General features: G+C 44.1%; 1 protein-coding gene and 2 non-coding genes across 5 annotated transcripts; 1 reads left to right on the top strand and 2 right to left on the bottom strand.

The window, feature by feature from the left end:
- Positions 1–3,300: 3,300 nt before the first annotated feature.
- TRNAS-AGA (transfer RNA serine (anticodon AGA)) lies at positions 3,301–3,382 on the bottom strand. The gene has a single exon. It is a non-coding gene; the product is annotated as a tRNA-Ser (tRNA).
- A 12,203-nt stretch (positions 3,383–15,585) lies between these two features.
- Positions 15,586–15,667, bottom strand: TRNAS-AGA (transfer RNA serine (anticodon AGA)). The gene has a single exon. It is a non-coding gene; the product is annotated as a tRNA-Ser (tRNA).
- Positions 15,668–19,317: 3,650 nt separating this feature from the next.
- ZNF184 (zinc finger protein 184) lies at positions 19,318–44,023 on the top strand. 3 transcript variants are annotated; one of them, XM_028091773.1, is made up of 6 exons: positions 19,318–19,463; positions 19,994–20,121; positions 30,165–30,232; positions 38,020–38,146; positions 38,460–38,555; positions 41,605–44,023. In XM_028091773.1, exons 2-6 carry the CDS (start codon positions 20,115–20,117, stop codon positions 43,560–43,562), a joined length of 2,256 nt encoding a protein of 751 aa, XP_027947574.1. In that variant the 5' UTR covers positions 19,318–19,463; positions 19,994–20,114; the 3' UTR covers positions 43,563–44,023. The 3 variants fall into 3 exon arrangements, with proteins under 3 accessions (XP_027947574.1, XP_087880296.1, XP_027947575.1); XM_088024170.1 differs by lacking the exon at positions 19,318–19,463 and adding an exon at positions 19,542–19,707; XM_028091774.2 differs by lacking the exons at positions 19,318–19,463; positions 19,994–20,121 and adding an exon at positions 30,435–30,510 and having other exon boundaries at positions 30,163–30,232; positions 41,576–44,023.
- Positions 44,024–71,344: the final 27,321 nt, after the last annotated feature.

The raw sequence follows: 71,344 nt of genomic DNA, 5'->3' as shown, positions 1-71,344 counted from the left end.
ATGGGAGCCCCACAGGACGGACTGAAATCTGTGTCACTCTGGTGCAGGTGTCCTTCTGCCCTGCTGTCCTTCTAAATGAAGCCAGGGTCCTTCATTTAGACTTAAACACACACGTTTATCCAGGAAAGAGGAGGTTGAAGGAGGATCCAGGGGAAGGTGGGGCAGTGGCATGCCCTCATGAGGAGGTAAGTCAGCAGATGAGTTAGAATGAGCTACAGAATAGCTGCCACTTGACTTCTCCCTCTGAATCCACAGCAAGAATATCTCTTGGGGACCATCTGATCAGAAACATCTAGAAGAGGGAATTCAGGGGAATGTAGTTCAACCTAGCCAAGTTGATATAGATATGAAGATATTGTTTTAGTATTTACATATTTAATAGTCAATAGTATAGTGTCTTAATTACTATAGATTTATGAGTAATTACATAGATCTTGATATAAATATAGTGCCAGTCTTCCAACTTTGCTATCTTCTTCAGTAGCTTCTTGTTTTTTAAGTTGCTACACATTTCCAAATGTGTTTTTAAAACAGTGAGTTAATTTCCATAAAATACATGTTTGGAGGTTGATTGGGATTTTATTGAATCTATTGATCAGTTTGGAAATAGTTGCCATCTTGATAAAATTGAGTCAAAAAAATTGAGTCTTTCAAAAAATAAACATAGTGTTTCCCTCCACTTAATTTCTGCCAGCAATATTTTGTAGTTTTTAACACAGATTCTTGCACATCTTTTGTTAGATTTATTTCTAGATGTTTAAGGTTTGGCTGCAAGTGAAATATTTGAATTTTAATTTCCACTTATTATACACATATGCATTTTATATACGGTCTATAGTGAAAAGAAGAAACAGAAACAAATAATGTTTAATCTTAGCTGAAAGTGGGATCTACATATTACTTCAAATATGAACCAGAGGGACTGAAGAAATAATTTAGTGATAACCCTGCTGCACAACAACACTCATTTACACTTTACCCACTAACATTTAAATAACATAATTGTAATAATGTTTAAAGTGTTGATTAAAATGTCAGGTTTATTTTTGTCCTAGAAGGATGTTTCTTGATTATGAACTTGGATGGTGAATTCATAGAAAAGCTGATGTTGGGGCACCTGGATGGCTCAGTTGGTTAAGGGTCTGCTTTCAGCTCAGGTCATGATCTCAGGGTCCTGGGGTCGAGTCCTGGGTCAGGTTCCCTGCTCAGCTGTGAGCCTGTTTCTCCCTCTGCCTCTCCCCCTGCTCATGCTCTCTCTCTTGCTCTCGCTCTTAAATAAAATCTTAGAAAAAAAAAAAAAAAGCTGATGTAACACTCAGCCATTCAATACACTTCTCATTTTTTCCTGATACAAAATCATGGGACCCCAGAATGATTTGATTATATTCACCCTTCAATCATGCATGATACTGTTGTGTGATATGCCCATCTTGTGCCTTTATTAAAAATAGTCATTAAGGGCGCCTGGGTGGCTCAGATGGTTAAGCGTCTGCCTTTGGCTCAGGCCATGATCCCGGGGTCCTGGGACCGAGCCCCGCATTGGGCTCCCTGCTAGGCAGGGAGCCTCCTTCTCCCTCTGCCTCTGCCTCTCTCTCTCTTTCTGACTCTCATGAATAAATAAATAAAACATTAAAAAAATAGTCATTAAAATAATGTGTATCAATTTCCTTGCTTACTATTGAATTCTGCATACTATTCTCTCATCAGGTATAAATTCATATTTAATAATTTCCTCATCACCTATGTTACATCTTATGTTCAAGTTGTGCTTGGGTTTTTATTTCAATGAGCATTATTTTTGAATTAATTGATCTCTTTCAACTGTTTATTTTGACATAATTTCTAATTTATGGAGAAGTTGCAAGAATATTACAAAAAATTTTCATAAATCCTTCAACTATATTCACCAAATGTTAACAATTTATGATATGTGCTTTATTTTCAATAGATAGAGATAGATTTGCACATACACAAATTTTTTTTCTTAGGTATTGAGAGTGAGTTTCAGACAAGATGTTCCTTTACCCCTAAGTATTTCAGTGTTTTCTAAAAACGGGAACCTTCTCTTTCCTAACCACAGAACAATTACGAAATCAGGATTAAAACTCTTATTTAATCTACAGACGCTGTTAATGTTTTGCCAATTGTATGGATCCTTTATTTCAAGGAAAATAGATTGCATCCAGTTGTCCTGTCTCTTTAGTCCTTGAATCTGGAAGAGCTCCCCTCTTTGTTTTTCATTCCATTGACATTCATTTAATTTTTTTTTCTTTAAAGATTTTGCCTATTTGACAGGGAGAGAGCACAAGCGGGGGGGGGGGAGGGCAGCAAGCTCCCCGCTGAGCAGGGAGCCCAAGGGGGGTGGGGGTGGGGGTGGGGGGGAAGCTCGATCCCAAGACCCTGAGATCTTGACCTGAGCCAAAGACAGACGCCCAACCGAGCCACCCAGGCGCCCCATTTCATTGACATTTAAAAAACAATTGGTCAGGTATTTTGTAGAATGCCCCCTAAACTTGAGTTTGTCTAATGTTTCGTGAGAGTTAAATTCAGATTATGCGCTTTTAGCAGAAAACCACACAAATGAGGTGGTACCCATCGCAGTTCATCACTGGGAAGTGCGTGATGTTGATTGGCCCGATACTGGAGAGGCTGACTACGACCAGTTGATTTACTTGGTGTGTGCCACGGCTCTCCACGGTCAAATTACGATTCTCCTTTGGTATTACTCATCATATGATTTATGCGTTTCGCTTTTTTTCATTACATTTGGTTGTCTAGGAAAAAAGGTAAAGGAAGAAGAAAGGTATTATGTGAGTGGAAGAACAAGCACGGTTTGTCGGAGCCACGAGATTGGACGGGGAGCGCCACGGGAAGGCCCAGCTCTGCTGGCTTTGCGGCTGGAGGTGAGCGCCACACCTCGGGCGGGACTCCTGCAAACCCAGCCCGGCCTGGGGTCTCACGGAGCTGGCTTTCGAAGTGACAGCCGTGATCTCGCCACAGGGCGCGGGTGGAGAGGAAAATCCCGGTGGGGTTTCAAGGACGGTAGAGAGGCGGCGTCGCCGAGCCCGGCGTTTCGCTCAAACAAAAATTGGTTGGTTGGCTTTCTTTAGTTTCGTGTGTTTCGTTTTTTGCCCGTGAAGGCAACCGTTTAAGAAAACCACCGTAGGACAGGAGCTCGGGGGCAGCAAAGTTACGAGGGACGGAGCAGGCCACTCGGTCACCGGGGTCCCCCTGCAGTGGCGGGACCGGCCAGCGCGCTCCTCCCGGGGCAATCCCAGAGGGGGTCGGAGAAAAACACGCCGCAGTCGGCAGGACTCGAACCTGCGCGGGGAGACCCCAACGGATTTCTAGCCCGTCGCCTTAACCACTCGGCCACGACTACGTGCGAGCGGGAGCCACGGACGCGCTCCCGTGGGGCTCTGGGGCGACGCGCACCAACCCTCCCGAGCTCCCCGGCCGCGCCGCGGGGAAGTCACTGATGGAGGAAAGCGGCCGACCCCGGGGCCCCCGCGACCGCCGGGACCCCCGGGACCCGAGAGCACCAGCGCCAGCAGCAGTCCCGGGTGAGTTCAGGTGACCCCTGCCTGCTCCGGGGCCGGCCGGGCGCGCGGGCTTCCGAGCGCAATTGCCTGGCGCCACAGCCGCGGGCGCGCAGGCGCCGGGGCCTCACGGTCTCCTTCCGCGCGCGCGCCTCCCTGGATGCCCCCGCGCGAGGCGTCCCCGGTGGCGGCCGCGCAAAGTGATGCATCCTCTCGCCAGCCTATTGCTAAGCCTTTAGTTTCTCTGGGCCGACGCAGGGGCTACTTGTATTCGAATTTAATCCACGCAACAGGTTTTGTTTTTCCTCTTATATTTCGACCTTAGTTTCTCTGTCACAGTGTTTCCCCGAGTCTTGAAACTGATTTTTGTCTATCCTGCTTAGAAGATCTTAATCTAATTTTTTAAAGAGGGAGGACATGGTGAGGGGGAGGGAGGGAGCGGGGGGGGGAGGAGGAGGAGGGAGAGGAGGGGGGATTGGAGTCGGAAGACAGAGGTTCTAGCGGGCCATCTGAACAGAGGACTGAAGTGTAGCGTAGGCAGCTGTGGCCATAGAACGCGCCGTGGTGGACCAGCTGTCCACAGACGGCTGCTAACACGGCGACAGAAGACAGGGCACTCTTGGAGACACTGAGACCTTCGACAACTTGTCCATCGAGAAGATGCTCCTCAGCGAGGCTGACCCCATCCGGGAGGGGCTGTCCTGCTGCCTAGCCTAGCAGGGTTCGGTCCGGGGGCGGGGGGGAAACGGTGACAAAGGAGGGACAGCTTGTCATTGTTTGTCTTTTTGTTTTCTTTGAATAAATGTCACTTTTTGAGGCAAAGATAAATAGAAGGAGGGGGAGAGAGAGGTGAAGAGAAGAGTGAAGGGGTGGGGGGGAGATGAAGGGAGAGTCCTCTCCCACTGAGATGAGATCAACTCTAAGAAACCCCCAGTTTAATGGAGGGGAGTCTGCCCTATTAACCCGAGTTTTGGGTGAAGGAGCTGGACTCCATATTTAACTGAGCAGCTTCATATTTGAACGGCCTTTGCTATCGAAATGAGTATCAATCACATAATCATTCTTTAAAAAGCATGACTAAGTGCAAAGTTAAAGTAAAATCGAAGTTGTGATATAGATGTTGCCATAATTAGTTATATCATGACAGTTCTATTGGGTCTATGTGGTGTCTATCGGATTGGATGGGGGCCCCCATATGTGCGGGGACAATCAGGTGGAAGCCGGTGGCGCAGGCGGTGAGGGATTCATCTGAGGTCAGAACAAGGGAGGTAGAAATTTACTGAATACAACATGCGGGGGGGTTACAGGACAGAAGAGGAGAGACTGGCTGCAAGGAGGCAGTGGGTGGGGACTGTACCCAAAATGGGAAAGTGAGGGGCGCCTGGGTGGCTCAGTCAGTTAAGCTCGCTGGGCTCTTGATCTCAGCTCAGGTCAGGCTCTCAGGGTCGTGAGGCGGAGCCCCAGGGGGCTCCGAGCTGAGCATGGAGGCTGCTTGGGATTCTCTCCCTGCCCCTCCGCTCCCCGCCCCCATCACATGCTCTCGCACTCTCTCTCAAATAAATAAATACAATAAAATTTAAAAATGAGAAAGTGAGGAGGTATAGGGGTGTATGGAATTGTCCCTTGTTGGTAACTGTGCCTGGTTGTAGGTAGCCCATTGGTCAGCTAGGGCTTATGGGTATTTTGAAGTGGGTCCCCTGATGGGCCTTCTGCATTCAGCCAGGTGGTCACCGTGGGCCGTTGTGCCTTGACCAAGTTTCCATTGCTTAAACCTGTTGCCCACAGTCTTCACATTTGTAGCAGAGCTACAACATTTTAAGTAAATTCCTTTGGAACTCTAGTTTGAAGGAAGTTATATACCTAAGAAATAACAGAAAAGAAATGTTTCATGCTTTCAAAAACCACAGGAGAAAAAAAGATGGCTGCAATTAATATGAACTGAATTTGTTGAATTGATTTTTTTCTTTCTTACTTAGAATAAAAGTAACAGAGATCCCTGACAGTTTCATCCTTTTTATTTTTCTCCCCATTAACATGTGTGGACTGGGAAGGAAAAGAGGGGGCATAGGACAATAGATTCAGACAAAAGTGAACTGGAGTTCAGCTGCAGGAAACAAAACCATTCTAGCCATTTTAGTTCCAAACTGGAAACAATCCAAAGTCCGTCAACAAGAGAAAGGGTAAATAATTGGTTTTCATACTAAGGGAGAGTAGAGCAATGAGAAAAAATGAATGTCAACTGCACACAAATTGGAAAAATCTCACCTCATATTAAAGTGATACCAGGCAGGGCGCCTGGGTGGCTCAGTTGGTTAAGCAACTGCCTTCGGCTCAGGTCATGATCCTAGAGTCCCAGGATCAAGTCCCACATCGGGCTCCAGTCCCACATCGGGCTCCAGTCCCACATCGGGCTCCCTGCTCAGCAGGGAGTCTGCTTCTCCATCTGACCCTCTTCCCTCTCGTGCTCTCTATCTCTCATTCTCTCTCTCTCAAATAAATAAATAAAATCTTTAAAATAAATAAATAAATAAAAAATAAAGTGATACCAGACATAAAGACATGCATACCTCATGATTCTATTTATATGTAGTTCACAGTAGACAAAACAAATTTATGGTGTCAGAAATCAGAAGGGTGATTGTTGAAGGTACTTATGACTGAGAAAGTCCATGCAGGGACCTGCTGGAGATGCTGAGAATGGTAGTTTCTCATTCTGGGGTGCTGGATACATAGGTGTGTTCACTTTCTGAAAATTTCTTGAGCTGTATAATTACAGTTTATCTATTTTTCTTGCATTGATACTATATTGTATGTCAATAAAAATTTACTTAAAACCTCTCAAGCTATTTTAAACAAAAGGGGATTAAAAAAAGAATACAGAACCTTATAAAATTTTTGGAACAGAGGGATGGAGGAAAGTGCAAGCTCTAATCCAATGCTGCAGGAATGGTTTCCCAAGAGAGGCTGCTATTGTCTCTACAGTCAAGAAAATAAGAGATTGGGGTGCCTGGGTGGCTCAGTTGGTTAAGCATCCAACTCTTGGTTTCTTGGTTTTGGCTGGGGTCCTGATCTCAGGGTCCTGAGATCAAGCCCCATTTTGCATCAGGCTCCCCGCTCAGCGGGGAGTCTACTTCTCCTTCTTCCTCTGCCCCTTCCCCCCACTTGTGCTCTCTTTTTCTCTCAAACAAATAAATAAATCTTTAAAGAGGAAATTAGGAAATTAAGATGCTGCCACTGGAATTGTTGATTTCAGGCATCTGGAGGCTTCTGCAATAGGAGTGTTCGTTCTAAGGCAGTGGTTCTCAAAATGTAGAATGAACATGATTTGTCATGACAGAAAGCAAGTCAGTCAGTGATTTGTGCCCTGATCTTAATTTATAAAGGTGACTGGGTGATGAGAGGTCACTCAGAGAGGAGAGGTCAATATTGAAAGAAAAGTTTAATGTTACAGTTCCCCTAGAAACAGTTTTGAGTTCTCTTAGAAACAGTTCTCCTGAAAACGAGAAACTACCCAGGGTCACGGTGGGAAGCACAGTGTTGGTCAGGAAGCAGAAAAGAGCAAGGGCAAAGCATGAGCCATAGTCTTTATTGGGATTTCCATAGGAAAAGAAAGGCAGGGCAGGGTAAACAGTTTAGGATGGGCTAATTTGAATAATCCCAGTGAGCTTTAGGGCTGTCAAGGCTCTCCCTGGTTGTCTGGTACCTGGCCCTGGACTAATTTAGGGCAGGGAAACATTGGCTTGGTTTGTGAGCGTTAGATAAAGGAGGTGGTCCAGGGAATGGGCTCCGGATGGCAGGAGACATAAAAAAAACCTCCAGGGTTAATTTGGCACTGTCTTAGCGGGTACCAAAGAGACAAATACAGAATCTAAGAAAACACAGAAGAGTCAGAAAGTAATTTAAATTTCTAACCAAGTTGCCAAAGGCTGCTGCACCGGGGACCACTCTTTGAGAACCACATGTTCAGGAGCACGCCATGCCTCCTAGATGTGAATTAGCAAAACAGCTGACACCCCTCACTTTGTATTCCTCTGCAGAACATCCAACGCATCCATGATGGTGCTTGGCAGCATGGAGCCAGAAGCTGCCTTATGTCCACATTTGAAGACTCTGAGGCAAAGCATAAATCACACCCAGAACCCTAGTTGCAAGGGAACTAAGGAAATGTACTTTTAACCTTCTTGCCTCTGTAGCACAGGAAGGCTCAGAAGATGGAACTAGATGGTTACTGCTAATCTACCACACCCTATATAGACGTTGAAGCTGACATGTTCTGCCCTCCCAGAGAATTAAAAATAATGCACCAGCATCACACCGAGGGGAAGCTGACGGACACCTTGAAAGGGGTCCTCATTGTCAGTGACCAGCTTTTCAGCCATTGTCCCAGGAGACTTTATCCAGATTCCCACCATCTGATTTACTGCCTGTAGTCTTTTTTTATTATTGATTTTAAGGAGTTCTCTATATTCTAGACATAAATTTTTTTTTGCCAAATATGTTTATGACAGATATCTCCTCCCACTCTGTGCCTTTTCATATTGTTAGTGGTGTCTTTGCATGTGTTGAAGTTCTCAAGTTTAAAGAATTCCAATTTATCAATTTTGTTATGGTTATCACTTTTTCTGCTTACTAAACAGGAAATCTTTGCTAACCCAAAGCTCATGAAGATAGTCTCCTGTTTTCCTCTATAGCATTTATTGTTTTAGCTTACATAGTTATGTCTTTAATACATCTTGAATTAGTTTAGGGGATAGTTTACAGAAGAGATTGATGTCCACATTGTTTTCCTTTGTATGTCCAGTTGACTCAGCTCTCCTTTTTGAAAAATCTATCATTTGTCCCATTGAATTGCAGTGACACTTTGTTATGTGTCTGTGGTTTTGTATAGGCATATCTACTTTGTTCCATTGATCTTTTTATCTGTCTTTATGCCAGTAACACACTTTCTTTTTTTAAAATTTAAATTCAATTAATTAACATATTAGTTTCAAAGGTAGAAGTCAGTGATTCATCAGCCTTAGATAACACCCAGTGCTCATCACATCACTGCCCTCCTTAATGTCCATCACCCAGTTACCCCACCCCCCCACGCCCTCCCCTCCAGCTACCCTCAGTATGATTAAGAGTCTCTTATGGTTTGTCTCCCTCTCTGATTTCATCTTATTTTTTCCTCTCTTCCCCTATGATCCTGTTCTGTTTCTTAAATTCCACATATGAGTGAGATCATATGATAATTGTCTTTCTCTGACTGACTTATTTCGCTTAGCATAATACCCTCTAGTTCCATCCACGTCATTGCAAATGGCAAGATTTCATTTTTTGATGGCTGCATAATATTCCATTGTATATGTATACCACATCTTCTTTATCCATTCGTCTGTCGATGGATATCTGGGCTCTTTCCATAGTTTTGCTATTGTGGAAATTACTGCTATAAACATTGGGGTGCACGTGCCCCTTTGGATCACTACATTTGTATCTTTGGGGTAAATACCCAGTAGTGCAATTGCTGGGTCATAGGGTAGTTCTATTTTCAACGTTTTGAAGAACCTCCATACTGTTTTCCAGAGTGGATGCACCAGCTTGCATTCCCACCAACAGTGTAAGAAGGTTCCCCTTTCTCTACATCCTCACCAACATCTGTCATTTCCTGACTTAATTTTAGCCATTCTGACTGGTGTGAGGTGGTATCTCATTGTGGTTTTCATTTGTATTTCCCTGATGCCAAGTGATGTTGAACATTTTTTCATATGCCTGTTGGCCATTTGTGTGTCTTCTTTGGAGAAATGTCTGTTCATGTCTTCTGCCCATAGTAACACACTTTCTTAATCAGTATAGCTTTAGAATAAGTCTTGTTATGTGGTAGTGAAAGTCCTCCAGATTTGTTCTTCTGCAAGATTTCCTTGACTATACTAGGTCCTCTCCACTCGCTATTACATTTTAGAGATAGTTTGTCAATGCTACCAAAAGTCCTGTTTGAATATTTTATTTCAATTACATTGAATCCATGTCTTTCAATCTATGAATATGGTATATCCTTTCATTTATTTAGATAATTTTTAAAATTCTCTGCACGGTGATTTGGAGCTACTAATTAGCACTCTTGCACATTTTAATTACATTTATTATTGTATTTATTATTAGGTTATTCATAGCTTTCTTGCTATTGTAAATGATATTTTAAAATGTTGTCTGTTTTTGGTAGAAGCACTGCATAGGCTTTTTCTGCAATGAGCAGCAGCTGACTGAATTTTGATAAGAAACCGGGACTACAGTACTTATTCTGTAGTCTTTAGACAACAGTTGCTTTCTTAAAGATTAGTTCTTACCAACCTCGAATGACTATGGATTATTTTGTGAAGGATGATAAAGTAATGTGTGTTCTTGTAAAATTAAATTTTATCTTTATTCCTTCTCCCGAAAATCTGTATACGCAGGAACTGAAAATCTTTGAACAGGTATTAAAATCTGTGTAAGTATACAAAGTAGCTGAGGGATAAAACTGTTTGCTTTTATATATCTTTGAGAATAATAAATTGTGTGCATATAAAAAAAAGTTGTCTGTTTTTGCCAGCATATATGATTACAACATATATTTGAATACTGGGTTTTGTATCCAGCAAATTCTAATAATTTATAGATTTGGGGGGTTTTCAAAGCATGTAATCATATCATCTGCAAATGAGGATGGTCTTATTTCTTCATTTCTAATCTTAATATCTTTTAATTCTTTGTCGTGTCTTATTTCATGGGCTACGATCCCCCAGTACAATTTTGAATAGCAGTGGTGATAGTGGTCGTGCTTATCTCCCAGTATCTGGGAGAAAGTGTTAAATATTAACCATAATCAAGGGGGGGCCGCCTGGCTGGCTTAGTTGGTGGAGCATGTAACTCTTGATCTCCGGGTCTTGCGTTCAGCCCCACATTGAGTGTAGAGGTAACCTAAATAAATCTAAAAAGTATTTACCATTGTCAGGATGTTAGATGTAGGATATTGTATATATCCATCATGAGATTAAGAAATCTCCCTTCTATTCCTAGACTGGTGAAAGTTTTTAACGCGTGGTGTTGAATTTTACTGAATGCTATGATCATTTGATTTTTTTCCCTTACTCTTTGTGATACATTTAAAGTGATTGATTTTTATATTAGACAAATTTCATATTGCTAAGATAAACATTATATCTTTACTTTTGACTATTGTGTCATTACTGGATTGCTGGTAAATCATTACTGGATCTGATTGCTATTATTTTATTTAGGAGTTTTGCATCTAGAATGTTTAACACATAGATTGACCTACAATTTCCTCTCTAGTAACATCCTTGTCAAATTTTAGTATGAAGATTTTTCTGGCCTCATAAAGAGAGTTAGGAAGTGTTTTTACTTTTTTTGTTTCCTGAAAGAGTTTATATATAGTATTAGTTCTTCCTTAATTTTTAAGATTTCAACAGTGAAGCCATTTTTGCATAGTGTTTGCTTTGTCAAAGGTGTTCAAAGCTGGATTGTCTTCCCTCCCAAATTCAAATGCTGAAGACCTAACCCCCAGTGCCTCACGATGTGACTGTGTTTGGAGATAGAGCCTTTAAAAAGGTAATTAAGTTAAAATGAGGATGTTAAGATGGGCGCTAATTCATTCTGACTGGTATTGTTATAGAAAGAAGAAGTCTGGACACAATGAGACACCAGAGATAAGCGACACAGAAGAAAGACCACATAAGGACAGAGTTATCCTCACATGGAAGAAAGTGGCTCTCTGCAAGCCAAGGAGAGAGATCTCAGGATAAACCAAACCTGCACCTTGATCTTGGACTTCTAGTGTCAAGAACTGTGAGAAAATAAGTTTCTGTTGTTCTGATTCTATGGTATATTGTAATGGCAGTCATAGCAAACTAATACAGAGGGTAATTATGATTTTAATGTCTTTAATAGAGTTCAGACTATGAATTTTTAATTTCTTTTTGTGTCTGCTTTGGTAAGTCATTTTTATGAAGGAACCTAATTTATCCTCTATTTTGTCAAATTTATTCCCCAGAAACTATTCATTTTATCCTTTCACTCTGATCTTGATATATCAGTAAGATCTTTAATGTTGTCCCCTTTTTACACTTTCTTCCCCCTTAAAAGAAGTTAGTCTTGATTGGGGCAATGTTTGTAATGTTATTGAAAATGGGATTTAGAAAATTTTATTTTTCACTTGCTTGTTGCTAGAATATATTTATACATTTGATATTTTATATATTGACCACGAAGGCAATAACCTTCTAAATCGTAGCTGATAGTAACTCGATTCATTTAACTATTAATTCCAATGGGTTTTAGAGTCTTCTCAGTTTTGTACATTCATAATCAAGTTATCTTCTAATAATGAAGGCTTTATTTCCCAATATTAATATCAATTATTCTTGTTTTATTGTGCTAGATTTTACTTCCACCACCATGTTGAGTAGAAGAAATGATATAGACATCTTTGTCATGTTCCCATATTTGGGTTCATTGTAGGTATTTTATTTTATAGTTTTAGTTAGAGTAAAGAAATTCCCATCTATTCAGCATTTTTTGAGGTTTTATCATGAATTAATGTTGAATTTTATCAGTGGTTTTTCATGTCTACTAAGATGATCATTTGGTTCTTATATTCTATTGATGTGGTAAATTACATTTTAAAAATGTTAAATCAATCTTGAATTTCTAGAATAAGTCCCATTTGGTCATGATGTTTTAGCTTTTTAAAAAAATATGCTTGATTTGATTTGTTAATATTTTAGTTAACAGTTTTGAGTTTATAAGAGATACTGGCCTGTAATATTCTGTTCTCATAAACTCTTCTCAGGTTTTATGTTAGTCTCATAAGATGAGTTGAAAGATGTTCTTTTTCTATTCTCTGAAAGGGTTTCTGTAAGACTGATTTTCTCTCTCTTTGCATAGAAGAAACCACAAGTGAATCTATCTAGGCCTAGAGGTTTATATGAGTGACTTTTTAAATGGTGGATTCAGTTTCTTTAATAGGTATAGGACAATTCAGATTTCCTATTGCTTTTTCTGTCAGCTGTGGTAAATTGTGTTTTTCAAGGAATGGCCCCATTTCATCGAATGCTTCACATATATTGACATAAAGATTTATAATACCTCTTTCTTGTTTTTTAAAATATATTTGGGATATATATGTATATATATCATCTATTTCATTCTCCTGTTGCTATTTTGTGTTTTATCTTATTTTCTTTTTGCTTAGTCTTGTTCAAGATATATCTGTTTTATCAGTCTTTTCGAAGAACCAAACTTTTTACTTTGTTGATTTTTCTCTGACGTATGTCTGCTTTCCATTGATTGATTTTTGCACTTATTTTTACAGAGGCTTCCACTTTTTGCATTTAAATTCCCAACATTTTATGGCTTCTTGAGCCATTGAGTTAAAAAATTAAATCACTTCTTTTCAACCTTTCTCTTGTTCTAAGGCATGCAGTTAAAAAAGTAAGAATTTCCCTCTAAAAACAGCTTTAGCTACATCAGACAAATTAGGATATATTGTATTTCATTATTATTCAGCCCCAAATTTTTTAAATTTCCATTGTTTTTTCTTCTTTGACCCATGGATTATATAGATGTGTATTACTTTCTTTTCAAACATTCAGAATTTTCTGGTAGTCTTTCTGAAATACATAAGATTGAACCTTTGTTATAGTTGGTTTATGTTAGTTTTTCTTTAAAGACACAGCCATTACTCCTTTTCTGTGGTTCTTATGACTAGGGTTTGTCACTTACTGCTAAGGGGTAATGCCTCTGAAGTCTCAAATGACAGCTGATAGTACTTACCAAGTTCCCTCCAACTGGGAAAGGCATGAACTTTAACTTGTTTCCCCAGAACTATGCAGCTGCTGAATCTCTACAGAATGTTATCAGTCTTCCAGCTCCTTTTTCCTACAGAGTTTTGGAATATCTGTTTGTATATGTGCAGTTTAGGAATTAGTCAATGATGTTAGAAGAATTTATACATAGAAGTTTGAGCTCCTTCTATGTGGTTCCCTCATCACTGGAACTTTGTCCCTCAGGTTCTATGGACATTGGTAGCCCCAAACTCCTTTTGAGTGTCTCCTCAGCCCAGTGCATCGACTTCTTTGCACTATTCCAAAATACTGCAAAATTGAACTTGTCCTCAAGGGGAAACCCTTGTGCACTTCATATCATGTTTCCCTTCTCTCGAGGATCGTAGCCCTTCCAGCCCTGCCTGCATCGATTGTTTATCAGTGCCTTCAGTTTTTATCCATGATGAATCATATTTCCTCCATAAAAAAAGCATATTTTGTCTTTGAAGAAAAGAAGTAAGAGAGACAAAGGAAATTCAGTGTTAGGTGAAAAGAAGGGGGCACCCTCCTGTGCAGTAGAATTACTGAAGAAATAAACTAACGGCTGACAGGGCTGCACAGTAACAATACCTTTTAAGCTTGACTACCAGAAATTCATGACACAATATTAATTCATTTTAAAATAAAATTTCAGATTTATTCTTTTCTATTGGAAGGGTGTTCCTTCTTTTAAAAAAACAATGCTGTTTGCCTTTAGCCATGGTTCACAGAAATACAGGTTTTTAACATTTGTCCATTCGGCGCTTAGTCCAAGTATTGAGTGTACATCTGATTCTAACCTTATTCATCATTATAAGGGAGCACAGGATGATTTGGATTTGGTCACATCTTTCCACGTTACAAGTTGTTGCTATTATGGATTTTAGCACCATTTTGTTTTCATATCCTAAAATGTAGTGAATTATTAAACAATGTTGTTTTAAGCATGCACTGTTTATTCAGCTTTTTCTTGTGTGTTATGAATTTCTTTGCTCACTCTAGCACTTTGCACCCATTCCTTCCTTCATCAATCCTAAATTCCTATCCAGTAATTTATTCATTGCCCCTTTCCTATCAATGGGGCAAACTGTATTTATGCTTTTAAATTTCAATGAACATGGTCTTCATTTATGGTTTTATTAGTTCTTTTTTCTTCTTTTAACTTTTTATTTTGAAATAATTTAATAATTTAATTTTGAAATAATTTCAGACTGACAATAAAGTTACAAGAATATAAAGAATTTCTGGCTACCCTTCATTCCCCAAATTTTAACATAGTTAGCATATTACTGTATTTTCTATTTCTCTGTCATATATGAGAGAAAAGTATATATACACTTTTGGAAAGTGTAGGACACTGAGTTTGGAAAACACATACTCTTTTCCCTTAACTATCTCAGTATTTTCTTAAAGCCATTTTTTACATAACCAAAGTACAATTAATATATTCAGGAATTACCACTGATAAAATTATTCAATCTATGTGCTTTATTCAGATTTCACCAGTTGTTCCAATAATGCCCTGTACAGCAAAAGAAAATCCCAGATCATGTGTTGCATTAATTTTTTAAATCTGAAATATTTAGTCTTTCCTTGTGTTTCGTAACAGCGCTATTTTTGAGGAGTACAATTCAGTTATTTTGTAGAAAGGCCCTTCATTTGGGTTTGTCTGAGGTTTCCTCTGATCAGAGTCAGAATACACATTTTTTTTGAGCCCGCCCGAGCGCGTCACATCCGGAGGTAACTCTGATTGGCCGCCCCGCCAACCACGTGGTCAGAGGCGTCTCGCTGACACCGCCCCCGCCGGGAAGCCATTTTCCTCCTTGGATTCCTTCGGCCCCTCGCTCCTCGCCTCTCCCGGGCCTGAGCGCCAGCGGGCGCCACCCACGGCCGGCTTCGGTCCTCGTGCCCGTCCCCCGGCCGCCCCCAGAGCACGCAGCGCGGCCACGCGTCTCGGGCGCGCGGGACTAACAGCGGGGACGGGGCGGTGGAGCCCAGGTGCCTGGGCACGTGTCTACACCCCCGACTCCACCAAAGCTTCAGGCAGGTCTCCCCCGGAAAAGAGGGCCGCGCAGGAGGGCGAGTCCCGCTCCCCGAGGGTAGAGCAGCAGGGCCGCTGCTGCCTGAGCCGGCGCCCGGCCCCCAGGACAAGTTTTCCCTCCGAAAGAGGACAAGCGGGTGCCGGGCGGAGAAAAACATGCCGTAGTCGGCAGGATTCGAACCTGCGCGGGGAGACCCCAATGGATTTCTAGTCCATCGCCTTAACCACTCGGCCACGACTACCCGGCGCTGGGGCAGCTGCTTAAGTCGTTCCTAGAAACTGCAGCCGCTGCGGGGCCGAGCGGCTGAACGTGGTCGCGAGCGCGGGAGGCCCCTCCGGGGGCGGCAGGCTGGGCGGGACGGCCGTCCCCTCCCGCGGCGCGGGGCCGGGGCCCCGGGAAGAAGGTCCCCCCGGCGGCGGCGGCGGCGGCGGCGGCGGCGCAGACCCCGGCCCCGGCCCAGTCCTGGCCCTGACGCCGCCGCTGGGGGCTTCCCGGGAGGGGCTCGGCGCCGCTGCCCGGTGTCCCGGAGTCCCGGGCGGAGGGCGAGGCGGGGCCCGCGCCGCGGAGCGGCCTAGGAGCCGAACTTGTCGGCCCTTGGCGCGTCCTCTGCGCCTGCAGCCTGGCGGCCCCCCAAGGCCAAGACCCCAGCCTGAATTTTTCCCGAAAGTTTGCGGATGCTAGCCTGTTTTCTTTCCCCGCGTCTTGGGTTTCGATCTCCGAGTCCCAGGCTGTGGGTGACGGTGTTTCCCGGCGCCCTGAGCACCGGGCACAGGTTTTTGTCTACTTCTCGGTTTGGTGTGCTGATTTAAGAAAAGAGGAAAACGGTCGCAAATGGAAAAACCACGTCGCTTATAGAGCGAGAAGGAAGAGACGAGAAGGGGTTTGATGGGACAGCCTGCTCCCCAGGGATAGACGTGAAGTAGTTTATTATCCGTAATTTACACTTATCACATACTTTTTATTTGGTGTACACGTACACATATGCATTTTTCATGAATTTCCATCCTTTTCTGTTCTCTGTTTCGCACCCTGAGTTAATTAAATGAGTTAATTCAAATACAGTATTTAGAGCTTGGTATCCAGTAAAAACTCAGTAAGCTTCGGCTTTCAATGACTAAATTATGCCTTCTATGTAGATAGTGTTTTTGATTGGTGTGTGGCACATGACAGCTGATCAATTAATAGTTTACCTATATACTTGGAGCATCTGTACTGGGTTCCTATGGTTGCTTACATTTTAGGTGCAGACCCAGTCACTAAAACTAATAAATATGTACACACACACATTCTTGTTATCCTCAATATGTATTGAAAGCCTCATTTGTATAAGGTGTGGCTAAAAAATTTCCAAATCATCAAAAAACGGTTGTCTTTTGCTTAACAGTTCTTTCCTCAATTTTATTTTTTAAAATTTTTTTATTTTTTTTAATTTTTTTTTTTTTTTACCACAGACAGCAAGGAGAAATCTCGCTGCCCCTTCTACACTTTGGCAATTTCCTCCCTAAATATTCAAGTTCATTGTTTATAAATTCTGTTTTCCACCCAACTAGGGAGCACAATTCAGCCGCAACAATTACTTTTTTTCCAGTTTCTAGTTACATGTCCATCATTTCCTTCTGAAACCTTACCAGAGCATCTCTAACAGTCATATATTTTTTAAGTAACACACTTTTTAAAAATGTTTTAGGTTTACAGATAAATTCACATTTACAAGTATAAAGTTCCCATATACTCTCACTTTCCTCCTTCCCCCACCAGTTTTCCATATTATTAACATCTTGCGTTAGTGTGGTAACTTTGTTACAACCGATGAGCCAATATTGATAAATTATTAACTGAAGACCCCTAGTTTACATGAGGGGTTCACTGTGTCTTGTACATTCTATGCGTTCTGACAAATATATAATGACATATATCCAACATTACATTATCACACAGAAATAGTTTCACTGCCCTAAAAACGCTTTTGTTCCGTTTATCCCTATTTCCCCCCCCCCAACACCTTGCAACCATCGATCTTTGCGGTCTCCATAGTTTTGTCTTTTCCAGAATGTTATATGGTTGGAATCATACAAAGTTTTTCAAATGCGTTCGCTCAGCAATATGCATTTAACGTTCCCTAGGGTGTTTTGTTAGCTGGATAGCTTATTTCTTTTCATTGCAGAATAATATTCCATTGTCCGGATGTGCCATTGTTTATCCATTCACCTACTGAAGGACATTTTGGTTGCTTTCAAGTTTTGGAAATTAGGTTTTTGTATGGACATAAGTTTTCAGCTCATTTGGATAAATACCAAGGAGTGAGATTGCTGGATCATATTGTAAGAATATGTTTAGTTTTATGAGAAACTGTAAACTGTCTTCCAGAGTACTCCCACCAGCAGTGAATGAGAAATGTATTCTTAAACTCAGGAAATTGGGAGTCTTTACTTTACTTGGAGTCTTGGGAGTCTAGTGTTAAAGAGATAAAAGTGAGAGTTTGGGACCCAATTACTAAATTCAAGTCCCAGCTTCCCCATGTGTGACCTTGGGCAAGTTACTAACTTATTTGTGCCTCAGCTTCCTTTGTTGTAAAGTAGGAATAATAATACAGAAATAACTTCATTAGGTTGTTTTACGAATTAAAAAAGTTAGAAGGCAAAAAAGCACTTAGAACACTACCTGGCATAAAGAAAGTGTTAAATCATAGCTGATTCCATATCGTCTCTTTCCTGATGGCCAGTTATCCACGTGTTGGCTGTCCTTTATATCACTTTCTTTTCTTCTACTTCATTCATCTTTTTCTTTTGAATCATGGAAGAGCTTTAAAAGAATATTCTATCCATAATGGACTCACTTTTCACAGCATTTCAGTTCTTCTCCAGTATGACTTTAATTATGTTGCTTCGTTTTAAATGTGCTCGCTATGTATTTTTATCCTTTTTCATCTAGCATGTCTTTTTAGTATTTTGTTTTGTTTTGTTTTCCAGCTTGTTCTCACATCTTTCTATTGTTTCATTCAGGCCATGTCTTCTTGCAAGCTCCTGTGAGTACCAACTTGTTCCCTGAAATTTTCTAGTGCCTACCTTAGATCTTTTCTGAAATCTCCTCTTAGAGACTTCTAATTTATAGTTCCCTTTCCTTTGACTGAATTTTTTTCATATACTCAGTGTTAGGATTTACAGGCTTAGTGTTTTGTCAGCCAAAAGACGGAGTGACTTGATCTTAGGCCCTCTATCCAAAAGCTGGGGACGCACAGTAAAGTGCGTGCGCGAACCACACATGGGAAAATAGAAAAACCTACCGACTTCTATGGGGTCCTTTTTTTGCCAGGAACATACTGACAAATTGGCGTCGGACTCCATTCGCAGCTGGCTGACGCAGGCAAAAAGCACGCCCTGCTGTAGGGCTGTAGGGCTGTAGGGAAAAACACGGTAACAGCTCCTCCCGGTTTCCTTTAACATTAAAAAAAAAAAGTGGGTCGTGACCCATCTGCGAGTCCTGAAAGCAACATAATGGGCCACGACCAGAATTTTTTAAATGACAAAGGAATAGAGCACTAAACAGAATGCAGGACAAGTAACGAGGCAAATAATGCACCATGAAGTGCTTGTTCGTGTCTTAAAACCATATACGTGTGTAAACGGGTATTGCTTCCCATCTGTTCGGTCACACAAACTTGAAAGTCCCCGCGTCCCGCTACTCCCACCTGCGGCGTTTAGAAGCCAGTGACTGGCGGGGAGAACTCTCGCCCCATCCAATGGGAAACCTTACGCGTTGCTGAGGCCTCTGGGAAATGGAGTTCAGTGTCGTGGAGCATTCTGGGAGTCGTAGTTCCGCCAGTCCGCGGGGTGCGGTCGAAAGCCCGCGACGAGCGGGGGCGGGGTTCTCTTCGCGCGACCGGAAGTGGCCGTTGAAGCCGGCAGTAGGCGTGAAAAGAGGTTGGCGTTGGGCAAGTGCAGCCTCTTCGGTTCCCTTCGCTAGGTCTGGCGATTGTCCCGGCGCTTCCGGACGCGGGATCCGAGTGTGTGGATCGCCCTAAAGGGAGGGAAGCCCAGGTATCGCCATGGCAACCGCCAGCCTTGCGGCCGCGTGACGTCACCCTTCTCACTTGGCTGGAAGCGGCCTCTGCGGGAGGGAGCTGGGGAGTCCTCGAAGGGGGCGCCCCTCGCCTCCTTCCGTGCGGGGCGGTTCCGCCCTGATCCCTTGGAGGGCTTTGTTCTTTTGTTCCGGTCTGGGAGGAAGGACTGGAACGGGCCCCGCCCTGCTTGCCCACCTTCCAGCTTTTCCACCCCGCAACAGGTGTGTCTTCCTGCGTCCGAGCCGGGGTGGGAGCCCGCAGTGTGCACGGAGGTAACGGGCCGGGTCTGGGGGCGCCTCTGGCCAGATTCGAGGGTAGGCACCGAGGGGGTTTTTGCATCTGGAGCTGGCCCTGCGTACTCGAGCTCCGCTCTCTTTTTGTTCCGCGGGAGTGCCTGTGTAGTGGCTCTCGGCGGGCACTTCTCTTTTCCAGGGATCTCTCAGCCGCTGTGCAAAACTCTGAAGTGTGATTGTGACGCATGCTGGTGACCCGGGCTGTGTCTTTTAGGGCCGCCAACCGAAGCGTGCGTAAGGGCTCATCTGAGCCCCAGACCGAGGCCCCAGCTGGAAGGACGCTGCTTCGGAAACCCTGGGCTCCAGGTTCCAGAGGAACGGGATGCGCTCCTGAGATGGAAGGTAGTGGGGACGACCGGGATGATGGAGGCAAGAGCCGGGACTGGACCATCCAGTACCTGACAGCTGGTAGAGGTGGAGGGAGGGAACCTTATCCTCAGGCTAGAGAAAATGCCTTGCATTACGGTGCGAGATTCTTACTTGTCGTTTATATGAAGAGACTTGCAGTTAGAGTTAATTCTCCCTGGCTTCGGGATCGGGGAATGAAAAGGAGCGATGATTCAGAATGTCTGTGGTCCTCACATGACTCTTATTTCTTAAATATTAGAATGATAATCTTTTAGTCAGAAAAAAAATCTTGGTAATCGTCCCTTCAGTACAAGTATTAAAGTATCCGTGGCAGATGGCCGTTTGTTAAGCCCATGCCTGGAGAAATGTGGCATTAAACTCTCCATTTTGGGTGCAGACTATTCCCTTGGTGGCTGTTTCCTTTTTTTGTTGTTAAGTTCCTTATGTTAGGCAGAAGTGCCTATCCCTGTAACTTCTGTGGTGGATCTCATTTCTTAGTTTCCAAAAGCAAGAGACTGTCCTCTCTCTTACATTACTGCCCTTCAGAATGTGAATTCAGCTGTTATAACTCCTACTCATAAATTCTTTTCTAAGCAAAACAGCCACAGTTCCTTTGATGGATCTTCATATGATATATCTGGACCTCTTTTCCCAAGACCGTCCTGCCTCAGAGCATGCGTCTTAAATGCATTTCCTAAAATTAAACATAGTTATTTAGATATGTTTATGATAAGTTTTATAGACTTTTAATACCTAAAAGTACTTCTTTCAGTTTGGATTATACTTCTGCTGTTTAGAATCAGATTATATTTGCTTTGAAGAAAATCAGTGATATTATGCTGTAAGCTCTAGATCTTTTTTACATACACTATAGTGAACTAGATTTATGCCATCCTTGTCTAAGAGAATTGCTTTTTATCCTTGATATCAGGACTTCACATATATGATTGTTCAGTTTTTTGGCCAAGTTTTCCAGCTTGTCAGAATAACTATGAGTCTTCATTTATTCAGGGTTTTAACTGTCCTTTCCAACTTTATGTCCCTGGCATATTTAATAAGCATTCTATTTCTTCCTTCATGTCGTTGAACAGGTCAGAATTAGGACAGCCCTGTGTCGTGTCACTATAGACTTTCCTCTGCATTGTCATTGTTTTTACATTCTGTAGGTATCAGTATGCACTCAAGTTTGGTTTAACCTATTACACAGTTCTTTTTTTGAATTTGTTTAATATCATTAGAAGTCTTAACGTTACTTGTTTATATAGGTTTGAGCCATACCTTATATTAATTCTCAGTTCTTTTAAGAGTGCAGAGAAACTCTTTCTTACAACTGCATGTGTACCTAAAATTATCTCAAAACCAAAAGTTTAATTTTAAAAATCAACTGTCTTTCACTATATTATCGGTAAACAATTATAAAATATAATAAAAATAGCAGTCTGCTTACGATAGCATCAAAAATATGAAACAGGAATATAATTAGCATGTGTAAGAAGATCTGTACACTGAAAGCTACAAAACGTTGCTGAGGAACATTTTTTCCAGCTATATTGAGATATACTTGACTCCTAACATTGTGTAAGTTTAAGTCGTCCAGTGTGATGATTTGATATACCTATATGTTAGGAAGTGAATACCATAGTAAGGTTAATTACCACGTCTCTCATCTCACACATTTGCCTTCTGTGTGTGTGCACGGCGAAAACCTTTAAAATTTACTCACTCAGAAGCTTTCAAGTATATAATACAGTATTGTTAACCAAGGTCACCATGCTGTACATGAGATTCCCCAGAACTTATTTATCTTATAACTGGAACTTTGTGCCCTTTGACCAGCATCTCCCATTTCCCCCACCCCTCAACCCCTAGAAACTCTGTCTCTACGTATTTAGCTTTTTTAGATTCCACATATAAGTGAGATCATGCAGTATTTGTCTTTCTTTGTCTTATTTCATTTAGCATAATGTCCTCAAGGTCCATCCATGTTGTTGCAAGTGGCAGGATTTCCTTCCCTTTTAAAAATTTTTTTTTTATGACTGAATAGTATCCCATTGTGTGTACACATATCACCACAGTTGATAGACATGTAAGTTGATATAACCCCTTTGGAAGACAGTACAGAGGTTCCTCAAGAAATTAAAAATAGGGGGCACCTGGGTGGCTCAGTCGGTTAAGCGTCTGCCTTCCACTGAGGTCATGATCCTAGGGTCCTGGGATCGAGTCCCACATCGGGCTCCCTGCACCAAAGCCCCCGGGGGCGGGTGGTTGCTTCTCCGTCTCCCTCTCCCTCTGTTGCTCCCCCTGCTTGTGTTTTCTCTCTCTGTCAAATAAATAAATAAAATCTAAAAAAAAAAAAATTTAAAAATAGAACTACCATATGGTCCATCTGGGTATATAGCCAAAGAATATAAAGTCTACCTTGGAGAAGTATCTGCACCCCTATATTTATCACAGTATTGATCACAATAGCCAAGACACAGAAACAACCTATTGTTTCCATCAGCAGATGAATGGATAAAGAATTTGCAATATATGTATTTCCATAGTGGCTATATCAATTTACATTCCCATTAATAGTGCACAAAGGTTCCTTTTCTCCACATCCTCACCAATACTTATCTTTTGTCTTTTTGATAGTATTCATTCTAACAGGTGTGAGGTGATCATTGTGGTTTTGATTTGCATTTACCTGATACGTAGTGCTATGGAGCACCTTTTTATGTACCTGCTGGCCATTCATCTATCTTCTTTGGAAAAATGTTTATTCAGGTCCTCTGCCCATTTTTAAATTGGATTATTTGTTTTTATGCTGTTGAGTTGTAGGAGTTCCTTAAACATATTTGATACTAATCTCTATCAAATATATGGCTTGCAAATATTTTCTCCCATTCCATAGGTTGCCTTTTCATTTTGTTGATGGCTTCCTTTGCTTTTTACAGAATTTTTTTTAGTTTGGTGTAGTTTCTCTTTGCTTGTGTTGCTTGTGCTTTTGATGTCATATCGAAAAGATCATTGCCAACACCAGCGTCAAGGAGCTTTCCTCCTAAGTTTTCTTCTAAGAGTTTTATGATTTTAGGTTTTAAGTCTGTAATCTATTTCAAGTTAATTTTCATGACCGGTATACAATAGGGGTTCATTTTCTTTATTCTGCATGTGATTATCTAATTTTCTTACCACCATTTTCTGAAGAGACTGTTCTTCCCCCATTCTTTCCCCATTGAGTATTCTTGGCTCCTCTTTCAAATATTAACAGGCCAAATATGAGAGGGTTTATTTCTGGGCTCTCAATTCTGTTCCATTAATTTGTGTCTGTTTTTATGCTAGGACCATATTATTTTCATCACCATAGCTTTGTAATATAGTTTGAAATAAAAAAGTGTGATGCCTCCAGCTTTATTCTTTCTCAGGATTGCTTTGCCTTTTGGGGGTCTTTTGTGGTTCCATATGAATTTTAGATTGTTTTTTCTATTTCTGTGAAAAGTACCATTGGAATTTTGATAGGGATTGCACTGAGTCTATAGATAGCTTTGGGTAGTATGTACATTTTAACAATAGAAAGTCTTCAGATCGAGGCGCCTGGGTGGCTCAGTCAGTTAAGCGTCTGCCTTTGGCTCAGGTCATGATCCCAGGGTCCTGGGATTGAGCCCCTCATCGGGCTCCGTGCTCAGCGGAGAGCCTGCTTCTCCCTCTGCTCCCCCCACCCCTCATGCTCTCTTGCTCTATCTCAAATAAATAAATACAATCTTTAAAAAAAATTCTTCTGATCCATGAACATGGGATACGTTTGTATTTATTTGTGTCTTCTGTGATTTTTTTTTCATCAGTGTCTTAGACTTTTCAGAGTAGAGATCTTTCACCTGCTTGGTTAAATTATTCCTAAGTATTTTGTTTTTGATGCTGTTCTAAATGGGATTGTTTTCCTTCTTTTTTAGATACTTCCTTGTATAGAAACACCACTGATTTTTGTATGTTGATTTTGTATCCTGCAACTTTACTGAATTTGTTGATCTGACAGTGTTTTTGATGGAGTCTTTAAGATTTTCTCAGTATAATATGTCATCTGCAAACAGATAATTTTCCTTCTTCCTTTCTGATGTAGATGCCTTTTATTTCTTTTTGTTGCCTAATTACTCCAGTTAGGACTTCCAGTATCATGCTAAGTGGAAAAGGTGAGAGTGGGCACCCTCCCCCTGTCCCGTATCTCAGAGGGAGATCTCAGCCTTTCACCATTGAGTATATGTTAGCTGTAGGGTTGTTATACCTGCTGTTATGCTGAGTTTGAGAAGTATTGGCATAACAGTTTCATACTGGGCTTGTCTTTGTTGGGGGGTTTTTGATTACTGGTTCAATCGCCTTACTCCTTATTGTTCTGTTCAGATTTTCTGTTAATTCATGATTCCATTTTATTGGGCATATGTTTCTAAGAATTTATCTATTTTTTATAGGTTGGTTACCCGGTTTGTTGGCCTAGTAGTTTCTTCTGATCCTTTGTATTTCTACAGTTATCAGTTGTAATGTTTCCTCTTTCATTTCTGATTTTATTTAAGCTTTTTCTCTTTTTTTCTTAGTTTAGCTAAAAGTTTTTCAATTTTGTCTGCCTTTTCAAAAAGCCAACTCCTAGTTTCATTGATCTTTTTTGTTATTTTTCTGGTCTTTATTTCATTTACGTCTGCTCTGATCTTTGTTATTTCCTTTTTTCTGCTAACTTGGGGCTTAGTTTATTCTTCTCGTTCCTTGAGGTGTAATACAGGTTGTGTGTTTGAGATCTTTTTTCTTACTGTAGACATTTAGCACTACAGAATTCCCTCTCAGAGCTGCTTTTGCTACATCCCGTAGGTTTTGATATTTCGTTTCCATTTTCATTTGTTTCAAGATATCTTTTGATTTCCCTTTTGATTTCTTCTTTGACCCTTTTGGTGGTTCAGGAGTGTGTTATTTAGTGTCTACATGTTTGTGAATTTTCCAGTTTTTGATCTCTGGTTTCATACTATTTTTGTTGGGATAGACTGTGGGTATGATTTTGGTCTTCTTAATTTAGCAAAGTTAAGACCTATCCTGGAGAATGCTCCTGTGTCCTTAAGAAGAATGTGTATTCTGGTGGTGCTGGATAGAATGTTCTGTATATGTCTTTTAGGTCCATTTGGTCTAAAGTAGGTTCAAGTCCAGTTTCCTTGTTAATTTTCTGTCTGGATGATCTGTTCATCGCTGAAAGTGGGGTACTGAAGTCTTCTACTACTATGCATTGTTGTCTGTTTCTCCCTTGAGATCTGTTAGTATTTGCTTAACAGATTCAGGAGCTTTGAAGTTAGGTACATATGTATTTATAATTATTATATTCTCTGAATGAATTGATTCCTTTATCATTATATAGTGGCCCTTTTTGTCTCTACGGTTTGTGACTCTTAAGTCTTTTTTATCTGATATATGTATAACTACCTCTACTCTCTTTTGCTTTCCATTTGGATGCAATATCTTTTTCCATCTGTTTACTTTGAGCCTAGTGTGCCCTTAAAACTGAGTGAGTCTATTCTAAGGCAGCATATAGTTGGGTATTTTCTTTATCCATTCAGTTACTCTCTTCCTTTTGATTGGAGAATTTAGTCCGTTTATGTTTATTAGTAAGTAAGGACCTACTGATGCCTTAATAGTTATTTTCCGGCTGTTTTATACTTCCCGGGTTCCTTTCTTCCTCTTTTGCTGTCTTCCTTTGTGAATTGACCATTTTTCAGAGAGGTATGCTTTGATTTCCTTTTCTTTATCTTTTCTGTGTCTCCTGTAGGTTTTGCTATGTGGTTATCCTGGGGCTTACATAAGACATAGATAAAACATTTTTCAAGCTGATAACGAACTTAACTTCAACTACATACAAAAACTCCACCTTTTTTTACTGCTCCTCCCATTTTATGTCTTTGATGTCACAATTTATCTCTTTTTATATTTTGTATCTATTAATAAATTATTGTAGCTATAGTTATTTCTAACATTCTTGTCCTTTAACCCTTACATAAGAATTAATGTTGATGGGGCGCCTGGGTGGCTCAGTTGGTTAAGCGACTGCCTTCAGCTCAGGTCATGATCCTGGAGTCCCGGGATCGAGTCCCACATCAGGCTCCCTGCTCAGTGGGGGGTCTGCTTCTCCCTCTGACCCTCTTCCCTCTCATGCTCTCTGTCTCTCATTCTCTCTCTCTCAAATAAATAAATAAAATTAAAAAAAAAGAATTAATGTTGAACACACAACCGTATTACAATATTAGAGTGTTTTGAATTTGACTGTACACTTATTTTTACCAATGTGTTTTGTAATTTCATGTTTTCATGTTATTAATCAGCATCCTCTCATTTCAACTTGAAAGATGTCTTCCAGCATTTCTTGTGAAGCAAGTCTAGTGAACTCCTTCAGCTTTTGTTGTATAGGAATGTCTTTCTCTCCCATTTCTGAAGCACAGCTTTGCTGGGTAAAGTATTCTTGGTTTGCAGGTTTTTTTCTTTCAGCATGTTGAATACGTTATCCCATTCTGTCCTGGCTACAGTCTTTTGCTGAGCGGTCTGCCAATAGCCTGACAGGGCTTCCCCTTAAATGGGAGGAATTTTTCTTTTCCTCTTCGTGCTTTTATAATTTTGTCTTTGATTGTAGACAGTTTCATCATAATGTGTTTTATTTTATTTTTTTTTAAGATTTATTTGTCAGAGGGAACACAAGCAGGGGGAGCTTCAGGCAGAGGGAGAAGCAGGCTCCCCGATGAGGGACTTGATCCCAGGACCCCGGGATCATGACCTGAGCTGCTTAGCTGACTGTGCCACCCAGACGTCCCTATCATAATGTGTTTTAGAGAAGATATTTTTCACTGGAAATTATTTGGAGACCTGTGAGCTTCATGAACTTGGAGGTCCTGGTTTCTGCCAAGATTTGGGAAATTCTTAGCTATTATTTGTTTAGATAACCTTTCTGTCTCTTTTTCCCTCTATTCTTCTGGGACTCCAGTAATGTGTGGATGCTTCTTTTAATGGTATCCTATTATTTACATAGGAGTTCTTCATTCTTTTTCTCCTGTATTCTCCTCTGACTGGATAGTTTCAAATAACCTGTCTTCTGCCTCCCAGGTTCTTTCCTCTGCGTGGTCCAGTTGGCAATAGGTGTCTTCCATTGGCAGTTTTCCTTTCATTATGTTCTTTGGGTCTAGAATTTGTCTTGTTTTGCTTTATTGTTTATGATTTTATCTGTTAAACTTCGAATTTTGTATATTTCCCTAATTTCATTTAAATGTTTTTCTCTGTTATAGCTCACTGAGCATCTTTAAAACAACTATTTTGAATTTTTTTTTATCGTGTAAGTCATAAATCTCCCTGTCTTTAGGGCTAAAGGAAAATTATTGTATTCCTTTGGTGGTGTCATGTTTTCTTGATTTTTCATGTTTCTTGAAGTCTGGTGTTACATCTTTGCATTTGAAGAGGCAGTCACCTCCTCCTGTCTATACTTCCTGGCTTTGGGAGAAAATACCTTCTGTCAGCCCCGTTAGGGACTCTGAGGTGTTCTCAGATCTTCTGTGGATATGTCTGCCCCACTCTTCTTGTTGCCTTGTGGGGAGGATTTCCTAAAATTGTATGCCTTCTCTCAGTCCTGCAAAGCTAGGCCGGGTGCTGACAGACTCACATTTACTCTCCTTTGGTACTGAATACTCATGCTTTAGTGCTTTTCCCCCAGTCCCGCAGAGTCAGGCTGGCCTGTGTGGGCTCACTAGCTGTCTCTGAAGTCTTGCTCTCACCGCCAATCAGGGATGTATCCAGGGAGCCAGCCACAGGGGGTGGGGTGTGTGTGTGCAGGTGAGGCATGCAGAGCCTGGGCGAATCTGCAGCTGAAGCATCCCCAGTGGCTCTTTGGCAGGCTTCCTGATGGAGTCCACGAAGTGGCTCGTAGGATCTGCGGTCCTTTGTTACCCTCCAGGACACTCACTGCTGTTCCCCCAGCTGCTCCCTGCCCCCCGCCCCCCAGGCACTCAGGACACTTCAGTATTCTGGTTGGATGAGAGGGAAGTGGGTCTTTTTGGTGGCATCCCACACAGCTAGGGAAGCTGAGTGCTCACACACTCCCTTTCCCCTGTGGGAGAAATAATGGGCCAAGAAGGTCTCTCTTGACACTGAGCTTTACCACCTTGGGGGTGGGGGGTGTGACACAGACAAAATGAAACTGCCTCTTACATCTTCAGTGCATCCAGTCCTGGGTTTTCTGTTTTTTTTTCATTCTTTTGTTGTTATTGTTGTTGTTTGTTTATTTGGCTTGCCCTTTTTTTTTTTTTTTTTTTTGCTTCTACCATGTATTGAAACTTCCCTGCTGGACTCTTGGACTTCCACAAAGACACTCTCATCCATGGGTGATGGTCTGTGTTCTTTGCAGGAAAGATGATAGAAGACTCTTATTTTGCCATGTTATCACTCCTCAGCGCTTTGCCTATTCTATCTTTTATAAATGTAAATCAGCCAAAATGGTTTTAAGTCCTTGCTTTTTTTCTTCTTGGGATTTTTCACAGTTGTATAGTTAGGATTACTTTTCATGTGCCTCTGTCCCTTAGAGTCATAATATTTGTAATATTTACTGAGCGTTTGTTATTGCCATTTACTATAACCAACATAGTTGGTTTCTGCAGGTCTCACTGTTGTTGGTTCTATTGGTTTCTGTTACTTGAAATCAGAAGCATCTTATCTGAGACATCTGTCTTGATTCTGTTTTCCTAAAGTCTAGGTTACATATCTGTTCATGCACAACATTCCCTTCTGCTGTTAAAAACTCTAAAATCACACCTTCATTTTTTTCTCAAGATTTCTATTAGAAATCAGTTTTCCCTTACTGATCAAATCTTAAGTCGAGAATAATACATAGTTCCTTTTATTGCTTCCTCTGCTCTCTGAGAATTGGGCTTTCCTGTGAACCATTACTCTGAATAGACCTCTCCAAGAGCAAAGTTTGTTTTTGTTTATTGACATATAAGTTACATATATTAAGTGCACTGATTTCTATGTATTATATACCAGTGGAATCACCACCCACGGCAAAATGTAGGATGTTTCTGATGCCCCAAAAGTTTCTGCCGTGCTCCTGTTCAGTTATTATTATCCCTCCAGAGTTATCCACTGGTCTAACTTCCATTACCATTGATCAGTTTGGTTGGCTTTTTTTATGTAAGCGGAATTATACATTTATGTATTCTTTTGTGTTTGGCTTGTTTTGCTCCGCATGATGAGGTACGTCCATGTTACTAGGTATATCAATACCTCATTCTTTTATATTGTTGAATAATATTCTGTTGTATGAAAATACTGTGGTTTATTTATCCATTCACCTGATAAAAGACATTTGGGTTGTTTCCCGTTTGGGGATATTATGAATACACTTGCTACAGACAGTCTTGTACAAGTCTCTGGGTGGTCATGAGTCCTGCCACAGGAGTGGAATTGCTGAATTCCGAACAAGCATTTGTTTACTTTAGTATATAACTGCCGAACAGTTTTCCTACGTGATTGATACATTTACTCCCCACAGCAATGCACAACGTTCCAGTTGCTCTGTATGCTTGCCAGCAGTTAGTATCGACCATGTCAGTTTAATTTTTAGATATTCTGGTGGGTAGGTAGTATAAGTAATTGTGCCATCGTGATATTTAATTTATATTAATAGCAAAGTTTTAAAGGGCCTGTGAAGACTTTTGGGAAGTAATCGTATTATTTATTCAGATGTTGTTCATAGCAGAGAAAGCAGCAGAAATCTTTTGCTTCTTAATAAGGAACAGATTGAGTTGAAGGCTACTGTATGTGTCTAGGGACAGAGCTGTGAGCGTTGACATAACGCTTTACATCCTGAGTCTACTGATGAGGGTACCAGGGCCCTAGTCAGCAGTTACCCTGTTTCTGTTTTTGGATTCGGAGAAGTAAAGGAAATGGCATAGTTCTTGCTATTTTCACGTGGAAAGATAATCTGGATTTAACAGCTTGCTGGTAATAGCTAATTTGGACACGATTCATTGTGGTTTCTTCTTCTTCTCCAGATCTGTCCTCTTCGGAGTCTGCCCTTCTCCAAGGGGAACATACTCTGCTCGCATCAGCCAGTTTTCAAGTAAGTTGGAATTCCTGAAATGCCATTTAGTCCTTAAGAGTGAATTGTGTATTTTCTGCTGTGGGGTATGTTCATTTAAAAACCAATCCTGGGAATTCATTTTGGGCTCCCACCTGCCCAGTGACGTTTGAACCTCTGCCTCTCCAGCTTCACTAATACATTCACCACTTAACCTCCTGCTTCGTATCTTGTCACGCCCCAGCAGTGACAGGGCAAAGGAAGTACAAAATGGGATCCTTTACCTGAATAGACCAAATGACTGCTAAAAACCAGAACAGGTAAATATAAACAAAGCTAAATGAGTACCATGGAAATTTGAGAATGCAAAAATGTGTGGTCTGGAAGGGTCAGGAGAGTTTCAAGGGGTATGGGATTTGCACTACCTCTCACAGGATGGGGGACATTTGGATATTTAGACAAGTAATGTGGGAGGGACGGCATGGACTCTAGCTGACGGAGAAGATTTTGAGCAAAGGTTCACAACAATTAACGGATGTTACATAGGAATCAGAAAAATTGGGGGAGCTGGTTTATTTTGGCAGATGGTAAACAGATGAATAAATAAGTTGGAATATGACATTCCTCAAATGTCTAGATGAAAAGTTAAAGGCTTTTTTCTGTAGGCCATTTGTGAACCATTAATGTTTTTTTTTATTATTATGTTATGTTAGTCACCATACATTACATCATTAGTTTCTTGACGTAGTGTTCCATGATTCATTGTTTGTGCATAACACCCAGTGCTCCACGCAGAACGTGCCCTCTTTAATACCCGTCACCAGGCTAACCCATCCCCCACCCCCTCCCCTCTAGAACCCTCAGTTTGTTTCTCAGAGTCCATCGTCTCTCGTGGTTCGTCTCCCCCTCCGACTTACTCCCCTTCAGTCTTCCCCTCCTGCTATCTTCTTCTTCTTCTTCTTTTTTTTCACATCTGTTGCATTATTTGCTTCAGAAGTACAGATCCGTGATTCATCAGTCTAGCCCACTTCACAGCGCTCGCCGTAGCACACACCCTCCCGAGGTCCGTCCCCCAGCCCCCCGCCCCTCCCACCCCCCCCATTAATGGTTTTTGAGGAAGAAAGGGACAGGGTACTGTTTTAGGAAAAACCAGTAACTGAGAATTTAGACAAAAACGGTGACCGTTGTTCCACCAGGTACAATTTACCTCAAGCCCTCCCTTATCAGGCTTTTTCTTAGACTTTTGCCCCTACTTCCTGTCCCACAATGTAATCATCTTATCAAAGAGATTACCCCAGTTCTTTCCACTTTGAGCTCAAGTACTTCTGGCATCACTTTATTTTTTCTCGATGTATAACGTGATAATAAACTACATGTATTTAAAGTGCGTAACTCAATACGTTTCGACATACACGTGCACCCGTGAAATCACCACCGCAATCAAGATCGTGAACACATCCAGTCAGAGAACATACTTTGTATGACTTGACTCTTTCTGAACTTGACACTCCTTTTGCCCTGATCTGGTAGATGAGCAGTGAGCACTTGAAAAGAATGTATGTTTTGCTTTTGTCGGCTAGAGGATTCTAAGAATGGATTAGTTTCCTTTTAGAAGCTTAACGACTGAAAACAACACATTTATTGTCTTACAGTCACAAAGGCCAGAAGTCCGAAATGAGCTGGCCGGGCTGCACTCCTCTGAAGGCTGTGGGCGGAATCTGTCCCCTCACCCTCCAGTTTCTGGAGGCAGCCTGGATTCGTTGGCTTGTGTCGCAGTCCCCCATCCTCAGAGCCATCGGTGTGGCATCCTTAGATCTTTCTTCACATCTCCTGCTCTGTGACCTTCTTATAAGGACTCTTGATGACATTGGGCCCACCCCGGTAATCTGGGCTAACTTCCCCATCTTAAAAGTCCTCAACATGATCTCATTGGCAGTGCCTCTTGTTTTCGATAATTTCATAGTTTGGAGGATCCGGATGTGCCGTCTTTGGGAGGGGCCCGTATTCCGCATACGCAGAAGTCAGTTAGGTCAGGTCGGTTGAGCGTTGTTCAAATGCTTTATATCCTTATTGATTTTGTCTACTTGCTTTATCAAATGTGATAGGGATATTGAAATTTGGGGCTCTCATTATGTAGATTTGTGTGTTCTCCTTGCAGCTCTGTCAGTTTTTCCTTCATGTATTTTGAAGCTGCCACTCGATGCATAAACATTTGGGACTGTTATGTCCTCTTCATCAAGTGACCTTCCTTATCATTGAGAAATGAACTTTCTCTTGTTGGCCTTGAAGCTACTGTGATATCTGACAGTGTCAGCGGCGTATCTTCTTTCATCCTTTTGCTCTTAATTTACTTGTGTCTTCATATTTACATATAGGTAATATGTAGTTCATTGGGTTTCGCTTGTTTCAGTCCAGTCTGGCAATCTGCCTTTTAATTGGGGTGTTGAGACCAATTACTTAATGTGATATTTACATTTAATGTGATTGTTGGTGTGATTAAGTCTATCATCCAGCTTTTTTTTTTCTGTTCATATTGCCTTCCTTCCCTTTTTCCTCCATTCTTACCTTTTTTTGGAAACTAAATATTGCTTAGGATTCCAGTTTATCTTCTTCATTAGCTTATTAGCCATAACCCTTTGTTATTTTATTTTTTAATTTTCTTTTTTAAAGATTTATTTATTTGAGAGAGCACTGGAGAGAGCAAGCACAAGGGGGGTGCAGAGGCAGAGGGAGACCCTGGGATCCTGGGACCCCGGGATCATGACCTGAGCTGAAGGCAGACGCTTAACTCCCTGAGCCCCCCAGGCGCCCCATGCCTTTGTCATATGTTGCTTAAGGTATACGTATTTATCGCCACTTACTTTCAAGTGATACTCCCCTTTGTGAACAGAAGAACCTTGCAGTAATGTTCTTCCACTTCTCTCCTCCCAGTGTTTAATGCCATTGTTGGCACAGGCTTTCCTTGTGCACATGTTGTCAACCCCACAATGCTTGTTATTTTTGTTTAAGCAATTATCATGTAAATAGTAAGAAAAAAATTATATCCACATACCTACTATTCTGGTGTTTTTCGTCTTTATGATGTCTATCAATGAGTGATAATTAGGGGTGATTTGACCCCGGGACGTTTGGCAGTGTTAGGAGACATTTTGGCTGTTAGGACTTCCTGGGACGGGCTCCTGGCTCCCAGTGGGTTGATGCCAGCGATGCTCTCCCCACAATGATTTAAAAGAATGATTTGGTCCAAAATCATTCAATAACAACAAGGTTGAGAAACACTGGTTGTAGATCTGGTATCATTTTTTCTTCTGCATGAAGGGCTTCCTTAAGATTTCCACAGTGCAGTCTGCTGTTCATGAATTCTTTCCAGTTTTTATGTCCGAGGAAGTCTTTATTTTGCCATTGTGTTTCAATTCTCATTTGACAGTTTTTCTTTTTAGTATATAATGTTGTTGCTCCGTTTTCTTCTTGTTTGCATTGCTTCCAACGAAAAAGCTGCTGTCGTTTTTTATCTTTGTTTCTTTACATTTATGTGTTTTTTTTTCCCTCTGGTTGCTTGTAAGATTTTCTCTAACACTGGGTTTGAGTTACTTGATTAAGATGTGCCTCAGTGTAGATTTGTGTCTCGTATGCTTGCAGTTTATTGAGTTTCTTAGACCTCTGAACCTTCATCAAGTTCAGAAAATAATGAGCTATTATTTCTTCAAATGTTTTTTTCTGCTGCTCTCCCCTCGTTTTGTTTTCAGGGACTCCCGTTGCACACATACTGGGCCACCTGAAGTCCCTGGTGCCATCTCTCTCTCTCTCTTTTTTTTTTTTTTTAAAGATTTTATTTATTTGAGAGAGAGAGTGAGCCCAAGAGGGGGGAGGGTCAGAGGGAGAAGCAGACTCCCCACTGAGCAGGGAGCCCGATGCGGGACCTCTGGGATCATGACCTGAGCCAAAAGCAGTCGCTCAACCAACTGAGCCACCCAGGCATCCTGCCAGCTCTTTTTATAAATTCTTGTCTTCTGTCTGTTTTACTTTTGATATTTTCTGTTTTGTTGTCTTTGAATTTACTTTTTTCTTCTTCAATGCCTGATGTGCCATGAAGACTATTCAGTATGCTTTTCATCTCCAAACGTTCTCACTTTTAGCTCTAGATATTCCATTAAGGTCTTTTTAAAAAATGTCTTCCGTGTCTCTCTTAAACTTTTTTTTTTTTTTAAAGATTTTATTTATTTGACAGAGAGAGACACAGTGAGAGAGGGAACACAAGCAGGGGGAGTGGGAGAGGGAGAAGCAGGCTTCCTGCTGAGCAGGGAGCCCGATGCGGGGCTCGATCCTAAGACCCTGGGATCATGACTGAGCCGAAGGCAGATGCTTAATGACTGAGCCACCCAGGAGCCCCTCTATTAACTTCTTGAACATGTGGAATATAGTCATAATTTTTAATGTTCTCATCTGTTAATTTTAGCATCTGTGTTAGTTCTGGGTTGGCTTTAATGGATTATTTTTTTTCCTCATTATAGGTTGTATTTTCCTGCTTCTCTGTAGACCTGATAATCTTTGATTGAATGGCAGACGCTGTAAATTTTACTTTATTGGGTTCTGCATACTTTTGTGTTGAGCCTTATTCTGGGATTAAGTTACTTAAAACAGTGTGTTTGTTTCGTATCTGGCTTCTAAGATGTATTAGGTGAAGCAGAACAGTGTGTATGTAGTGTAGGGCCGCCTGGTCCCACCGTTGGGGCCCCGCCTTCCTGAGTATTGGAACCAGCGTCTAATGAATGTGAAATTTGCCAGTTTGGCTGATGGGAACAGAAACTCTATTTCCAGCCCTTTTTGAGCACCGGTACTGCTCCCTTGAATCCTTCTGGGTGATTGTTCCCCTGCCTCGGTGGTCTCATCACACCCACGCACTGATGGGTACTTCACTGAGTACTCGAGTGGGAACCTCTGCAGTTCTCGTTGCTTCTTTCCTTGTGCAGCTTTCATCTGCAGTCCCGTGACCTCGAGTCCCCCTGATTTTCCCGAACTCTAAGCATTCTCTCTCAGTTCGGGGAGTCTGTTGGGCAGCCTCCGGGTGCCCCCTGTCTGCACCCTGGCCTGGAAACTCAAGGCAATATGCTGGAGCAGTTGTGTGACTCACCTCATTGGTTTACTGATTCTTAGGGATTGCTGTTCTTTGTTGTAGGAAACTCATTGTCTTGGAAACTTGTTTCCTTTGTTTTGTCTGGAATTTTTTGGTTATTTCACGTAGGAGTGTGGATCCAATCTTGTTAATTTTATCTTGACCACAGCTTGATCCTTTTGAGGTTGTTTTCTTTGAATTTATTACCCTTTATTCATACCATAAGCTTTATTAGGGCCGATCTAGCCCAACCTCACTCTGGGACTATTTCTCAGGGGCCCCATGACCACCGTGTACCTCAGTGATCTGCTAGAATGCCTCACCCAATGCAGTGGCATGACTTAGGGCTAAAGATGATTACTACAAAGGACATGAAACAGGATCAAGAAGGAAAAAAGATCCTCGCAAGTGGAATCCAGAGAAATCTGGTGCAGGCTTCCGAGTCTTCCCTCTGTGAGGGTCGCATGGAGGCCCTTTGTTTCTAGCTGTGAGAATGTCTCTCCCCGGGGAAGCCTGCTTGAGCCCTGGAGTCCAGAATTCTTAGAAGGAGCTGACCCCTCTGGCAGGCACCTCCTGTCGGGCAGCTATGGGGCAGACCCCCGACGAGGCACCGTCCTGCAGGAAATCTTCGTGTGTGCTTGAAACAGTGCGGACAGTTGGGGACATCACCCTCCAGGTGCACTGGGACACTCTTGGTGCGTGACGACGTAAGCCTTAGTTTTGACGGCGTAAGGCTTGGAAGCGTGGATCCAGTTCTCCCTATTGATCAGTAAGGATCGAACAGACCAGACTCACGGCTGCACTTTCCTCCTGGGTGCACTGGCCTTGCTGCGGAAGGTGCTGGAATGGTCTGCGTGTCTGTCTTCACACTGGGTTCTGTCCTCTGTGACTTCCTCTTGCCCGTGGAAGCTGCGGTGCTTCCACCAGATTAATGAACTTCCTCTCCTGCATCTGCCCCATAGATGCCCTGCATCCGCAGTCCCGAGCTGTCACCTTCATGTCCTCGGCTCTGTCTGACCGCTGTTCTTGAGGGGCCCTGCCTCCCTGCTCTGCAGCCTGGGGAGCCTGCTGGCAGGGTGCCGAGGGGGCTTGGGGTCATGTCATGGTCTCCCTTCTCTCAGGGTCACTGTTCTGTCCCGCTGCTGTTCAAATACGGAAACCGTTGTTCCAGATCGTTCAGTGGGGTAGCTCGTGACACCGGCAGAGCTAGTCCACTTGCTCCTGTGTTAGAAACAAATCTCACGAGTTGACTTACCAATTTTAAAACAAAATTAACTCACCCAGTTTTGAATACAGACTAACAAATAAGTAGTAGGACGCCCCCTGTACCGCCTCCAGCTCCCACCGATGATACTTGGTAATGTCGTCTTTCGGGTTTTCTCTGTCATTTACATATAAACCTTCCTTTTCATAAAAATAAAAGGATCACGCCACATATACCATTCTTAATATCACACATATTTCCTAATCAGTGCATAGAAAGAGACGTCATTTTAAAATGTCCACAGAAAGCGCTTTAGTAGGGATACGCCGTACATTCGTCAACTGCGATCCTACTAATGGACATTTAAGTTTGCCTTTTATCCTCCAGAGGGCTGCAGGGTGCTTGTGCTATGTCTTTGCCCTCGGCGGTGCTTCTGGACAATCAGTTCCCCCCAGCAACAAAACTGGACTGGGTGATAGGTGCATTTATAAGTTTTGATGGCTCCTGTCCTGTCAGACTGCCCCCTGGGTGGACAGAGCGAGGTTCCGTCCCTGCCACGCCACCCACATGTGCTTCTGGGCCTCGCCCCCTCCATGTTTTACGTGGAGCATTCTCTTGTGGCTCATTTGACACTGTCACTGTCACCCACTGTCATGGGTGAATTGCTTGTTTGGGTTGTTGGCTTTTTTGTTATTGTTGTGGGTTCATCTCTTTTGCTATTTATGGGAATTCGGAATATTGCCTTTTGTTTATGGTTTATTTTAGAAGTTTTGCATTTTTATGTGGTTATAGCTGTCAGTCTTTTTGTCTTAGGATTTTTTGCTTTCTGTATTTCAAGCTTATGAACGCTTTTATTCTGTTTTTGCTTTTTCTTTAAAATTCTACTCCAACAGAAATTTTCATGTGTGCCATGAAAGTAAGAAACTCATTTAAATTTTTTTCTCAGTCATTTGTTATGACAATATTTAGTGACTAATTCATCTTATTTTAACTAATTTGACAGCTGCTTAATCCTATTCAGTTCTTATAATCCTGGGTCTGTTTCATTGAGTTTTATTCCATACTAGGCACTCTCTTTTACCTTATCTCTTGGTACATTTTAAAATGTGGTAGGGCAAGTCTCCTCCCTGAATTCTTTCAAAACTATTTTTGGTTATTAAACATTGTAGGTAGGTAAGACGTTTTATTGATATTGGTATAGGTATGCTATCAATACTTTGTGTATCTTAGAACACAGAGATGATGATGAACTACAACAGGGCCAACACGGACTTAGCACCAGTTGTATGCCAGGCCCTAAATGAAGCATTTCATGTTGAACATTTCTTACTAATTTCTCACACCCTGTGCGTGAGGTACTGTTTTTATATTCATTTCACAAAGAAGAAACATCAGGGTCATTTCTCAGATAGCCCCATGGCTGTCTTGCCTTCCTTCTGTCCGTACCGCAAACCTCACCCCTCTCTCAGGTGAAGGCTCTATGGCTAAGGACAAATCTGTTTGGTATTTCAGGAATCCGTGACCTTCAAGGATGTGATAGTGGACTTTACCCAGGAAGAATGGAAACAGCTAGATCCTGTCCAGAGAGATTTGTTCAGGGATGTGACACTGGAAAATTATACACACCTGGTCTCCATAGGTAAGGATGATTTCTCAGTATCTCAGGGTGTGGAGGAAGAGGGGTCTCTTGTGCTTAGGTGAGTTTTTGCCTTTAATGAAGTTAAGGAACCTAAGATTCCTAAATTTTGAAAGGCTTTGAAAAGGTTTCTACTCTCCTAGCAAGTAGAAGTACAAACTAGTAACTTCTCTGAGCCCACATTGGTTCCCAAATTATACTATGTCTGGGAATTTGTAACATCAAGGCTTTATGTGCTATTCACTGCTCTCGGATTTGTCTCATGTAGGACTTTCCTCCTACTGTAATCAGGCACCTTTTTTCCCCCCGTGAGCAGGACTCCAAGTTTCCAAACCTGATGTGATTTCCCAGTTAGAGCAAGGGACGGAGCCATGGATCGTGGAGCCTGGCATCCCAGTAGGTTCTTTGGGAGGTAAGTAATGGATACCCGCTCGGTGAGTATCATTAACTCTAACCATTAGCCTGATAAGAGGTTTTATGTCTGAAATACAGATGTATTTGCTTCTCTTTACCATCTCCCGTGGAGAAATGAGAATCCATCTGGACTCTTGGGGCTTTGTCAAAACACTAATGGTCTCAACATATATTCTATTTTGATACTCCTTTCAGAGGCGGTATCCTTCCTGCTTTTTTTCTGAAGGCAGCCTCTTGACCTGGACTCTGGATTCCATCTTTTCCCACCTCCTTTGGGACCCTGGTCTCTTAATTCGCACCTCACTTTTCAGCCCTTACCGCTTGTTTGTTTTGGATCTCCAGGCTTGATGACTAGTACTTTCAAACAGAAATAGTACCCTAAATTTCCAGATGCTTTTACTCAACACTCTTCATCCTGTTGGCCACCATCCAGTCTGTCACCTCGCTTTCCCAGCCAAACTCTACAAAAGTCAGTTCCATACCTGCAGTCTTCATTTTTTATCACCTGTTTCTTAAGCTTCTGACTCTACAACTTAATCTAAGACTATCCCTGAAATTGTGAATAACTTTCTTGTAGACCATGAATTCCCAAAGTGCACAGAGAGGCGCTTCAAAGATCTGACCCTGAAAAAATATACAGACTTAGTCACGCTAGGTGAGGGATAGATCTCCAAAGTCAGTGAGGTGGAGCAGGGGTTCTTTTTATGGGGAGGAAAAAAAAAGTACTCCATGTCAAATTTGAGAATTGTTGGGTCATCAAAATTTTAGCAGGTTTCTTACTGAAAGACCACTCAGAGATTTCTTAAATACGTAATTGGGTGGTATGAATTTCCAACAGTGTTGCATAGCCTGTAACATTCTTCCTCCCCCGCCGCCCCAACCGTGAAGCCTTTTCATACTGCATCTTTAAAATCTTCCTCTTAGAAGACGGTTTCTCAGAACACAGTTTAGAAAAGTGATTTTTTAGAAAAATTAAGAGCTTTATTAAGTCATGCTTAACTTTTGGAAAAAAGTTGTCAGGTTTTACTACAAATTAAAGTTTTTAAAAATCCCAACTTGAGCAGATAGAAAGCAATTTTAAAATATTTAACTGTGTACTGAAAAATCCTAGGTTTTTCACAAAATGCTTTAGTCATTACCAAAGAGAGATTTATTTAGGTAAAAATAACACTAGACGCCTCCTGTTACGTAGATAACGTAGATGATCCCAGGGATCCGGTCGGTAGGCAGAAGACAAACACTTGAAATATTTGGCCCCATTCCTTGGTTGACTTCTTATTATGGAATGAGACATGATGGTAGTCTTGGTAAGCTGGCCTCTCACCCCTAGCCCTGCGCTCTTCAGCATCCAGAGCGGACTCATTCTCAACTGCGGATTTGGCTGTTTTTATCTCTGTAAGAACAACGTGCAGCTTCACAGACACGTGCGGGTAGTTGGGAGTTGTAGAAGCACCCACAGTGAGGTGGCTGCTCGTCCTGGGCCTTGTCTGGGTTCCTCTCCTTACCTTCCTCATGCCGTCTCCTCTGGGCCGGTGGAGACCTGGCCCCTGCGGGATCCTGACCGGTAGCCCTGACCCGTGCTGTGTCTCTCGGGTCCCAGCGCACAGGGGTGTGGCAGTGTTGTGGTCGAGGCCCACAGCTTTGCTTTAGTAAAGTGAGAATTCCTTTCTGCAGCAGGAATGGTGCTGCTCAGTCTGGCCTTCTGGAACTCTCTCCAGTCCTTCATTCTTTGCCCCACCACGGATCTAAGACATGACAACGTGGATAACGTTTGTGGCCTTCTTCTGCCCCTTAGAGCTGGACACCCTTTTCCTCTTTAACAGCCTCAGACCCCATGATCTCTGTGTTCCTCACTGTGGAATACTTCCAGAAGGTATTCTTCATGGCCAAGTGCTGTACAAATAGGTCTTTCTTGGTGTTAGTCCGTTAGTGGAAACACACCCATTTCTTGTACTGCACAGCTGGCCATTCCCCCGACTCTTCGGGTCTGTGCTGGGGGAGCTCAGCTGTTCGGCTTCGGCCTCGGCTTCCAGACGCCACACCCGTAGCCAGGGTGCCCGGGATGGAGGGGGCGGAGGCTGTCCTGCATCTCTGCCTCCCAATGCCCGCTGGCAGTGACGATGGTGGTGATAGTGGCCCTCCTGTCACCAACAGAACCACAGAAATGTGTAATTAAGCTGCTTTGTTTCTTTACTGAATCTACCAGCATTGACTCCCCTGCTGCGTGTAGCTGCCCCCTCCCTGGGCTTGAGCAACACTCCGCCCCCCGGTTATGCGCCTGCCTGCCTGTCCCTCTGCTGCCTTTCTGCAGTAAGTTTGACCCCGCCCGTCACCCTGTCTTTCAGGGTCTCCCCTGCCCTCTTTTTTTCTCAGACATTCCCGTGGTTTCTCCTACCCTGTGCTCCCTTTTTAGTGCCGATCCCTCCTCTCCTCTATCTGAACATCTGGGTGGTTCTACTTTTGGCATCTTCCACCCCCACAAACACCACTGCAGTCTGGTCCCTCAGTTCTCTTCCTGATTCTCAGAATGCCTGGAGTTGAACTTGCTGTCTTCCTCCCTTAAAGTCTGTCCTCTGCCTGCACCTTTCCCATTCCTGGCAGAGATGTAACTGTTCCCTCAGTGTGCCCAGCTAACGACCGTGGTCCCGGTTAGCCAGGGCTTCCCTAGTTGTCCTCACTTGAAATCTTTGTTCTCAGATTTTTGTTTGCTGCTCGTTGGCAAGGAATCCGCGTTCAGACTTGCTTTCGTCTGATGGTGTCTCCTCGGCCATCTCTCATCCCTATGGTCAGCTTCTAATTTAACTATTATGTTCCTGGTTCTTCAAGATTATCTACGAAACTGAGTGAGACATTCTCTTGCCACTTCGTGTTTTATTTATCATTATCCTTCGCTCTTTCCAACTTTCTCCCCAGATATAATTGGCTACACTTGAAAACCCTCAAGATTTCCTAAGGGCTTTCTTTTTAGCTTCATTAGGTCCTTCCCACAACAGCAATTATTTGTTCCCTTCTATTTAGAGAACAGAGACATTCTCTTTATCTTTCAGACTGCGAGACAAGACCAGAAAATAGCAGTTCAGTCCGAGTGCTGAACATCTCTGGGGAGCAGCCAAGTCAAGAGGCAGTAGTGGAAAGACACAAAAGGGATGATCCTTGTAGTTCTAACTCTTTAGAAAGCTGGGGGTGTGGAAGCAGTGTGGCGAAGCATCAGGCAAACCACCAGACACGGGCAAGAGAAATAAAAATCACTGAAAAGACAGTACCCACCTGGGAGAGAGGCCCTGTAACTAAGGACTCTGAAAAACGCATCAGTGTGAGTTCCAACCTTGTAACACAAGAAAAATCTCCAGAAGAGACCTCTACTAAAACAAGCGCCAAACAGAATACAAACCCAGTTAAAAAAGAGAAATCTTGTAAGTGCAACGAATGTGGGAAAGCTTTTAGTTATTGTTCAGCTCTCATTCGCCATCAGAGAACACATACTGGAGAAAAGCCCTACAAATGTAATGAATGTGAAAAAGCCTTCAGCCGGAGTGAAAACCTTATAAACCATCAAAGAATTCATACTGGAGATAAACCGTATAAATGCGATCAGTGTGGAAAAGGCTTCATTGAGGGTCCATCTCTTACTCAACATCAAAGAATTCACACTGGAGAAAAACCCTATAAATGTGATGAATGTGGGAAAGCCTTTAGTCAGAGGACCCATCTTGTTCAGCATCAGAGAATTCATACTGGCGAGAAACCATATACTTGCAATGAGTGCGGAAAAGCCTTTAGCCAGAGAGGCCACTTTATGGAACATCAGAAAATTCATACAGGAGAAAAACCTTTTAAATGTGATGAATGTGATAAAACCTTTACCAGGAGCACACACCTCACTCAGCATCAAAAAATTCATACCGGCGAGAAAACCTATAAATGTAATGAATGTGGGAAGGCCTTCAACGGGCCCTCGACGTTTATCCGCCATCACATGATCCACACTGGGGAGAAGCCGTATGAGTGCAATGAGTGTGGGAAAGCCTTCAGTCAGCACTCGAACCTCACTCAGCATCAGAAGACACACACGGGGGAGAAACCGTACGACTGTGCCGAGTGCGGGAAATCCTTCAGTTACTGGTCATCCCTCGCTCAGCACCTGAAAATCCACACCGGAGAGAAACCGTACAAATGCACCGAGTGTGGCAAGGCCTTCAGTTACTGTTCCTCCCTGACTCAGCACCGGAGAATCCACACCAGAGAGAAGCCTTTCGAGTGCACCGAGTGCGGGAAGGCTTTCAGTTACCTCTCCAACCTCAATCAGCATCAGAAGACGCACACCCAGGAGAAAGCGTACGAGTGTAAGGAGTGTGGAAAAGCCTTTATTCGGAGTTCATCTCTGGCCAAACACGAGAGGATCCATACCGGCGAGAAGCCCTACCAGTGTCACGAGTGCGGGAAAACCTTCAGTTACGGCTCATCCCTCATTCAGCACAGGAAAATACACACTGGGGAGAGACCATACAAGTGTAACGAATGTGGGAGAGCCTTCAACCAGAACATCCACCTCACACAGCATAAGAGAATTCACACAGGCGCAAAGCCTTACGAGTGTGCCGAGTGCGGCAAAGCCTTTCGGCACTGTTCCTCTCTTGCTCAGCATCAGAAGACTCACACCGAAGAGAAACCCTACCAGTGTAACAGATGTGAGAAGGCTTTCAGCCAGAACTCTCACCTGACTCAGCACCAGCGCATCCACAGCGGAGAGAAGCCGTACAAGTGCACCGAGTGTGACAAGGCCTTCAGCCGGAGCACCCACCTGACGGAACATCAGAACACGCACACGGGGGAGAGACCTTACAACTGTCACGAATGCAGGAAGACTTTCAGCCAGAGCACGTACCTCATCCAGCACCAGAGGATTCACTCAGGGGAGAGACCCTTCGGGTGTAACGACTGTGGGAAGGCCTTCAGGTACCGTTCTGCGCTCAACAAACATCAGAGACTGCACCCGGGCATATGACTCTTCCGGGAAGTCCGCGTTGTCCTTTGGTTAAGTACCGAGGAATCAGAGTGAAGTAAGCGAACTGCTCAAAATATTTTTACTTTTCACCATCCACTATGGCATGGAAGGGACACAAAGGGCTGAAGGAATCCAATGATGATGTTGTTAAGCAACTCGGTGACATTGGAAAATTCAACTGTTTTAAGTTTCAGTTTGCTCTGTGAATGAGGGATCTGGAGTAGATGGGTTTCAGGACTTTGGAGTTTTATATTCCAGTTTTGTATGTTCACGATATATTCTTGATTAGGATTACTGTACATCAGCATTTTGCTGTGTTGCATCTACAGTGTGTATATTTATGCATGTTTTGCTAATAGAAAGCATTTGTGCTTCAGTAACTAGACGGGGGATCTATTATGCTCCTGTTCTAATGCATTTAAGTTAAGTAACTGCTTCCTAATAAAAAGAATTAAAAAGCATTCTTAAATTAATAATTCATTAGTATATACTGGCTTACCTCAGGGCAAGGATTAAACCTTCCTGTTCCTATTTCTTTTAGTATGTTTTAGCATCCTAGGAGTTTATCACAACTACAGAGATCCTCCTCTGCAGCGAAACCAGTGTTATTTAACCCTCATTGAAGAGTGCAGTCACTTCAGGAACTTTATAAAATTTGCTGCTAAGGCCCCACCCTCGGGAGACTAATTTAACTGGCCTAGTGGGTGGGGACCAGGCTTCAGTATTTATTTTTAAACTCCTAATGTGCAGCCCAGAAAGAACAACTGGATTAGATGACCCACTCCTTTAGTCAGTAGCTTCCAGTGGCTCCTCCTAGAAGCCTCACATAACTCGTACACGTAATTTCGACTGTCATCTTGTTTCATAAGTTGGGTTCTCATGCTCTGGGAGCTAGGGTTAATTTATTTCCTCACCAAAGTGCAGAAATTAAACCGCTGTGTAAAGGTCATCTTACCTGCTTTTCCTTGGCCCCAGATACCAAAGGCAGGTGACAGTGTTAACGACCTCCCTGGCCGTGTGTGGCTCCGGCCTGCACGGCCATTTGAGGCAGACCCGGTCAGGGTAACGTGCGAGCCAGGAATCCATATGGGCTGAGCCCAGAAGAGACAGGCCCCTTTGATTTCTTCCAGATCTAGTCAAATTACCAGGTAGCTCTTTTCTGGGCAACTAACGACTTCCCAGCTGGGCCTTGAGAATGGAGAGCTCTGAGAACAGAGGGTAGCAGAGCAAAGTTCCAGACTCTCCTACAGCAGGGTTTGTGGGGAGTGGGTGCTGCAGATTCTCACAAGTGAAAAAAAAACCAATGTAGTCTTCTTGGCTTTTATAAATGCCAGGGACCTACACTGGAGTCTTGTCCCCTCAAGTGGAGGTGCCAGACAGTGAAAAACAGATTGAATTCAGGAAAAATGTAGCCATTTTAAATCTTACGACCTTATCCTGTTATAATTTGGAACATCTGTAAAGGAATGCCACCTTGGTATTTCATAACCTCTCAAGGCTTCCATCGTGGGGGTTAGAGTCCCCCCACCTCGGAGGTGGGGACGGGCAGGGCACGGAGTAAGCTTGGGGTGGGGTCGGAGCCCCCCCCACAGGGCAAGGAAATGAAGTGTCTGTGCCTGCGTGAAGGGTCCTCTCGTGTCAGAGGAGACCCCCAGATGGAAAACACCACAGTCTGGGATGCGAGGACGCCTGTCCTTGTGCCACCAGTTCCTAAATGAAGGAGTAGAATTTATGTGGAAATGTGTCACCAACCTTGAAAGATCCCACTTTGTTCCACTCATCACAGATGCCGTCAGGTCCAGAGCACCCGGAGCATATGGTCACTGCCCAGCTCACTTCCTCTGCTTGCCTGTCCCCCATCTGCCCAGATCTCTCCCCGATCATACAGGCCTGCAGGACGCAGAAGCAGAGGCCCTCCGGAGGTTGGCATGACCTTCGTTTCTTTATCTTCTTTTTGAGTAGCTCCAGAAACCCTCTTTATTATTTGTCCCAGAACACATTCCACGTCCCCAGGGGGGCAGATTTGCAACTGCCGCTTCTGCTCAGACACCCTAATCCTACACGGTGGTGGTGAGTGAAGGTGACCTGAGCTGCCCCCTCGCCATGTACATTCCTCCCTCCCCCCCCATCTTAAGAGCCGAGAGAGGAAGTTCCTTCGAGTGGTTTCTTAGTCCTTTTTTCTTAATTGTGTCACTTATATGCCACAAACATCTATAAAGTAACTGTATGGATAATAACATGCTCTATCCCACTATGTCTTACTAGACGGCAAAGTAAAATTAAAATCTAAAGAGGAAAACTGGAAGTTAGAAGTTCTAGCCTTTTCCTTGAACTTATAACCAGCCCAGAAAGCTAGGAGTTCAGTTTACCTTAGAGGTGTACCATCCACTGACAAGCTGCCCCAAAATAAAAGGGTCTCAGAAATAACCAATAAAACCAGACAATATGAGACGAGAAATTCTCTACTATTTACAAAAAATTCTATGACCTTCATAATGTAGTTTCTTCGGGTGTTTCAGCGTCCAAGACTGAGCATGTAAAGACCACACATTTTTCCCTCAGTCCTAGACTGGCAATTTCCTTATCTGCCACCAGATTATAGATAAAGGGCCACCTGACCAGGTTTTTGTCAAATACGTTGTTGGGGGGAAAGGGGAAATATCAATAACCTCATCATTCTTACACATTTGGGTCTTCAGGGCCGCCTGGGTGGCTCAGTTGGTCAAGCGGCTGCCTTGGGCTCAGGTCACGATCCCGGGGGCAGCAGGGAATCTGCTTCTCCGTCTCCCTCTGCCCCCACCCTTGCTTGTGCTCTCTCAAAGTAAAATCTTTAAAGCAAAAAAAAATTGGGGTTTTCCATTAAAAATAATCCAACCACAGCCAGTGCTTATGAGCTACCTAACCTTAGAGTGCTTGGGGGTCAGATGTGGACAAGACCAAATCTCTGCTTCCACAGAATTCACATTATAAATGGATGTGTAGAATGCCAAGCGATGGGGTAAGTGGTTGAACCAACACTGGAGCAGCATGGACGGCTGGTGAGAAATCCCACCAGGGCTGTGGAAGTAGGCTGGCTGGGAAATGCCTTTCTGAGGAGACCGCCGAGCACAGGCTGGAGGAAGTGAAGGAATGACGGTATCTGGAGAGCCTCCTGGGCACCGGGCTGTGGCCACAAAGGGCCTGACACAGAGCGTCTTTGGCAGCTGGAGGACACTGGCCGGAGCCCGGTGCGTGGTGGATGAGGTCAGGCAGCTGCAGAACCGTGCACACGGGGCCTTCCTGGCCTTGGGAAGGACTGGGCGTTTTATTCTGAGCGGGACGGGAGGTCACCGGGGGCTGTTCAGCAGGGCAGTGACAGGATTTTTCTTAGGTTTTAGGAGGGTCGCTGGCTGTGGTGGAGGGAAGAGAGTGCGGGGCCTGGGTGGCATGCTACCCCGGCTGGTCCAGGTGACCCGGACAGAAGGGTTAGTGAATGTAGGAAGTAGCTGGGTTGAGGCGCTACTCTGAAAAAACAGACCAGGTTTGCTGATGGTTTGGACATGAAAGTGCGAGAGAAAGAAACCAGAATGGCTCTGGCGTGGGAAGCAAAGGCAAAAGAAAAATTTCCTTACTACCTACAGCCCACTGACAAGTCCTTGAAACGGGCAGAGAGACTTCCTCTGGGAGCTCAGCTGCCCGAGCCGAGCGCAATGTATACTACTACTCTGCTGAGGGCAAAAGGCAATGCTAGCCCGGCCCCCAGGACCCTGTGAGTCTACTTTAAAACATAAGAATTCCTTTGGAAACTTCCTCGATCTCTACCATCCTCCCCCAAGATACGTGTTGGCAATCGTCCCCCAAGCATACGGTCCACTGACGGACGTCTGCAGGGTCTCATGACTCAGGTTCTATTAGACGGTAATAAATGACCTTTCCCCAGTAGCAGCCAGCCCCCGCGAGGTCCTAGAAACCTTGCTTCCAAATTCCCTGTTGACTCACGCTCTCCCTAACCGCCTCCCAACTTGAAGGTATACAATGGGCCGCTTTTCACGACACCAGCGCGGCTCTTTCTGCCCACGGGTCCTGTCCCGTGCTTTACGAAAACCACCTTTTTGCACCAAAGATGTCTCAAGCATTCCTTCCTGGCCATCTGCCTCGAACCCTAATGTCTTTCCTACATCCGCTCTAAGGGCTCCGGCCTGAGTAACATGAAGAAAGCAGCTGCCGAGTCCTGGAGAAAAGATGACCAAAGAGGGAGCAGGTTCACAGAAGGGGTGAGGAATCTGAATTCAGTTTGGGAACCTGTTAAAACATGGGAAACCCCACAGGATACAAGTGTACAAAACACATCGGTACAATATCACTCAGGTCCCGAAAGAAGAGCATTACCAGCGTCCCAGTAAACCCCTGCTCTACCCCTTCCAGTCACAACCTGTCTCCGTCCCCCAGGGAACCCCTGTCCTGCGTTCCAACACCGGAGATCAGTTTCACCTGTTTTTGACCTGTGCTCATACAATAGGCTTGTGTGACTAGCTTTTTAAACTCAGATTGTGTTTGCGGGACTCATCCATGTTGTTGGAAGGAGCTGTGAGCGTCGCACTCCATTCTACCACAGGTGTATCACGTGGATTGTTTCCACTTCGAGGCAGTTGGGAATAACGCCACCTGATAACATCCCTGCACGTCTTTTGGGCACATATGTGCCCATCTCTGTTCCGAGTACACCTGGGGGTGAAATGATCGTGTCAGGGTATACGTAGGTCCAACTTCAGTAGACACTGCCAAACCGCCACCACCCATATTCGAGAGCTTCCACTGCTCTGCATCTTTGCCGACGTTTTCATGGTGTTTTTAGTTTAGCTACCTGGGCCAAGTGTTGCTCCGGATACTTTAGACACCCAAGTGCACACATCAAGTCGGCTGTAGGATGCGCAAGTCTGCAGTATGGAGGAGAGGTCCACTGCTGGGAGTCTACAGTGTGTATTTAAAATCATGGGAGCGGATGGTGTGGCTTTGGAGGAGAGTATAGAGAAACAAGAGTTTCAAGGACTGAGCCCTTAGAAACCCAGCTTTTAGAAATCAGGTGGGGATCCATGCAGAAGGCAGGCAGCCTGTGAGGCAGTGAGATAATCAAGGAGTGTACTGGAAGTCCAATGAAAAGAGTGTTTAAGGATGAGAAGGTGATCGACGCGTCTCCTGAGAGGTTGCAAACGATGAAAACTGAGAACTGACCTTTAGATTTGGCAGGGAAAGGATCGATGTTGACCTGAAGAGCAGCTTTGGTGGACGGCAGGAACCAAACCCTGACTGGTGGGGTGAACATGAGAGTAGGAAGGAAGCAACCGGAGAAAGCAAGTTTGGGCACTTGAGTTTTGCCAGAATGAGAAAAGAAAATCGGGGTAGTTGCTAGAGGCAGATATTGAGTTGATGACATTTTTTTTTTTAAGATTGTATTTTTTCAAGTGAGAGTGAGTCGGGGGGGAGGGGCAGGGGGCGAAGCTCCCAGGGCTCTCCCTGGGAGCCCGACACGGGACTCAATCCCAGGACCGTGAGATCGTGACCTGAGCCGGAGGCAGACGCTTCACCGACTGAGCCCCCCGGGCGCCGAGGTGATGACTTTTAATAGGAGTTAGGACAGTATGTTTGAATGCTCCTCCGCCTGACCCAGTAGAGAGGGAAAAGCTGATGACCCAGAGAGGAGTGAAGTTACAGGGAAGTCCCGAAGGGAGCAGAACGCAGTGAGCTCGGGGCACAAGGGGGAGGGCTGACCTTAAAACAGGAGCGAGACCAGGATGGCTGTGGAAACAGGAGGGGCCCAGAGTGTTTGGCTGTGGTTGTAGGGAGGCTGGTGGAGGAAGGCTGCGGAAGTTCTCCTTCAGTTGCTTCTGTTTTTTCACAGAATTAGGTCATGAGCGGAGACGGAGAAGTGGGTGATGAGCTGTCAGAGGCTTAATGAGAGGATACAAGGCGCGAATGGGGACCTCGGACAGCGCAGGGGAGTGACCAACGGAAGAGGGCGACAGACAGGCCCTTTGAAGAGTCAAAGGGAATTTCCAAGGAGACCCATCACCATCGCTGAGCTCCCTTTGATGTTCCGCTGCATGGGGGCAGGGACAGAATAAGCTGAAAACTGGATTTAACCAGGATTTTCCTAGGACAGTGTGACCCAAGAGAGGGTTAAGAGAGCAAGGCTGCTTGAGAGACATGGATTATAATAATGACCTGTGGCATTTACGTGGAGAATGGAGGGAAGCAAAGAAAAACCCACAGGTCTTACTGTTTTAGGTTTTGTTGAGGCTGAAAACAGATATGTCGTCCTAGAGGGAGGAAGCTGAAAAGGTAGGAAGGAGATGGCAGTCAGGAAGCGGGCTGCTTGCCATGGAGGTTGTGAGGCGTGTACTCACTGGTGAGGACACAAGGTCTAGGGTGTGCCTCCGGGTGGAGATGTCTGAAGAGAAAGAGAAAAGCAGACGGTTGGAGGAGAGGAAGCTGAGACCCGGGAGCGCGGGCGTTGGGTGGACTGACGACATGACTATAACCGGGAAGAGTGAAGCAGGTGCTGTGATCTCAGGGTGAAGCAGTGACTTGGGATCAGGAGATGGCCTCAAGAAGGGGTGGTGGGTGGTCTAGTTTGATGGCGGATGTCTTGGCGGCAGGGGGGTCTAGGGCCGAGGCGGAAAGGATGGCCTGTAAGTGGCAATGAGGGGCAAGGACACCTACCTCACCTCCAGGCCCAGTTAAGTCTGCTTACGTGAGAGAGATGCAAGGGAAGAAGAGCAAGAAGGCAAAGGAAATATTCTAAAAGAAGTGCCAGAATTACCTGAAGAATTGTCTTCAGAGTCTGATCCATCTTCTTGTGAATTCTCGCACTGTGACAAGTGCAAATGAGAAAGTAGACTGATAATCTGGGGACATTTTGGATCAAGACTAAAGAGTGATCACAGAGCCTGGGCTCTGTTTACCGGAAGGAGGAAGGAGAAGGGCAGTGGAGGGGGCCCAGCCCTCAGACGGTAGCTACCCAGTTTGTGTTTATAACTGGGTCACTGGCTGCAAGTTAAGTAGGGCAGATACATTACGAGGGAGGAGAGGAGTCAGTGTTCATCCTAAGGATCCTATGTTTTGGAGGCAAAGTGCCCACGGCCCAAGTCCCTAGGTAAATTCAAGCCTCCAGGCTGAAGAGAATAGGAAGTGAAACTGGATGGGCCCTAGGAAGGAAAGAGAGGCGCAGGGGCCCCTGAAGGAAGGGTACGTAGGTGAGGTGGGGGGACCTAGAGAGCCAGAGGCCAATGGGACAGTGTGGGGCGGTCGGCATCAGTGACTTCAGCATGATCCCAAACCTTCTGAATCACACAGCCGACTCCCCTTGCACAATCTCACATTGCTTCCGCACCCTTATTTTCTGCTGACGACCTGGCTGGCGCCGTACATCGGTCCACCAGGAGAGCGCGGGGCTTGCGCTCAACACCCCCGCCAGCCCTCCCGGCAGGCGCGGGTCCTGCAGCTAATTAACAAAGTAGCGGCCTGTGTTCTACGCGAGTCTCAAATGACGGATCTGATTTCCGCTGGTCCGTGTGAAGAAACTCCTGTAGTCCGGCCACACCTGGCCTCAAACCCTGGGGACCAGGCCCCGGACAATGACCACAGCAATAATAATTACTGTTTATTAAAAAGCAGCATTCCAGGCCGCTTCACATGCATTATCCCATTTTTTAAAACGACAACCCTAGGAGGTTTGTGTTGCTATACCTGCTTTTACAGGTGATAAAATTGAAATTTAAATGGTAACTAACTTTCCTGTCAATCATATAGTAAGGGTGCAATGGGCATTCAAATTCTATTCCCACTTGCTTCCAAGTCCCTATTTTCCTACCTCCTCACAATGCCCACCAGCAAGTCACCAAAAGTAATGCCAACCCTCTGAGTGTTGAGTCGACTGGGTTTCTTCCAGGGGCAAGAACGCATAGACACACACCTCTTTCAATCTCCACCATAGTTTTATGTACTCAGCGTTCCATCTCCGTGACATTTTCCTTGCCAAAATGTTTCCCCAAACACAAGATGAGTCTTAAAAAAAATAGTAACAACCTTTGATGAAGCTCCTTGACAAAACTTTTGAAAATCTAAATCACAGCATCAAGGCAAACTTCATTGCCTCAGACTGCCAGTCTACCCTCAGTTGAAAAAAAAAAAAAGCAAATGATCAATACTTTTAAAATGAATGTCTATACTGTAATGATCATGAAGCAATGGACAGAAAGTAGCATTACCATTTAGCCCTGAAATTAAATATCCTGACCATCAATAGAACTATAGGTTTTTAACCTGTCTATACATCAGAGAGCTACAGAATAATAAAATGGATACTGTAAGTTTTCCTAAAATTGATTCTTTTCAGTGCCTGAGCCACTTCTCACCACCTTTCACCAAACCTTTCCTCCTGTGGAATCAGACCAATTCATTTGAAATCAATTTGTCATAAGTGAATTAGACAGAAATCAATGTATGACCAATTGGCTGAAAAATCAATTCACCCATTTTCAAAAAAAAAAAAATGCATTTAATTATAAAGTTACAATTGAGTAAACGGGGAAAAAATAGGGCATGATGAAAGTGAAAACACTGGATATATGAATTCTAATATTTTTTTAAGATTACTGTAAAATTTAAGCTGGGCAATCTTCATTTTTCTAGCATACAAAAATGTTGGAAAAAAATAATCAATTTGGGGACATAAAGATCATATAAGGTAGTTTCATCTTCTAATCGGTTATGAAAAAAAGACTAGACTCCAAAACCAAAAACTTCAGTGTAGCATTCGTACTCCCATAGACCTTGATCATCGATTTGCTGAGAAACCATCTAGGGCGGTGCTTCTCCAGCTTTAAAGTACGTGACTCACTGAGGATCTTGTTACTGCTTCTTCAGCAGGCTGGGGAAAGGTCTCAGAGTTTCTCACGAGCCGCTTGATCCATGCAGTTCACTCTAAAACCGGCCCTGCAGTGCCCTCTTCAATATGAAACAGCGAAGTTTCTGGTACGAACTGCTCGAAAACACAGAGCTCCTCTGCCATTTACCACACTGATGGAATAATGGCAACATTTTCTGGAGATCGGCAAAATGACAACTAACACTCAAAAACAGAAAAGAACTCAAAAGTACCCTCCCAAATCCTACCCACACAGAATGTTAACATTTATAAATCTGGTTGCTAGAAGTACAAAATTTGAGGAATTGAGTGAATACCACAGTGACTGAGAGAGAGTGGTCCTTGTGGCTTCTGCTTGGAAAGCTCCGTCTCTCAGATCCTTCCCTGGCTGGAAACACTATTTTCCAAAAATGGCCCTAGCAGTATTTCCGGTCCTAAAACATTCTTCCAGAAAGCCCATTCTCCCACTCAACCTCCCCAACTCGGGGGCTGTCACCCCTCCTTGAGCAGCACTCAGCAGAAGTGACCTGGTTTCCAGGTCTAGGTCGTAAAAAGGAGAAGACCCCGCTCCCCTCACTTCTCCCTCCAACCCAGAAACTGCCTCTCCAGCCTCCCCCCGGCCCCGGTCCTTTGTAGCACACACACAAGCACAGACGTCCCCTCGCCTTCTAGGAAACAGATGTTTGGAGAGAGTTCTTTGAAAAGTTGGACTTGGTCTTTATTACTGTTTTCTCTCCATAATCCAAGCAGCTGACAAAGAGGACTGTATAAACCCCAGACAGCAAGTGGCACTCTTTTGTGCGAGAATCACCCTTTAATCGGCTCCTGAACCTCTGTCCTGAACGTCTGATACACAGCCACTCACTTCCCTGAGCGTGAACTCTTTCCCATAAGGTTCTCGACTTCATGCAGAAACCACCTGTAATTAAGGGTCTTTCTATTTTTGATTCCTGGCTTTGGGCACCCCCCTACCTCCCCGCCTGGTAGTCCTGGTGCTTCTTCTTTGGGCATGCTGGGGTGCAGGGTGTTCAACCCACACAATCCCTGGCTCACATGTGAGAACTCTCACCCAGTCCCCCCATCCATCATAAAACCCCACGCCAGGAACCCCTCCACACTATTTTCTGACCATGTGGGGAGCTTGCTGTGCTCTCCCCAGAAAGTCTCACTTTCACACCATCTTGGTGCCGGTGTGGAGTCATCAGTCTTGACATCCGATCCACTGTGCCCGCGTCCGGTCACCAGGCCACCACCTCCATCTGAGTCCTTGCGCGAACACAGCTTGGGTTTCAGCTGGTGATCTTCATGCATAGGTGTTAGGAATCCAACTGCCTGCCTGCAAAAATTCTGGCTCTTCTACAAAAACATCCTGTAAAACTAAGATCACGCCTGTCTGCTGCGTTGGAACAAGACATACTGTTACACCACGCATCATTACTTTGCTCCCTGTTCTTTCATTTTGTAGTCTATCAGTGCTGAGAGTGTTGGCAGTTGCTAAAGGTTTCAGAAATATGGCAGAACAAATTAGTGTTGATGGGAAGAAAAAAACAACAATCCATTAACTTTTTCCTCTGTGAACTGCAGTTGTTCGATTTCAGTGGTGCTAGATCTCTTTCCAGCTGCTGGTAGAGAGGGGTTCCCAGGAAAAATAGTTTGATGCAACAAGGGAAAGGTCAGAGAAGTTTCTCTCTCTCTGGATTTGTCCCTGTAAAGGGGTGTGGAGAAGGGAGGGGAAGAATGCCCTCACAATGGGTTGGGACCTGTGTTCCAGACACTGTCTTGGTCACAGCCTGTGCCTCAGATGGGCGTCCAGGTGCTTGAGCTGTGGATGAACCCACCACTGCCTGACTCACCTCGGTCCCGGACCGGCAAGAAAATATCCAGGCTCAAGGCCCAGGAAGTAGGGAATGTATGGTTACTAAGTCCTCCTGGAAAGGCAGTTCTGAGCAGAACACTCTAGGGCCAGCAAAACCTGGACTCACAGCTCTGACGGCCGATGGCCCCATCACCGCCCAAGAAGATCCGGAAACAACCGTGGGTCTCTTGGTAAAGGAAGAGATTTTCGGGGGCCTCTTCTTGGCTGCTCCCTTACTTTCTTTGCCGCACCTCCGGGCAGAGTCCCAGAGAGAAACTGATGGCCCCCTCAAGCAGTTCGATGGAAGAAAATTCCCCCAAGATGGGGAACCAAGCAAGGCCAGCAGAGCACTGGCACTGAGCCCCCCCAGAGACACCCCCGAGCCTGGAAGGGCAAGGGCAAGGCTCTCACGGCCACTGGGACAAAGTGCCACAAGCTGGGAGGCTTTAAACAACACATTCCTCTTCACGTTCCTGGCGTCCAGAAGTCTGAAATCAGTGTCGCCGGGCCAAAATCAAAGTGTTGCCAGGGCCATACTCCTTCGGGAAGCTGCACGGGAGAAACCATTCCCTGCCTCTTAGAGATGGTGGTATCACTCCAGTCCCGGTCCCCACTGCCGCCTCCTCTTCTTTGCCTCCCTCTTATGAGGTCCACCCTCGTACTCGGGATCATCTCCCCATCTCAAGATCCAGAATTTTTTAAAAATTTTTTTTATTTGCAAGAGAGAGCACGAGCCGGGGGTGGGGGGGAGGCGCACAGGGAGAAGGAGAAGCAGGCTCCCCGCCGAGCAGGGAGCCCGATGCGGGGCTCGATCCCAGGGCCCCGGGACCACGACCTGAGCCGAAGGCAGACGCTTCGCCGACTGAGCCCCCCAGGCGCCCCAGGAGGGTGATTTTTTTCGCATGGGAATCTAGGAGCTCCTGAGTAGCACCTTGGTCCTTCCCCAGAGGGGAGCACAGAGGAGGTGGAAAGGGATGCTTTGCCCCACACAGGTCAGGAGTGGAGAGAAGGTGGGCAAAGCGGGCTTTCAGTCTCGGCTGTGTGCTTACTCAAGAGTACCACGGTCAGCTATGTTTTGGGGGAAGATAACTGACAGCAAACGTGAAGAGCAGGAAATGGAAGCCCAGAGGCAGAGCCCAGTTTAGGAAGCCTTCACAAAGTTGTAGCTGAGAGCGCGTATGTGAACTAAGCCAGAGCGGCAGCAAGAGGGGGATCAACAGGGCTGGGTGATGGGCTAACTGTAGGAGTAAGGAAAAGGGAAGAGCCGCAGATGGCACCATAGCTTGACCCAAGACGATGGGTTGGCAGGTGAGGCGGTCACCCTATTGGCATTTGAGGGGGACAGTTCCCACTGTGCCAGATTGCCACACGCATTTTAGGATGTTTATCATCACCGACTCCTGCCCACTAAATCAAAGTAACACTCCCCGGTCACTGTGACCACCAAAATGCCCTCTAAAGGGCTGGGGATACCACTCGACACGGTAGCCAGTCTAACAAGTGGGGTTGAAGATGATGGGTTCCTTTTCACACACATCAGTTTGTGGCGCCAACAGAATAGTGATCTGCAGACACCTAGGAAATAGGTGGAAGCGTAGGTCTTAAGCTCATGAGGAAGGCTGTGTGGCGATGTAGACCAGGACCTCAGAGTTAATGGTTTAAGCTGCGGAGAGCCAGAGGAAAGATGCTAAACACAGAACTTTGGAGAATGTCCAAAGTCAAGAAACAGAAGAGTCAGAGAAAGAGATAAGGCAAGTCAGAGTACTAGGAGGGTCAAAGCTCTGAGAAGTGAGATGAAATTCCAAGGCAAGACTGTGTGTGGCAAGTAGGAGCTCCTGAAATCCACAGAAAATGCAAGTTTTTGAACAGGTAAAAATAGTCACATGGCTCAAAAATCACGAAAGTATAAAAAAGTACATTGTACTTGTCACTCCTACCTCTGTCCTGCACCTGTCTAGAAGTCCCTTTCAAGTAACCACTTTAATTAATTTGTGTACCCTTCTAGGATTCTGGTGCAGATAAAAGCAAACATAAATTCATATTCTTGTTTTAATTCTTCTTTAACACTGGATATGGCACATAGAATGTTATTCACCTGGCTTTTTTTCACTCAAAAATATATTCTGGAGATTTTTTTTTTTTTTTTTTTGTAGTGGTGTTTCATTCTCTTCAGAGAGACAGAATCCATATAGATGACATACAGATTTAGATACAGAAAGAGATTTATTTTAAAAAATTGGCTCATGCAATCATGGGAGCTGACAAGTCCCAAATCCCTAGGGCAGGCCAGCAGGCTGGAAACTCGGGCAAGATTTCGGTGTTAAGGTCTTGAGGCAGAATTCCTTCTGCTCTGAGACACCTGTTTTTGTCTGACAGCTTACCACTGATTGAATGAGGCCCACCCACGTTACAGAGGGTTAGCAACTTTACTCAATAATCACATCTACAAAATACCTTCACAGAAACACCTAGGGTCTGGCCAACAACGCAGCACAGAGCCTAGCCAAGTTGACACACAAAATGAACCATCACAAGACGCACACTATCTCATTGTATGGACAGGCAGAATTTACTCAACCAGTTCCGTAGATGGAAGACATTTAGCTTCTTATCAATTTTTTTTTGCTATTACAAACTATTCAACGAATCACCTCGTATATATGTCATTTGAAATAGGGGCAGATATATGCAACCGTCGGATATTACCACACTCCCCTTCGTGGGGTTGCTCCAGCGACCTCTGAGACCGACTCTTCCCCACAGCCTTGACAACTATGCTGTCAAATCTGGGAATTTTTGCGTCTGATTGGTGAAAATGATAGCCCCATGGAGTTTTAATTCTCCTTTCCCTGTGAGCAGATGTAGCTGAGCTGCACGGGGACAGGTCAAATTCCGGGGGCTGGGAACACGCGGATGATGGTACGGTGTAGAGCTGAAGAAACAGTCTAAAGGGACAGAAATCTGGCAATATTAGGAGAGAATTAGCTTGGTGGCTAGAGTAGCATGTGGGTTTAATGAAGATGTTTTTAAATAGAAGAGATCTATTAGACTTGTTTAAAGTGATAATGAAATGAGTCACCAGAAGAAGACTGAAAACTGAAGAGTGTGAGAGCAAAGTCATAAAGGAGACATAAAGGACTGGATCTCCAATGAAGTTGGGATGGAGAGGAGCTAAGTGGTGGGTGTGCCAAGTGTGGAGGACAGAAGCTGGTGGGTGGGGAGCAGACGGCAGGCACCTTTTAAAGGCAGAGGAGGAGGAGAACTTTTGGAACAAGAATTAAAAAGGGAAGGATTAGATTCACCGGTGGGAGAGGAAAAGCACAAGGCGCAGATGCTACACTGGCCAAAGGCATGGGGATTCCTGCCTGCCAAGAACACCAGGGTTCCAGAGAAAAGGCAGAATGGTTGCTGGATGATTCATCCATGTGGACGCGGAGATTCAACAAATATTTACCGAGCGTTTACCCTGTGAGCCACACTGATGTCACTTGGAATGAAACGAGACCAAGAAATAGAGCAGAAGGCTGTAAGTCAGATGCCAAGGTCACGTATGTCTGAGACCAGGAGGAGAGAGAGTGGGGGAGCACGAAGATAAAAGGCATGTTCTGGGAAAAGCAGAGATTTACTTTAGCCTCAGAGGTACGGTGGAAAATCTAGTAACAAGATGGGTCCCAGGGAAAGGAATCACTAGCATCACAGAGGTGACTGGAGGGAAAAATTCTTCATTTGCGCAGTGGTGAAGGGATGACTTGAACATGAGGCAGGAAGGAATTGGTGGACCTCCCTGTTCCATGAGGAATACTGGTACACATAAAAATAAATCATTAAAGGAAATTTCCATTAGACACGGGCTAGTATAGCGAACTCCACTGTATCCCTCACTCAGCTTCAATACTGATCAGTATTTTGCCAATCTTGTTTAGTGATCGCCCCCTCATTCCCCTTTTATTTATTCCTGGAGTATTTTTCAATAAGACCCAGGTATGATATGAGTTGTATCTCCTAACCCATAAAGGACTTTTTCTTCCTTTAAAAAATAACCATCATGCCATTATCACAACTAATAGAACTAATTTTATAAAGCTGTTTTGATAGTAAGTGACCGAAGCATTTGCTAAGGGTACAAAATAAGAACACCGGCGTTTAGAAAGCCCGAGAAGGAAAGCTGACACTGGGCAGGATTAGTTAGGTCTTTGGCAGCACTATTAAAACCTACAGCGTAGAACACGAACGCGGGGGAGTGGGGGTGTAAACTGTTACCTGCACCGTAATTGGTTACATATAAACACACGCCTCTCTCTCCATACCTAGCGGGGTAGGTACAAACAGGTGTCAGGGAGGACGAGAGGCTGCGCGCACATTTACTGGATCGGCCCGACGGCGGGAGCACCGTGCGCGGCTCGCTCCTCACGCTCCTCGGGGGCGCCGCGGCCAGGGCGGCGGCCCCCTCGGTCGGGCGCAGTCAGGCCCCGGGAGGGGGCTCAGTCCGCCAGCGCACACATCCGGGACGCACATCGGCAGGCGGCAGGCCGGGGAACGAGCAAGGGCGACGGCTTCACCCCGACTCCTCAGTTGGTGGGAAAAGGCAGCCGCTCCCCCACGGCCGGCGCCCCGCCCCCAACGGGGCGCACCGGCACGCCCAGCGCCTGCCGAGGGCCGCCCCCCCCCCCCACGCCAGCGGAAGCTTGGGGCAGGGACGTCACACAGGGTTCTCGGTGTGGGCGGGGCTTGTCCCTAAGACTCCTGGGAGATGGAGTCCGGGAGCCGGGACGCCGCGGGGCTTTCTGGGAACTGTAGTTCTCAGCCGTGCTCTCAGCGGGCCGGGAGGGTGCGCGTCGCTCGGAGAGGCCACCTCCCCTGTGCCGGAGGGACGCGCGACTGCGCGCGTTGTGCCAGCCCGCGAAGGAGGCCAAGGCCGTGTAGAGCCGGGTGCCGCCCCGGGAGGCAAGTTCCTGTGTGAGGCTGAAATCGGGCCCGTCTGCCAGCCCAGCGTCTGCGCAGCTGCGGCCCGGGCGGGACCGGGAGGCCGAGCGGCCGCGTGCCCGCCGCTCTGGAACCGCGAACCTGGCCTACAGCGTTCCAGCCTGAGGTTTTGGAAGAAGACCCGCACGAAGGAGTATATCCTGAAGCCGCTGAGGTCGAAGCCACCTGTGGTTGCTTTACCAGGGAAATTTAGGATTAAGGTGAAACCGCAAAATCGTCTGTGTCAAAGGGATGGTGAGGGGCGGGTTCTGTTGTTTCAGAGCCTCAGAGGAGGCCATGGAGAACAGAAGGGTGATGCAAGACCAGGTGAAACCAGCCTCCAAGGGGACATCTCGGAAGACAACTCTTGTCTTGCTCCGTGATGTCGCCCTCGCATCAGGCCACGACCCCCTTCTCTCCCTCCGGCGCTGCGCGTGTGCCACTATGGTCTGTGGGTCCGGAGAACGAACGCTCGCCTCGCCTCCCGTGCTTCGGGGGAGGGGACAATACAATCATCAGAGCCCCGGCCCACTTTCCCAAAGTGTGTTTCCTTGCAGGGACGCACGGTAGCACAGAAGAATGGGCTCCCCGGCCCCAGGCTTCGCAGACTCAGTAGCTGGCTCTGTGGCCTGCTGGAACTACTATGCCTGCCTCACCTTGCTCATGTTCAAAATATGCGTAACGTCGCGGACGTCTTCGTTAGGGTTCCACCGACTGAGTACATTCCTGTACAGCTTGACAGCAGTGGCTCCCAGATAAGCACTCGGCATTAGTCTTCATTCACTCCAGTGTTAGGAGTTATTAAATAAGATCTGAGCATTTTGCTCTTTGCGCTTCTATGTGTTTTAAATTTCTTAGTAGTTTTGTGCAGTAAGTGGAAATGAGGAGGAAACACTCAGGCTAAATGACTGCCCTGTGGTCGGGGAACAAGTAGCGCTCTTGGGGCTACAAGTCTCGTCTAATGGATCATTCTTCCGACCACCACACCATGACTTCCTTGCTCACATTCTTCTAGCTTGGATCTATGAAGCTACAAAGCTGCAGTGATTCTGTACACACCTCGGAGTCAAGTAATGGGTTGGGCATTCAGGCAGTCCTCAATTTATAAACAGAAACTGACCTTTGCCTGGGCTGCACAGAAATTTCTCAGTCCTAAGATGATCTCTGCATGTTTCAAAACGTCTTAGGACAAAGTTCATTAGGGTTTATGCTCATGTCTACAGTAGGGGATTATGGACAGACCTCTCTATGGAAAAGTAAACTGAGAGCAAATCGAATTGCTTGGTACCCTCTCCCTCCGCGCGGGATGGAGCCTCACTCCAGATCCTTGCTAATTTTAGAATGCACCCATAGGAGCTGACTGCACTGATAAGTGCGGGCTTCTCCCGTCCAGAACTCAGAATCCGTATTTCCCACACTGTTAACGATGGTTTGTGAGTCAGACACGTTAGGGATATTATTCATTGCATAAGCTTATTTAAGTTTGACCTAGCACCCTAAATGCCAAGCATGATTTCCTCGGAAAATAGTTTCTAAGCTGCTGGTCTCAGGGATTTAACTTGTAGGTATGAGTGAAATTCCTGTAGTTTTTCATTTTGGTGTGCCAATCACTAAGGCTCAGAGACATTCGATCATTTATTTATTTGATAGGTATTTCTTGAACATCTACTGTGTGCCAAGCACGGTTTTGTAGCTATGGGTACAAAGGTAGACAAAAAAGAAATTACCTGCCCTCATGTTGGATTTGGTTAAGAAGTTTGGTTAGGAAGACAGACTTTAATCAAATAATCACATAAGCTACAAATTGTGAAGGAGCTGTGAGAGTAAAATGCCCTGGCCTGGGAGTCCCAGAAAGCTCCCTTGAAGAAGTGCCACATGAGCTGAGAGCTCGTGGGTGAGGAAGACTAAAGATTGTATTAACCATATTCTTCTTCTTCTTCCTTGACGCTCTGATATTTGGAACCTCACAGACGCGAGGGGGATTGTCCCTTCTCAGGATTAGCAGAGTCCTAGAGATAGCCAACAATTTGCGGGGCCCCCAGCATAGCTTTCATAGGCAAACTAACCAATCCAGGGCCCCAAACGCCCTTCCCCACCTCCCCTTTGGCTGCTACTCTCTGCTATTTACCTTTCCTAATCACCCCAGGTCCCTACACTCCCCCACTGAAATAATTCAAACTGGCCAATTCTAAGCCTGCCTACCCTCCTTCGTCTGTTCTTTTCCATATGGAAACCACAATAAAGGCTTTTGCCCACATTTTCCTCCCACCTCTTCAGCCTCCTGACCAACCTTGGTGCTTCCCCCGCATGTGGCGCTGCCTGGCCGGGCACGGCATACATGCACCTCAGGAACAGTGAGTAACAAGCTCTCTTCTCAGTGGCAATCATCTCTTGATGTCATCATACCTAAACAATAAATAAAACCTACATTTTAAAACAGGCAAAGAAAACAGTGTAGGGTACGGAGCAGGGAGCCGCTAACATTCTCCCGCCAGCGGAGACCCGGGTGAGGTTGAGCTTCTGCTCCTGGACTTGTGCAGTGGGAACAAACTTCCTTCCCTTGTACTAGACCATCTTTCCCTCACCTCATCCCATGTAAGGACAGAACTGGCCAAGACAGAGTTGGGGTGTCAAAGAGACAGAAGTCAAGGGCAATGGCTATACTTCAAGCCTGAGGGTTGTACCACTGATAGATAAGGGAAATCAGGAGATTTGGCTTTTTGATGGGAAGAATCTAGATATCACATCAACGAGCAGAGAAAACGCTTTTAAGAACCTTTAGCGAATCCTTAAGCAGATACTTGAGAAATCACATCAGATGACTCTAACCTTAGTAAAATAAAGAGAGGGAATGGATAACTAGTTTTAAATCAGAAAGTTTAGCTGTTTGGGTATAGTCATTTTAACTTCCAAAGAGAAGGAAGAAGGGACTTCATTTGTACTGTTAATGCTGATTTCCTCAGCTAGGTGGTTACGTGTGTATTCTTTATGTTAACATTTGTAATATTTTGAACGTCTTGAATATTTCCTAATGATTTAAAAAAGTGTATTGGGAGATTGTTGGGCAAGGAGGTAGTGTGAATAATTATGTAGGCAATTAATAATAATAAATCTCTCCATAATTGTCCATGAAACATTTACAAAAATAGGGTTTTTTTTTTTTATTTAACAAAATACTATCTATGCATATTTTTAAAAGCCAAACAGTACTATTAGGTTTATAAGGAAAAACAGTTATCCCTACGTCCATGACCTGCTGTCCAAAGGAACTATTATTAAGTCTTTCGGCTATTTTGGTGTTACCCTGAATGTTTCTAAGAAGAAACATTTATTTTATTTTTTATTCTTGATTTTTTTCCTGATTTTTCATTTTTAGGTAATTATATATTGGCTTTTGCTATGGAGGATAAGCATTTTTACCTCTCTCAACCTTCCCATACGCATCTTCTCCCCAACCTTTCCAATAAACTGATATCACAAGGCTGGGTAAAATCAGTTTTGATAACTAGGACTACATATTGTTCACAGCTGAGCCACACAGTACACTATGATTAATTTTCCTCTTTTGTACAGATTTTTGTTTTTCCTAAAGGTAGTTACTGCCCCTTTTTTCTGCTTAGTGTTCTATGTACCAATGCATCAATTCACCGGTAGATCCATGAAAACCTCAGTATGGTCAAACACAGCAGACTATCAGTTCGACTGTTTTCCTTGCTGACAACCCTTTGGGGGCCGCCTCCTGTCCCCACCTTGACTCTTTAGGCTTACCACGTAGTTAGCATTCTGGGGCAGTCTTTTATTTGGCCTTACAGCTTTGAACACTCTCAGTGTTATTTCAGTTTGGTCCTATCTCACTTCTGGCTACTTCATTCTTCATCCTAGTACTAGACCTATCTATAGGTCTATGTATCTTTGATTTTCAGGAACTGACAATATTCCACACGATTGTAGACTTCACCCAGAAGAAGCGGCAACAAATGAACCTTGCTCAGACACACAGATAGAGATGTGATGCTTGAAAACTACAAAACCCGGTAGCACAAGGTAATACTCGCTTCTCCCATGACTCAAATTTCCTCACCTACGGTACTTTCTGCTTTCAATCTAAAATAATAGCACCTTATGTTTGTTTCGTGTTTCATGGTACTTACACTGCTTCTATGTTCCTCACTGGATCCAGATAATATCCCTGTTCACATTTTCTTGTTTATATAATTTTTAAATTTTTACAATTATTTGTTTTGTTGCTGGGTGAACTGGGGAGACTCCAGACCGTGAGGCCTTGATCCAGAGCACCCCAAAGATGTCACCAAAGGCCCTTGGTCTTATCACAAGAAAAAACTCAAGGACAGACAACACAACAGAGAAGCAAGAGAATTTCTTGAAGTGAAAGTACACTCTCCATATCTGAGCTGCAAGCTCAAGAGAGTGAGCTGCGTGCTATCGGCTTTGGGTTTCTATCTTTTATGTACAGTTGTTAACAAGGCGATGGAATATTCATTATTTGGGGGGGTAATTTCTTGGAAGCAGGGTTTTCTGCCTTTTCTTTCTTATTCGGTCAGGGGTTTCTGGCCTACTTTGTCAGTCATCTTGGACCTGTCTGGTTGGATCCGGCTTCCTGTGCTGTGTCTTGGAGTGCTGCCAGGACGGGCTTCTGACTCTGAGAGCTGGCCATGACCTCCTCTTGGCTGACCTCCAGGCATCTTATTAGAGCCTAAAGAACTCGCGCCACTCAGCTGAATCGGCGTCCAAATAAGGTCCGTATATTATGACTGGTTGGTAGGTCTCTTGAGACTTTCTGTAGTGTCGTCTTCTACGTATTTGTTTTCTTGCAACTTTTTAGTGAATTAACTAGGTTGTTTGTCATAGTGTTTCCCATTGTTGTTTTGGATTTTGCTGGTTGTATTCCCACAGTGTCATTTAACAGATTTCTTTTGTCCCTTGTGTTTCCCATAAATCAACAGATCCAAGAGGCTTAGCCAAATATATCTATATTTATATTTTTACATTTATATATAATTTATAGATATATTTAATTATATCTATATATCTATATTTATTTTGGCGGAAAGGCTACTTCATAGGTGGTGGTGTATACATCTATTAGAGGTACATAATGGCAATAATGTCAGCCATTGATGATCATTGCCTCAATTAATTCATTATCTCTTGATTTACTTCTGATTTTAAATATTTTTCTACCTTATTTCTCTTGATACATTATTTGTGTTTACTTGCTCTTCTGTTCCTTGTAGTTTCGTCTTCATATCTGAAATTATTTTTCCTTTTTTCAATTCTTTCTTAGTTGTTCGTTCTTTTCCAAACCTCTCTATTTCTGGTTGTGATATTATAATATAATAAGAAATATGTATCTGGCCTTGTCCCAGTTCCTGAGCTCCTAAAACCCTTTTTGTTTTCTCCTAAAACCTTTGTAATTTCCTAAGTAATAAAAGCAATAGAAACATCGTCTCTTATATTTGGTTTCTGTCCCCAGCTCTGGAAACAGCTCCAGAATGATAAAGATGAAAGAGCATCCTTTGTTATTCATAAAAGTCCCTTACAACCACCCTGAGTTTATGTTAATGAGGCGACTTTTGGAAAGCCCCTAAGGATGGGGCTGCTGGTTACCAGGGAAACCAACCGTGTGATTAGACAGTTGGAACTCTCAGCCCCAGTCCTAACTTCCAAGTATGGGAGAGGGGCTGGAGGTTGAGTTAATCACTAATGGCCAGTGATTTAACCCATTGAGCCACTGTAATGAAGCCTCCATTAAAAACCCTAACCTAAGGGGTTCAGAGAGCTTCCAGGTTGGTTGGTGAATACATCAAGGTACCAGGAGAGGCACCTTATACCCCTATACCTTGCCGTACACATCGCTTCCATCGGGCCATTCCTGACTTGCATCCTTTTACCTAGTAAGTATACAGCAGGATGGTGTTATTTACTTCTAAGGCCTCCAAACCTCTTTCCTGTAATAGCTTTGCTAAATCAGTACTCCTGGGATTAAGAATATGTCAAATAATCTGTTCAAAAGTTGCCCTCAGCTCTTTCCAAAGAGCTCACTAAGAGGAATAAATGTGTGAGGTTGTGATTATAACACTTACGCGGTCTTGGTGCGAAAGGCTGGCCTAGGAAAGTTAAATGCATGTAAACTGGTCTTCGAGTAGCTAATACTATTTTATCTGAACAGTGGAGAAGTCTCAGATACATTTTAATTCAGTGTTTCACAAAATGATAAATATGACATTGTTTTGTTTTCATATTAGTTTGTCCCTAATTTTAGGAGCTCAGGAACTGGGACAAGGCCAGATACATATTTCTTATTATATTATAATATCACAACCAGAAATAGAGAGGTTTGGAAAAGAACTAACAACTCAAGAAAGAATTGAAAAAAAAAAAATTTCAGATAGGAAGACGAAACTACAAGGAACAGAAGAGCAAGTAAACACAAATAATGTATCAAGAGAAATAAGGTAGAAAAATATTTAAAATCAGAAATAAATCAAGAGATAATGAATTAATTAGGGCAATGATCATTGTCCCCAGTTACGTACTATCTGTCATTTATTTTGAAAACTTCTCAGCCATTATTACTCCAAATAATTCTTCTGATCCTTTTGATGTGGGAAACAAAGGCAGAAGAAAAATTATTAAATTTCCTTACTACCTAGAGCCCATTGACAAGTCCTCGAAACACGCAGAGTGACATTTCTCTAGGGACTCAACTGCCTTGATGTTGACACTTTGCTAAGGGCAAAAGGCAATCCTAGACCAACCCCCGGGCTCCTGTAAGTCTACTTTAACATACAAAAATTCTTTTAGAAATTTCCTTTATCTCTAAACCCTCCAAGATGCCTGTTGGCAATCATCCCCCAAGCAGATGACGCACCGATATTCATCTGAAGGGTCTCATGACTAAGGTTCTATTAGACGGTAATAAATGACCTTTCCCCAACAACAGCTAGCCCCCTCAAGGTTCTGCAAACTTTGCTTCCAAAATTCCTTAGAGACTTACTATCCCTAACCCCCTCCCAACTTTGAAGTATATTAATGGGCCCAGCATGGCTCTTTCTGCCCATGGGTCATGTCCCTGTGCTTCAATAAAATCATCTTTTTGCACCAAAGACGTCTCAAGAATTCTTTCTTGAGCCATCGAAACGGCTTTGAACCCAAATGTCTTTCCTACCTCACTGTCTCCTTCTCCTCCTGGTATTCCCATTGAGCATGTTACAATTTTTTTTTGTAATTGCCTCACAGTTCTTGGGTATTCTGCTATGCTCTTTTTATTCTTTTTTTTCTGTTTTTCAGTTTGGGGAGTTTCTATTAATATATATTCAAGCTCAGTGATTCTGATGTAGTTTTGGAATGTAGGTGAGGTTTGGTGGGGTGAGGTTGAAAGCAGATGACCAGGAAAGAATTCTTGGTGCAAAGTGGTGGTTTATTAAAGCCCGGGGTCAGGCCCCGGGGGCCAAACCAGCGGCTGCCCCGGGGTTGTGAGCGTGGCTGATTATATACTGTGCGGCTGGGGGAGGTGAGGCAAAGGGAGGTTTTCAAAAGGACTTTCTTATGCAAAAGAGGACCTACCCGATACCGGAGGCCTTGCCATTGTCAAGTCAAGGTTGTTTTTCCCTCTAGCAAGGCATTAACAGGAAGACAGTTGGGAGCTTCCCGGAGGAACGTCACACCTGTCCCACCCAGGAGTGGGGGGTGGGGCAAGGTTGCAGGGTGTCGGCTTGTGCTGTGTCTTCAGCCAGCCTTCTGCTCCCTCGTCAATTCTTTGCTTGGCTGTGTCCGGTCTACTCATGGGTCTGTCTAAACTATTCTTCATTTCTTTACACTGCTTTTGAATTCTAGCATTTCCTTTTGATTCATACTTAGAGTTTTTGCTTACATTATCTGTTCTTGTATGTTGTGCACTTTTTAAAGCCCTTAACATGCTCATCATATTTTAAATTCCTGCTAATTCCAAAATCTACGCCATATCTGAACCTGCTTCTGATCGATGTTTGCTTTCTCTTTAGCCTGTTTTGTGCTTTGTGGTATGCCTTTAATTATTTGTGGAAATCCAGACATGATGTATTGTAAGTAAGGAACTGAAGTAAATAATAAATAGGTCTGTGGTGTGGGGTTTTATGTTTGTGTGGCTAGGAGTTAGACTGTGTGTTTTTGGTTTTCTGCAGCCACAGGCCTCAGAGGCTAGTTTCCTGTGTCCTTGTTTTTGTCTCCTCTGTAATCCCTGGGTTTCCCAAGAAATTCTTTCCCAAATACAGCCTGAGTCTTACTGGGAAAGTAGACAGTGAGGCTCTAACGGGATGCCCGGAGGCCCGCAAGGAGGCGGCCGCGGCCCGCTGTGGGGAAGGCCAGAGGTCCGTCCTGGCAGCATCCACGAGAGGCCGGATCCCACCGGACAGGCCCACGGTGGCGGCGCCACGCCGGGAAAGCCCTGAGCAAGTGAGGAAGAAAAAGCTGGAAGCCCTGCTTCCCTCCCCAAGTAATAGATATTCTGTCCCCTAGTTAGCAACTGTCAATAAAAGACAGAAACCCAACCCCCAGGGCGCACAGTTCTCTCTTGAGCTCACGATGCTCTCACAACTTGAGAGTGTACTTTTGCTTGAATAAACTTTCCTGCTTGTAACCCTCATACACTGTGTTGTGTCTGCCCTTGAATTCTTTCTCCTGAGGAGACCAAGAGCCTTCTGCGACATCTTTGGGACAGGCTGGGTCAAGGCCCCAAGGCCTGGAGTCTCCCCAGTTCACCTGGCAACATGACAGCTCTTTCCTGTGTAATCCTCCATTGTTGCACAGGAACTATACTGACATGGTCAGATGTCAGGGTGGCTGGGGGAAGTGTTCTCTGATCTGTGCTTAGGCCTCCGTTGTTTAGTGTTTACGACCCTGGCTGGGACCTTCACAAGTACTTCTCAGTACTTCTGCTCCCTTCTAGGTGAGACGGGAAGGCGAGAGGGAGCCAGCGTTGGGAGTTTCCTTTCCCCCACGTAGACTTTAATGAAATAGTTTTCTTTGAGGGCAGACATTTGTTAAGGAGAATGGAATAGCTCTGGGTTTATTTCAAGATTATTACTTCCAGCAGGGAAAGGATTTTTCTCAGGTCTTCACAGGGAGAACCTGATAGGGCTCCTGGAAGTAAACCTTATAAAAACATGGGGCTCCACAAAGGTTAGACCCCAGGTTTTTTTAACTCTCAAATTAGACCATACTCAGTCTCCAGCAACTAATCAATTAGCCTTTAGCTAATCCTATCAGTAGCTGGCTCCAACCTGGGTTTAGGCTCTTGGTCAGTTGAGATTCTCTGTATCCACTTGTCTGTCTCTCCAGTTTTCAGGGCGGTATTTGCCCTGTGACTTCAATTCTCTGGTGCATCTAAGAAGAGTTGTTAATGTTCAGTTTGTTCAGTTTTTTTCTTGTTGTGAGGATGGGAGTGAGAACTTCCAAGCTCCTTACAGGTTGGCCTGGAAACCAGACGTCTATATTGTATGTCATGGAGTTCTGATGCTGTTTAAGAACAGAACTTCTGAATTTTCTCTCAGAATTCTGATGCTGTGAAAGACATGAGCTGAGTGAAGATCCTTCCACGTTTGGCATATTGATACGGCTTCTCACTAATATCTTCTTTGATGTGAAGAGATGGAACAAGACCAAAAGATTTCCGGGGCACCTGAGTGGCTCAGTCGGTTAAGCGTCTGCCTTCGGCTCAGGTCATGATCCCAGGTCCTGGGATCGAGCCCCGCATCGGGCTCCCTGCTCGGTGGGGAGCCTGCCTCTCTCTCCCCCATCGCCCTGCTTGTGTTCCCTCTCTCTCGCTGTGTCTCTGTCAAATAAATAAAATCTTAAAAAGAAAAAAAAAGACTGGAATGGTGATGCAAGTCTTTCCCACAATCATTACAACACTACATTTTCTCTCCAGTAAAAATAATCTGATGTTTTATTGGCTTTGAATTCCATCTGAAGCTTTTCTCATATATATTACAATTAGTGAGATCTTCCTGTAAGAACTCTACTGTTCAGTGAATAGAGTCTTAGCTTTTGCTAAACCTATTACATTCACACTTATGCTCCACAGCGGGGTTTTTAGGTAAGTGACTAGTATTTTTTGTGAAGCCCCTTTCTTCAAAAAGGCGTGTCTTGTAATGTGTTCCTACACAATTTCTCCTAAGCTCGGATACTCTCACCTACACAAGATTCTTCATACAAAGGTGCTGAGGAAGGTTTTCAAAGCGTCTCTCTCTGATGGGCTCTGGTACTCCTTACTCAGTAATGGTCTGCTCTGAAATCACTGACTTTGTGTAAATTCTCATCCCTGAATCTGAAGCAAACAAAAAGACAGAGATCAGCTTTTCTCTGTGTTCATTCTTTAAGTGCTTACTCTTTCAGATAATGAGAACATAGCAGTAAATAAAATAAATAAAAATCCCTCCTCTCATGATGGTTGCGTTCTACTGACAGGTGGATAATTTTAACCATCTGAGCTACCCAGGCGCCCCCAGGGTGGATAATTTTAAAAATGTAAAGTACAATGTATAGCCATAGGTAAAAATAAAGCAAGACAAGGAGGTAGAGAATACATTTTAAATAGGGTGACAAAAAACAGCCTCATTGAGAAGATGGCATAGGAGGTGAGAAAGGGAGCCATATGGATCTGGGCAGAGGGAAGAGCAAATGTGAAAGTCCTGTGGCAAGAGTGGCCTGGCACTGGGGCACCTGGGTGGCTCAGTCAGTTAAGCGTCTGCCTTCAGCTCAGGTCATGGTCCCAGGGTCCTGGGATCGAGCCCCGCATCAGGCTCCCTGCTCCGCGGGAAGCCTGCTTCTCCCTCTCCCACTCCCCCTGCTTGCGTTCCCATTCTCTCTCTGTCAAATAAATAAAATCTTTAAAAAAAAAATAAAATCTTAAAAAAAAAAAAGTGGCCTGGCATGTTTAAATACAACTAGAAGGCCACCGTGGCCAGAGGAAAGAGAGTAACAAGGAGGCGGTTAGAGTCAAGAGGTCAGACAGAGCCAGACTATGTGGATCCTGCAGACTTCTCCAGGGTCTGTGGCTTTGGCTTCTACTATGAGTGAGATGAGAAGCCACCGGACAGTTCTGAGCAGGGGTGACATGATTTAACAGATATCTGAAGAGGATCCCTCTTGGTTCTGTGTTGAGAACAGACTGTGGGAAATAGTTTGATTCCAGAACAATTCTGAAGTAGGGACAGGATTTGCTGTTGGATTGGATATGGGATGTGTTTTTAATTTCGGTTGCCCCATGTTCATTGTTAAAAGAGTTCATTGTTAAAGAGACTATGAAGTCATAAGGAAATGGTTAACCACGGGAAAAGGCCTATCGGAGAAGATGGAAAGTGAGGAAAAATACTGGAAAATGGTTCTCAAGGATTCAAATCTCTAGCTCCCCAGAAGCCATTTTTTTTTTTTTTTAAGATTTTATTTATTTGAGAGAGAAAGGGACAAGCAGACTCTGTGCTGAGCATGGAGACTGATACGGGACCCAATCCCAGGACCCCAAGATCACAACCCAAGTTGAAACCAAGAGTCTGACGCCCAACTGACTGAGCTACCCGGGCACCCCAAGAAGCCAATGTTCTGAAGAAACGAACAGGCTCAGTTAATGCAGTTCTACTCCAGGGTCTTGGAAGTTAGGATAAAAGGTGAGCATCACATGGAAGAAATGTCCTATCTCAACTCTTAAACTTAGAATGGATCCACATCCAGAGCCAGGCTACCTTAGTTTCTCTGCATTTTCCAAAACAGAAGATGTAGCTCGGGTTTATTTCATCTACAAACTAAAGGGTATCCAAGGAATTACTATTAATTTTGTTAGGTCTGATAGTAGCATCGTGGTTAGACAGGGAATTGTCCCTGGTTTTTAGAAATGCATAATGAAATAGGGATGAAACTACATGATGTTTCAATTTCATTTAAAATATCTCAGCAAAATACAACGCCCAAAAAACAAATAATCCAATTTAAAAAATGGGCAGAAGAAATGAACAGACACTTCTCCAAAGAAGACATACAAATGGCCAACAGACACATGGAAAG

This window comes from Eumetopias jubatus, unplaced genomic scaffold (genome assembly GCF_037043125.1).
Source record: "Eumetopias jubatus isolate StellerSeaLion01/CBP00866 unplaced genomic scaffold, mEumJub1_p1.0 scaffold_6, whole genome shotgun sequence".
In the NCBI taxonomy this organism is placed as follows: domain Eukaryota; kingdom Metazoa; phylum Chordata; class Mammalia; order Carnivora; family Otariidae; genus Eumetopias; species Eumetopias jubatus.
The sequence above is the reverse complement of the archived record's forward strand: the minus strand, read 5'-3'. Positions and strand labels throughout refer to the sequence as shown.

Coding starts and splice junctions, on each gene's coding strand:
- ZNF184 (XM_028091773.1), top strand. Junction 30,233..38,019: donor TCGCATCAGCCAGTTTTCAA/GTAAGTTGGAAT, acceptor TTGGTATTTCAG/GAATCCGTGACCTTCAAGGA. Junction 38,556..41,604: donor CCCAGTAGGTTCTTTGGGAG/GTAAGTAATGGA, acceptor TTTATCTTTCAG/ACTGCGAGACAAGACCAGAA.